Source organism: Trachemys scripta, chromosome 2 (genome assembly GCF_013100865.1).
Source record: "Trachemys scripta elegans isolate TJP31775 chromosome 2, CAS_Tse_1.0, whole genome shotgun sequence".
Classification (NCBI taxonomy): domain Eukaryota; kingdom Metazoa; phylum Chordata; order Testudines; family Emydidae; genus Trachemys; species Trachemys scripta.
In genome coordinates, this window is record NC_048299.1 from 261,807,781 (window position 1) to 261,879,869 (window position 72,089).

A 72,089-nucleotide genomic window follows, 5' to 3' on the forward strand; every position below is an offset into this window, starting at 1 on the left:
CCATGCTTCAATAAAAGGATACAGGGACGTGATTTTCCAGTGCATTGGATTTTTTTAAATGAGATTCCAGCAATGAATGATTGTCATTACTAACCAGTTGCATTATGTTGGCACCCAAAAGGCTTCATCCAGATCACGGTCCCATCTTACTAGGTGTGGTACAAACGCAGAGGGAGACGGGATCCTTGCTCCATGATGTGCACCATAATTATCAACGTCTGCACTTAGACTGAAGCAGCTAAAGGAGGAATTTGGGAGTAAGAGGCAGCAGCAGTCAGGCTTTGGCAAATATGGATAATGTTTTTCTACAGAAAATTGGGTTTTTGAGTAAACAAAAATTGTGAAAAGCATTGGCTTTCTGGGGAAGATTTCATCATTTTGTTGGGGGGGGGGGGACAAATCATCCCTAAACCAAAAAGGGTTTGGGTTTTGGATGAAAATGGAAAGTTTTGGATTTAGAAATGATATAAGAGTGCCTCATTGGTCTTGTAGTGCAGGTGCCTGATGCCTCCTTTTTTTTCATGGAGCAGGCTCCCCAGCCAGAGTACGTCCCATGAAAGTAGTCCTGACAGAACAAAGCCCCTATAACTGTTCTCTGCTACTGTACATTTCCTTCACAAAAAGCTAGCAAAGCAAATCAGTCTAATGTAACTGCCTTAAACTTCTTCATCTCGATGGGGGCAGAAGATTTCCCAAAGTGCTTTTCTAGACCACTAATAGACGAGGTGCTGGTCTCTCGAACAGTTAGACACAAACAAAGGACAATAATTTTACACATTAGGGTACTTTTCATCCAGAAGAATCACAAAGTACTTTACTGTGCAAACGTCACCCACAGAAGTGCAGCTACTTTCGAAGGCAAATGCTAACGTGTAGCCATTGATTACTTACCAGTGTATTTTAGCCAGCATTCTAGCAAACGTGGGACTTGTGAGTCGCCATCAATGCAGAGCCATTGGTGATAGCAATGGTAGAAACACTAGTAGGGCTCAAGCATCTTTAGCACCATGTCAGTGGAGCATTTTTACACTAATGTTTCCACAATTGTTACCCCAGAGGGCTGCATCAGTGGATGGATTAGGGTAAGGGTTTTGCTGGTTGTGACAGAGCGCTCTACTCACCACTGGGTGAAATCCCCTCTTGGCCATTCTGGGGATTAGCTCTGCCTGGCCAACACCCCTTCTGTGGCTGCACTCTGCTACGCTGACTCTGTCACCGTCTGTGGCCCCTCTCCTGCTCCAGGAGCCACTGCCTCCTCTTTGTGACTCAGCCGTCCAGCCAGGACACTCAGCATGTATCTCCCTTCCAGGGTACCAAAGTCCTTCTGCACGACTGGTCTCGGGCAATCTTCTCCAGCAGTGCCCTGATGCTGCCACTTCCCCTGTGGCTGGTATGGGAACCTGGGCTTGCCCACTATTCCCGATTCCAGTCCAGGGACCCTGTATCTGGCAACTGTGCTGTTGCTCATTTCCTGAACTTCTTCTTACAGCTTCTGGCCCCCCGGGGTGTACCAGCTCAAACTCCCTCCTCACAGGGAGTAACTGCAGATTACTGAACTCCATAGCCTCAAACAAACCTCCCTGCTCCCAGGGAGTGACTGCAGCCTACTTCCCTGCCTCTGTTGCCAGCTTCCTTCCCTAGCTGGACTTCTTCAGAAAATTAGGCCTTAGCACTCCCTAGCTTTCCTCCAGGTGTAGCCTATAGGTTAATTGACCTAATTCACCCCATCACACCCTATTACACACCCTCCCCCTCAAGATTACATCCATGCAGGGATCAGGATGCCTCATGCCCTGCATTTGCCTCATCTGGGTTTACAGGTCATCCCTCTCTTGCTCCAGGTCCCCCACCATGAGGAGCAATCTGCCTTTCTCCTCCATGATGTCCTGGAACTCACTATGCTGCAAATCTAAATCCTCTACAGCCTCTTGTAAGGTGTGGTCGGCTGCTCCTAATTTCTCCTGCAGTGTCTTTGCCTGCTCCACAGAATCCCCCAGCTCTCTTTCCCTCAGGGCCTGAGTTCCCACTGCACACTGGTTAGTCTCCATAGTGGCTCTGTATCCTTTAACTTTGCCTCTGAGGGATGCTTTCATCCCTCCAGTTTTGACTCTCTCTTCTCTCTTACTGCCTCTTCAGTTTTCTCCACCAGCTTTTTGCACTCATTCTGGGCCTCCGGCACTTCCTTTTGGTCTCTTTTTCACCCCTTGCCCTTCTCTTGGCTAGTTTCCTTTTCCTTGTGAGGGCAATACTTCATGTATCCTAACTCCCCACAAGAAAAGCAGGCACCCCCCTTTCCTGCTGTCACACCAGATGGGACTCTTCTGGGCTGTCCTGCTTTTCATTCTCCAGGACAAATCTTCTCACAATTCATATAGGAGCAGCCCCTTTCCACATGTCCCCTACAGGTGTAGCATTTTCTGAGCTGGGCCTCTGGCCTCCTAGCCCCAGAACCTCTTTTTCCACTCCTGGCAGAAACTACAGGGCCCAATCTGTGCCCGGAGGATCCTAAGCAAACCTTGTTGCTATTTAGCCAACACTGCCAAATAACCCTGTAGGTATAACTTCATTTTCCATTGTCTCTGTTGAATCTCAAAGACCTGCATAATCAGTGCCTGGATTCCCTTTGGTTGTTTCTCAGGCCCCTTGGATGGGAGCAGCAACTCTTGGGGTCCAACTTGGGGAAACAACTTGCCTTTCATCAGCAGTCCAGCTCTTATTCAATTTTAAACACATTAAAAGGCCAAGATTCCTGGGTCACAATAACAAAAAAGGGCATTGCAGAAATTCTCCAACACCTTTTTCTCCTTCACAATCTCAAACCAGCAACTGCCTCAGAAGCTGTGGGAAAGATACTTTCTTCCTATCAATCACCATCAAGAATTGCAATGAAAATAACCTTTATGATATAACAAGAGGCATTATGTTCCAGAAGAGCAAGCACTGGCATGGAACTCAGGAGAGCTGTGTTGTTTTTCTGGCTCTGATATTGAACTGATGTCTGACCTTGGGCAAATCTCTTCTCTCTGTACCTCTGTTTCCCTCCCACCCTTTGTCTGTCCAGTCTATTTAGATTGTAAGCTCTTTGGGGAAGGGTCTGTCTCTTACTTTGTGACTCTTCTGTGCCTAGCCAAGTGGGGTCCAGAGACAGCATTTGCATGGTAATATTTTGCAGCAGTTTTCTAGACGTTAAAAAACAAAAACAGACTCGATTCACTGATAACAGTTTCCTAAGAATAGTCCCAAGTGTGTTTATCTTTAGAAACATGGATCTGAGAAAATAAGGTGTTTGGAGAAGTCCTTGAATTTACTTGTTAGGAGTTATTAAATCTTGTTTTTAAACCCCCCCAAATGCCCAGAATCATTTAAAGACAAAATATGAGAGGAATAAAATAAAACCCGGTGAGCGTAACCAAACAAATTGCTTTTTCCTAGAAACAATACTTTATTTCTAATGTCTTCAGTGGAGGAGGAGGGGAAAGGAGCTAAAAAAACATAAGACACTCCATCTTTTCTTAGCACTTTGACTGTAGTTCAGCTCATGCTAAAAATTGTACCTTTTTGTGACAAAATCCAGTCATGGAACAAACTCAGACATGCTACTCAGCTGTGACCAAAGCACATGCCACAAGAATTTAAACAAAAGAATGATGATTAAATGCACTTATCAAACTATGAGTCATCAAAGCATAAAAACAGTGATGTTCAGATTACAACACTGAAGAAATCCAGTCAGGATGCTCACTTATAAAATAATAAGACAAGGCAGCAGCTTTTATACCTATCTCCTGATAGTGTTAATGCTGCTGGAACTTCAGAGAGCCCTTTGCCAGAGACTATCTAAGCCCTGTTAGGCTCACTATGTCATTTGTAAACTTTTGAACTCACTGCAATTATCTTTGCTCTGCTGGGGGGTGGGAAGGCTTGAAAGCTGGCAGTATTTATGTCTGGAGATCCAATAGCTTTATTTGAGAGTAAACCCAGTTATGAGTAGAGTTCGGGAGAGGGGGAAGAATTTGAGAGGCCAGAATACAAGGCATGTTCTTTTCTTGGAGAAATCTTGGAGATTTCTTCACTGAAATTTCTTCACTTCACTTCTGTTGCCATTTAAATCTCTTCATTTTCCTGACCATTTCGGTGTTCATATATTCAATAATGTTATTTGCATAAAATACCCAAGAGCAGTCAAAAGCAGGGCCGCCCGGGCGGGGAGGGGAGGGGGGCGGGAGGGCAAGTGGGGCAATTTGCCCCAGGCCCCTGGGCCCAGAGGGCAGGGCCGGCTCCAGGGTTTTGGCTGCCCCAAGCAACCAAAAAAAAAAAAAAAGAAAAAAGCCGCGATCGTGATCTGCGGCGGCAATTTGGCGGGAGGTCCTTCACTCGGAGCAGGAGTGAGGGACTGTCTGCCGAATTGCTGCCGAATAGCTGGACCTGCCACCCCTCTCCAGAGTGGCCGCCGCAAGTACCTGCTTGCCAAACTCGTGCCTGGAGCCGGCCCTGTCAGAGGGGCCCCCATGAGAATATAGTATTCTATAATATTGCAACTTTTTTTTATGGAAGGGGCCCCCAAAATTGCTTTGCCCCCAGACCCCCTGATTCCTCTGGGCGGCCCTGGTCAAAAGGCCCAGTCTTGCACTCACTTGGACTCCTGCATCCATGCACAACACCCTTGAAGTGCAAATAGCTGCATCTTTAAGTTCTTCTGCGTTGGTGGTTCTGCTTGTAGTGGGCCAGACTGTGGCCAAGTCTCATGATTTCATGAGGAGTAGCATGATTTTGGCTCTGCCTAGGACAAGACTGGCACAGATGCTCCAGCCCTCCCATGCATTTTCCATGGGGAAAAAACCCTCTGATATGCTGCCTTCCCCACTTCCCCGCCTCCTGGAGACTGGAGGCAGCCAATCAAGGCTACTGCAGGAGACATACAGACCTCTTCACTCCCCTCTCCCCCATCCCTGGGGAGCCAAGAGGAGTTTTGATGTGGGGGAGAGTGAGGAGCTGACACCATTCCAATAGGGAGAAAGGAAGAGTAAGGTGAAGAATTCATTCACGCAGGTGAACAAGAGCCTTGTCACGATGGTTTGTGCGTTTTTTTGAGCTTGTGAGTGCACAGGACAGGCTTGGAGTCCCGGACATGCAGGGCCTGGTACAGAGAAGGAATTTGACGCAACTAGTGGGCCTAAATACTCCACCGCCCCCTCCCATTCCTCACCTTCTCCAACCCCCACAGAGCTAACCAGCTGAGGGCCACCTGGAAACTCACGCAAGGGACAAATAGTCAGGGAAACATGGCGTTTTGCTGAGCCTGCCCTGTGCTTTTACCCTGACAGAGGTAGACTTGGTCAACAGAGTAAAGGTACCTGAGACTATCCACATGCTGGCTTCCAACAATAACACTGCACTTAGGCATGTCAAAGGTTGAAGCCCATGTGTTGCTATTGTAGGCCTGTTGCAGTGTCATCCATGGTGAGTGGGGTGATACCTGGCTGAGGTGGAGCTGTGAATCCACTTGCCAAAAGCATCATTACTAGCAATGGGCCTGAGAATGGATGGGGGGAAGGGGAAATAATTGATGTGGGTGAGAACTGATGTTGGAGCTGGGAGAACATGATTAATTGGTGCACTTCAGGGATGGCCAGATGTGGGGAGAGGAGTGCACAGAATTAATTAATTAATTGGAATTTGGGGGATTGGGAAGAAACTGGAAACGCGGCATCATATAATCTGTGAGGGAGTCTCTCAGGGTGACACTTGTCCTTCAAGAGGGAAGAGGGCCAGTGCACCTGTGATGCATCAGCTGACCCAGATTCTGCTTTAAGTGAGGGCACCTCAGCCTGAGGAAGAGAGAGACCGGGGGTGGGAGGGAGGACCTGGGTGAAGTCAGGCTAAGAGCCAGTCAGGAAAAGGGCAAAGCATGGACATGGACTCTCAGTGCCTGTCTCCTGGGAATCAGGAGACCTGGAGAGCTAAGGATGCTCAAGTCCCTTGGGAGAAGTGGCAGTGAGCCTGAGAGGTAAAAGGGAAAAGTGCCTGAGGATTGTAGCTCAGGGTGAACTGAGGAACTGTGGTTGGTTGGTTAAGCTGGACAATAAAACTGCCTAGAAGAGACTGAGGGTGTGACAGAGAGTCCTTAGAAAGCTGGGGAAATGCCCTGTCTTGTTACAGGCAGCCAGATAGAGCTCCTACAACAGTGGCCAAAATCACTTTTTTTTTAATCTCATGATGTTGGTGCGTGGGGTGGGTGGTGACTCATGATTTGTGTGCAGGGGCTGACTCATGACTTTTGAATATTTGGGGTTGGCAATACTGTTTATCCCATTGTAAGTTAATTACTAATGCCATTCTTTTCAGAAGACAGCTCCATTCCGGGACACAATTCAGTTTTATGCTTTGATTGGTGAGAGTCTTAAGGAAAAAAGATACCCTTCTAAGATGTTGCCTCTTATTTTTTCAAAAAGCTGCATGGAATATAAAGAATGAGAATTGAACAAAGAAATAAACCAATTGCTGTCTTCTGCTTAGTAGGTGTGGAGCCTGGTTCTGTTCTGTTTAAAGTGATCAATATTCTGATCAACTTATGAAGAAAAATGCTTTTGCCAAAATTATGTGGTCTGCACCTCCTTCAGGAATCCTGAGAGGTGAAGTCATGACACCCGTCTCATCACCACAGCCATAGAGATGGATCTGGCAGCCATGTCAATGGCATCAAGGGCCGATTGCAATGATGTTTTTGACACTAGTTGCCCCTCCTAGATGATGGCCTTGAAGGAGTCTCAGGAATCCTCTGGCAATTTATCAATAAAGTCATTTAATTTATAATAATTTGGGTAGCCATATTTTGCGGTGAGCACCGGGTAGTTGGCAATACGAAACTGTAAGGTGGCCAAGGAGGACGTCTTCCTACCAAAGAGATCAAGGCGCTTTCACTCTCTGTCATAGGGTGTTGTCCTGGAGTGATGTTGTGGGCCACGAGAGTTCACAGCATCCATCATAATGGAATTGAGTGGTGGGTGGGTGAATAGGAAGATCCTCTGCAGGGACATAATATTTTTTGTCTACCCACTGGCAGTCAGGGCCACCAATGCCAGGGTTTGCCACACCATCTTAGCTTGGTCTAGAATAACCTCATTGACTGGGAGGGTGTTTTTCAAAGCGGGTGAAGAATGAAAGATGTCAATGAGCTGGTGGTGGTGGCTTTGACCTCCTCCAACGGTATGTGGAGGGTGTCCACCACTCTTCACCAGCTCCTGGAACAAGCAGAAGTCATCTGCCATGGAAGGTGGTGAAAGCATGACCGCTTCATCCAGTGTTACCTTCTCCTCTGTGTCCCCTTCTTGCTCCTCAATTTCTTGAGGCTGTGAGGCCCTTGATGCTGTGGCCAAGGGAGCATGGCTGGAAGATTCTTAGGCCATGCTTGATGCCCTTGAGGCAGGCTGTCGGTGCACCACTCATGGGTTCCAGTATGGCCACTGTGGTGGCATAGGACCTGGTGGAGGTGCCATGGGTGGCTGTACCAAGACAGGGATGGTGCCATCTGGTGGTACTTTCCCAGACCCTGTTGGTAGTGGGTCCCATGTGGAGCTTGTGAGGCGTACCGCGAAACTCCTTCCAGCTCACTCTCTGACCTCTCACTTCACAGTGGAGGGGCATGGCATGATTGTGGAGAGATACCCTGTGGCTGGCCAGGGCTCGGTGCCATAATCTCAGTACGAAGGAACGGAGAGTTGGATGCCTCTAACATGCCTAGGTCATCAGTCTGATGGAATCCCACTCATACCATGCCCCCCACCATCAGTGCCAGGGGGAGACGGAGACCTCATCCACAGCAGTCTGTTCAGGGCTGGGTGGGCCAATATTGCTGGTGGTACCAATGGCAACTCACGTATAGGCAGCATCTGAGGATGTTTGCCCATATCTCTCTCTATTGAAGATTTGGTAATGCCTAAAGGGTCTGTGGGCTTATCAAGGTGAGGTGAGGGTGTTGGAGGATCTTGGTGCCAGGGCGCTGAGGATTCCGAACAAGATGGCGATCACTTTCAGCTATCCCTGGGCTCACTGAGGGGACTTCACACTCTCCTTTTAGACTTATGAGCGGAGTCCCCAGACTGCTTTTTTGACCCACTATCCTTTGAAGTTGAAGTTCGAGGAGAAGACTCACACCCGCTAGAGGGCTGGGGTCGGAGAGCTGCCTACATAAAGATGATTTTCTTTCTGTCCTTCCGGGATCTCGGTCAGAGCTGCTGGCAAAGGGAACACTTCAGTTGGATGTGGCCCTCACCAAGGCAGCAGATGCACTGACAGTGCTTGGCCATGACTGGGATCACCTCGCTGCAAGTGCAACACTTCTTGAAGCCTGGAGAGCTGGGCATTCTCTTGTCTGGGGGTTTCCCCCACACCGGGGGATGACACAAGAACAAAGTCCTTTTTTCTTTCCTTTTTTTTTAAGCTACAGCTAAATAAACAGTCAGAAGAGGAAAAGAAAACTAAAAGGCTTTCAAGGAAGCTAAAATTTAACAAATGAAAGAGAGTTAACAATCCGCTAACGGACAGCTAACAGCTCCGCCTCTAGCGAGAGCGGTTGAGAAGGAACTGAGGGCGGTTAGCCCAAGTGCCCTGTCTAGCATATGGTGCAGCACAAGGAGAGGGAGCGTATGTGCGGGCCCAATGGACACTGCTACCAAAGTTCTCCGATCAGCAGTGCAGGGACACAGACATGTACGGTAGAGCACACTTAGAGACACCACTCGAAGAATGACCCTATGCCACAAGATTACAGGCAAAGATGTACTAATGAGTGATATTGCGAAAAATTAACAGTAAGAATAATTTTTTGCTTACAAGATATCCAATAGTCTAGTACATGCCCTAACTGCAGGGTGCACTATGTGCATAAATACTAATGAGGTATAGTCAGACTCACATTATAAAAAGAGGGTGCCCAGATTGGGAAAAATGAGCTTCCACCAGGAACCATCCCTCTACTGATGAGCAGTTGGCAAGGCAGACATCAGACCTTAAGAATATCCTTAAGGATGTGAGCATAAATACATTTGTGACTTGTGCATAGGTCTTTATAGAATTTCTAGATACTTGGGTAATCGTAACTTTAATTGTAACTTTAATAAAACTTGCAAAACAGACTAGACCTTGTACTTGTAAATGTGTGTGTGGTCACTATCCTTGGTCTTTATGTGTTTCTAGAGACTCTAAATCTGAAGCAAGTAGCAGAGGTGACTTTCACTCTGTTGAGCTTGAAACTGTAGCCACCAGAGCTGAACCCACTATGGTGTAATACAACATTACTATATTTACTTTAAATAAAATGAAAGGCTAGAATTTTCAAGTGATACCTCACAAGACATAGTGTACAAAGATTACTACAATAGTCTGTAGAGTGCGAATACGGGGTGCATTCCGTCACAGTGTCTAATATGTTTCTACCCCCTACTCAGATATTCTAAAATATTCTAAGAAGCAGTTATTTAAGCCTTGTCCCTCTGTGACATTAGACCATTGCATATGTGGGCAGTTGCAGTCATCCATCATTGCTGTTTAGTGTTTACTTAATTACCTCTTTGTTGGGCCTCAACATTGTGCATTCAAGATCCCTTTGCTGATCGGGGAACTGGTAGTATAATCCTACTACTATATTTATATTCTTATGATTTGGGATTTGAAACCATCCAGATTATACTGTATGTCCCTTCCCACATATATAAGTGTCTCTTGAGCCTGGTTTCACTGGCATCTGTAATGTATATTGACATACAGCATTACAGAATCTACAAAGTTGTCTATAGTTGCACACCAATTCGTAATTGCTGTTCATTTTGTGACAACCATCTGCTCAGACCTCACTTCTCTCCAACAAGCAGTTTGTCTGAAATTAAAAATCTACAGAAACAATTTCTACTGGGAAATTAGAAAAGTTAATAGAGATGAAGCTGTACAGGTTTTTAAAAGTTGCACTAGACTTTCTGCATATTACCGCAATTTACATTATATTTCCATAGTAATTCAGAAGAATACCAACAAATCCCATCTAAATATAAAGCCATCTCATTACAATTTTCTCCTGACATTCTTGGCTGTGCAGGGAAAAGATGGTGGCCACATGGCTTGAATAAAGTATTTGGTACATCTATTCTATAGTGTAATACATGGTTTAAGGAGAAAGAGAATCCACAAATATTGACTGAAAGGTGATTGAAATGAGGGTGCTCTAGGGAAACCTAACAGGAATGATGTTAAAATACTGACTGATATAATAGGATGTTACCTCGAGCTCCCAGCATTCAACAGCTCCAAATTGCAACAGCACAAAACAGTTTGCTATTCTCACTCATCTCAATCCAGTGAGATGATCAGCAGGGTAAGCAAGGCTGCTGCACTCCCACCACGCATCTGAGTGAAGGACATGTGTGCATGTGTAACGCCGACAGACCATGGTCGTCAGCGGGTGGGATCGAACCAGGGACCTCTGGAGCTTAGTGCATGAGCCTACTGCATGAGCTAAAAGCCAACTGGCTGTTAGCTAAGGCTGTAGAGCAGTCTCTTCTAGACATACAATATGATGGGGGCTAATTTAGCTACAACTAATCAGGAAAAAGATCTTGGCGTCATCGTGGATAGTTCTCTGAAGATGTCTACACAGTGTGCAGCGGCAGTCAAAAAAGCAAACAGGATATTAGGAATCATTAAAAAGGGGATAGAGAATAAGATGGAGACTATCTTATTGCCCTTATATAAAACCATGGTACGCCCAAATCTTGAATACTGCATACAGATGTGGTCTCCTCATCTCAAAAAAGATATACTGGCATTAGAAAAGGTTTAGAGAAGAGCAACTAAAATGATTAGGGGTTTGGAACGGGTCCCATATGAGGAACAATTAAAGAGGCTAGGTCTTTTCAGCTTGGAAAAGTGGAGACTAAGGGAGGATATGATAGAGGTATATAAAATGATGAGTGATGTGGAGAAAGTGAATAAGGAAAAGTTATTTACTTGTTCCCATAATATAAGAACTAGGGGCCACCAAATGAAATTAATGGGCAGCAGGTTTAAAACAAATAAAAGGAATTTCTTCTTCACACAGCGCACAGTCAACTTGTGGAACTCCTTGCCTGAGGAGGTTGTGAAGGCTAGGACTATAACAGGGTTTAAACGAGAACTGGATAAATTCATGGAGGTTAAGTCCATTAATGGCTATTAGCCAGGATGGGTAAGGAATGGTGTCCCTAGCCTCTGTTTGTCAGAGGATGGTGATGAACAGCAGGAGAGAGATCACTTGATCATTGCCTGTTAGGTTCACTCCCTCTGGGGCACCTGGCATTGGCCACTGTCGGTAGACAGGATACGGGGCTGGATGGACCTTTGGTCTGACCCAGTACGGCCGTTCTTATGTTCTTATATTCTCTCTCTCTAAGTGATCTCGGTGCCACTAGATGGGACAGAACACCATACCCAGGAGGTGTGTAGGTTACACATGCTAGTGAAGTTAAGCACTAAACACTGTCCTCACTGCTGAGCAGCAGTAAGTGTCAAGTAAGTACTCCTGCTTCTTTACTTGCAAATGTGGAGAATAAGATGAGAGGGGACAGGGTGGTATGAACTCATCTGGGGCTACATCTTCACTACGGGGGGAGGGGTCGATTTAAGATACGCAAATGCAGCTACGCAAATAGCGTAGCTGAATTCGACGTATCGCAGCCGACTTACCCCGCTGTAGGGACGGCAGCAAAATCGACCTCTGCGGCTTCCCGTCGATGGCGCTTACTCCCACCTCCGCTGGTGGAGTAAGAGCGTCGATTCGGGGATCGATCCCCAAGAGGTCGATTTCTACCCGCCGATTCAGGCGGGTAGTGTAGACCCAGCCTTAGAAGACATGGTTTAAGTATTATCCCCATCATGCTAATGCGAGGCTTAGCTAAACATTCCCCACTTGTTTATTCTATCTAGTGGCAGAGTGAAACTTAGCAGTCACAGAGGAGCACTCAATGCCCATCAGTTTTTGCATGAGCTAAATTCACTAATGCGCAGAGGACTTGCACAAGGCCAGTGCACCATTTAAGCCCTCATAACAGGTTTAAAAGTGGGCCTTAAATCGTCCCTAGCCCTTATTCCAACCCTCTGCATGGGGTGGATTTCACCCTTTAAATGCACAATATTAATATTGTGCAACTGTGTTATGCAAAAGATTACACAGCATTCTGATGGGCGCGCTTAAAGTCACTGCACCATGTCAAGAAATCTAGACTACACGTCTGTTTAACATTATTAGTACTTATCACTAAGACATTCATTGCTGTAGTATCTGAACACTATTACATACATTTTGAAGTCTATCATCTCCATCAAGAAAGAGGATCAGAGTCCCTCACTAGCTCACCTGAAGATACATATTGTATGATGTATCTTGGAGGCGGAAAAGCTCTTTTATTTTAAAAAGTTTGTATAGTCTTGGGTGCTGCAATTATGAATATAACATTGAATAAGAAAATATTACTTTACTGTCCAAATATCCTGTGGGGGGAAATTGCTTTGTCTTCTTGACACTGAAGAAATAACCTATATGCTCTAGCAGTATATTACAAAGAGTTCCTTTTGCAAAAGCAGTAGAGAGATGAATGTTGCTGTTCCTAGCTAGTGTATGCGCTACATATAATCAAATATAAATGGGAAAAGGTAGAAGAAAAACCCTTTACAACTGTGGCTTGTCTATTTAAGGCCACCATACTGTTGTAACCCCACAGGCTTCTGGCCTTCCTAGGGTGACCAGATAGCAAGTGTGAAAAATCAGGACAGGGGGTGGGGGGTAATAGGCACCTATATAAGAAAAAGCCCCAAATATCGGGACTGTCCTTATAAAATTGGGACATCTGGTCACCCTAGGCCTTTCTTCCTTAGCAACTGCTAGCATGGGAAGCTTCCTAGATGTGCCTGGCTGTATTGCCATTGAACCTTTGAGAGGCTGCCTAGCTCTAAATAACTTTTTCATTCCTGATCAGCAGCCATGGAATGCCACTAGTCTGGAGCCTGCAATTGCACCGGCCCTGATTGCCTTATCTGGGAATTGCCTCCCTTCACGGGGAGAGGAATGACATCAGAGCTATATTATAGCCACAATGGGGTTTCCAAGCAAGCAGGATATGTGCATGCTATTATGAATAGGGCCTTACCACATTCACAGGTAAAAGTACTTAGCAGACTCCCTTATCCAGGGCAACTTACAAATGTAACAGTAATGGACTTCAATACTTGTTGTATATATTAGATACTGTATGAACACGTCTGCAAAATTTGCTATTTATGCCCCGAACAAGCCACGAAAAATGTGCGATTTCTCTGCAATTTAAGTAGACCCCTAATCATGAGCATTTCCAGAAGTGAACATGAGGTTCCTATAATAAATAAAGATGTAGTCTTACTTGTAAGTCTATGCACAGAAACTGTCTTCTACCCCGATCTTTATAAGGTGAATCCCCTAAAAGGGCCACATGGGGATAGCAGGGCTCTCCTTAGACATAGAACTGTCTTTCATTAATCCTTTATAAACACTACAGGATATGGTTAGGATTGTTTTCTATGTGAAAAGAGCAGACATTCTGGAGATACACCACCAATTCCTGACCCCTCTTTGGAAGGGAGACACTCTAGGAGTCCATGGCTTCGGCATGACTTCTCCATATCTAGTGTTGCTTTGCACCCTTTCGGAGAATGACACAAAACCTAGAAAAGAAAAAAAAATCGTTCAAAGGAGACTTCTTTAAATGAATTTATAAGGCTCAATTATTTCTGCAGCTATGAAAAGTAACATTGTTTTACATAGGATTATTGTATGAAAACATTCCTGAACGCATACCGCAGGTTTAAATTTTTTAGAGTAGCAATTAGTGTCAATTTTGCAAACTCTGGCCTCTGTGTGAGAAACTTGGTATCCATACTCATTTGCATGCACAATATTTTTTAAACACACTAAGACATGTGAATGCAAGTGATAGAATTTATAGGTGCAGAGGGTATTTGCACATGCAGAGGCAACATGAATGGGTTTCTTAACCCAGGTGCAAGGTAAGCCCATTTCATTTCAGAGTACACGTTCCATCATTTGCAAGAACAAGTCATAGCATAATAAGAAACGCACGTGAAAGTGGTTTTGCATTCAACTTTGCGTGCATATGCACATAAAGAGGCCAAGTATTGAACATTTGTGAGTAAGGTATTTGTGTCATGCTCCCAAGTGGCAAAAAGAAAAAAAAAGTGTCCCAAACAAAAGAGAAGTCAACGTTCCCCTGAGCCAATAGCAGATTAGTCTCAGTCTTTTTGACTTCTGGCTTGCTTTCCAGAAAACCTACTTACCTCATCTGCTGTACAAGCAGGAATTGTAGGGGATTTTTGGTCATTTCGAAGCTCATCTCTTTATCTTTCCACTGTGTGAGTAGGAAGCTGAGAAGGAGGATACACTTGATAGAAAAGGCAAGAATGTATCCACACTTTGTGGAAACCAAACAGCCTTCTGCTTTCAAGAAACCTACATGGCATTTGATGGATTTGTACACAGCAGGCTCAAAAGTGTGAAGTTAAGTACCTCTCAGCTCTTCAATCCCTGCACGATACTGTATAGTCACAATACACAGAGGGAGTTGGGTAGACAATTAAGTGACCCATCATTGCAGATTTGTGAACAGACAACTTTAGCAGATATTTCTTATCTGGTGACAAGTCCTGTGTGTGATGGGTTCACTATGCAATAAGCCTGCTAATTACTGAAGTGTAGTTATTTGGCCCCAGGTAAAATTGTAAATCATATCGCATAATTAGGTCAGGACACCTCCCCCAGTGTCTAGTGCATGCTTCTTTGTCTCTTTAGGTGTAGTGAATGCAATGGGCAGGGGGAGAGAGAGGAGGGTCCCATGAGGTATTTGCTCACATACAATGGAAGTTCTCTTATGCACGTTAACATAGCTTAGAAACAGAACTACATTAACATGCACTAGTGCACCCCAGTGGATCTATATGGGCTAGTTAGTACATAACACATGAGTGCAGAGAAGAATTTATGTTGAACTACTGGTGCGGACTAACACATCATGTAAACAAGCCCCCAAGCTCATGATTTTTGGGATCTGATTTATGATTTAACACAGTGTTAACAACCATAAGTCAGGGTTGACAACATTTCCATCCAGATCAGTAAACAGAAGTATATATCGTTATATACAGACTATCTTCCTTCATCAGAATTATTTGAAATCCATCCATTGTTGCTATACATTTATAACTGACAACAGTTTTTCCCTTTGACACTAATATTTGCATACATGTTCTGATTGGTTGGTCATGTTCCAGCTTCCACTGTTGACCATTGATGACAGAAATCTGCTGGCATGCTCAGGACTCTCTTCAGTGCAGCACAAAATAGGGCTTTTCAATGCACATTACATTGTGCATTACATGCACAAAACACAGTGGTGCTTTGAGGCTAAATTAGCATCTGATAAAGCACTTTCAGATACTCAGGTGAAAGGGGATATGATGCAAAGCATTAGTATTGATCTGATTGATCGATTTTCTTTGACTATTTATTCCTGGATCTTCACCTACCACCTGATCATTTCCTTCTAAAGGGAAGCGTGAAAATGTTTAATTTTAAAAGTGTATAAGAGCAAGCTGGGCCAGTACTAAATGGACACTTGCTATATATCACACCCTGTGTTTTGTTATAATAGCTACAAGAGATGCATTTATTATCTGTTCGCCAGCCAGGTTGTAGTATTGACTGTTCTGTTGTGTATTGATTTGAGTACCATTTCACAAAAATTACTGTACAAACAAACAAACAATTGTAAAGTTGTAAGCAGTGTCTGCATGAGTTCTCTCCTGACATCTAGTGAGAAGCTGGGGAAGAAGACTTCATGAACTGACCTTGGTTGCATAGATACACCCACTCTGCCTAGGTGCACAGCATGATGGGAATGCTTTGCCCAAATGATGACTTTTGGCTGGTATTGGATCACAAGTCACTTTGCTATTGGGGCAGGGGTAATAAAAAGGGTTGTTTATCCTTGTTGTGTGAATCAAGGGCAGCAGAACTGTGCTTGGCATACCCTGATTGAGGGACTCGCCCTCAACTAAACTGCACTCGCTAAGCAGGAGACATGGATACCAAAGGCCAGGGGAGTTGTGAGGGGGCAGGGGAGAGGAGGTAAATACTGACTGATTGAGGTACTGACTTTTATTTTTCTGGTGGGTGTTCTACCCTAAAGGCTGTGCCCACATTCTACCTATTCCCCTGAGGCCTGCTTGCTGCTCCAACCCAGCATCTCCTACCAGCTGCTGAACACTTGTGGCTGGTGGGTGCTGAGCACCCCCTATTTTATTTCCTTGGGTGCTTAAGCCACACAGCACCCATGGAGTTAGCACCCAGGGTTACTTGTACCTAGAGGTGTGGGCTCTGCTGAAGGGTCCCAAACATTCTTCACTGTGTAATAACGGAGCTGACTAAGATTCATTTGAGAGTCTTGGTGCAGACTAACTGTGCTGAAATCACTGATAACCAGGTTTAAGCATTAGACCTGCTTTGGGACAGGGTCTCTGATGCGAGATTCTGCTCAGTCTGCACTAGCAGTGAGGCTCCCGCACTAACATGAGGTCACTGAAAGCTAACATCACAGTGCTGTGTTAAGCAGTGGGACCTCAAGACATCCCAGAGGGTGCAGAGTGGTGGGTGGGGCAGAGCAAGTGGCAGGAGAGTAGCATAAGCAAGGTGCCTTCCCCCCCACCACCTGCCATGGTGGGAGGTGAACTCTGCAACTGCACCGTTGAACTCTGGGTCGTCACTGACCGAGAACAACAACTGTGAGTGGGGTGCTGTGGAGGGAGAGGGGAGGCGCATGTTAAAGGAGCTTTTGGTTGCTGGACTTAAGAACCTGAGGCAAAAGGACACCGCCTATCATACTCTGAGATGGGTGTTTTGCTCATGGTTTTCTCTTCTGAGTCCTGCTTGCGGTGTTTTCCCAAGTTAATGCCGGGTTACTTTCCCCCTTTTTATTAAAAGTTTCTTTCTACGCTCAGACTCTGTGCCTGCGAGAGGGGAAGAATTGCCTCTAGAGGCGCCCAAAGGGTGGTGTGTAATTGTCCCAGGTTACTGGGTCGGGGCTCAAGCCAGTTCTGTGTCGGACTGTTGAAAAGGAACCCCTAAATATTGAACCCCTAAATATTGAACCCGTTGCTGCTGACTCCACCTGGCAAAAGGGTTACATAGTATGTGGCCATATGCTGCCTATGGTCAGACAATCAATGAGCTCATTTCCCTTTGGCTATCAAGAAAAATGTTTGATGGGATCAGAATCAAAATTGAAATATAGATAGCATCTGTTCTTTCATATCAGTAAATTAAGTGTGAGTGCGTTTCGATTCATTCCCCAATAACCTAAATACAGAAGTTTACATTGTAGATAGCACAGGGGATTGTGAGGGGGAAAAGGTTTGGATCTGAAGAAGTTTTCTTGTAACTACGAGCACTAATCCATACCTGGCCCAGACAAAAAGTCACATCAGTAAATTGCTCTACATGTGCCCACCAGGGCTAACAGGTTGAACACAGGCTAATAACAATCTGACCATCTAACTCTTTGTAATGCATCACAAAAGAAATGAAGTATGATTTTTAGGGGTGAGCTGTGCAGCATTCCTTGATGTACACCCGATAAAAATCAGTTTATTGGACCAAGTCCAGAGGTCTTCACTCAATTTGACATCAGCAGGAGCCGACCTGGTTAAAAACTGAGGGCTTGTCTCTGCTAGAAAGTTTTACTTGCAAAAGTTCTGCCAGCATACTGCTACTGACATAGCTAGTTTGGCAGAATGCATTCACACTGCCTTTGATGGTGCAGTGTACCCTCACAGAACCAGGTTGTATTGGCAAGAGATGTGAAGCACTGCAGGGAAGCATGCCAGTGTCCCCTGTGCCACCAACCAATGCACTCCTTGTGGGGAAATTTTGCAGTGTATTCTGGGGTACCAGTAATCCTCTCCAGGAATTGTGGGAATTTGGGATCAAACTCTTACAATTCCCTCTGTTCCCTCCTATAATTTACTCTTTTCCAGGATGGTTTTCATCAAAAACATGGATGCTGAACATATCAGCCAAATTTTCATCTCTTTTAGAAACAGAGTGACTGAGTCTTTGATATTTGCAGAAGCACAACAACCACCACATCAGCCAACCATGCAGCAGGGATAGTGAGGATACTGAGGAGTGGATGATATGGCAGCTGGAGAGCAGCGGCTGCTGGCTGGGAGCCCAGCTCTGAAGGCAGAACTCCTGCCAGCAGTAGCTCAGAAGAAAGGATGGCATGGCATGGCATGGCATGGTATTGCTACCCTTACTTCTGCACTGCTGCCTGCAGAGCTGGGCCCTCAGTCAGCAGGTACCTCTCTCTGGCCACCCAGCTCTGAAGGCAGCAGCACAGAAGTACGGGTGGCAATACCACAGCCCCCTTGCGACCTCCTTGCAACTCGCTTTTGGGTTAGGACCCCCAATTTGAGAAATGCTGGTCTTTCTTCCCTTCCCCCTCCCCCCATTAAATCTGTACAGTATAGGGTAAAAGCACACAAAAGACCAGGTTTCACGGTCAGTGACATGTTTTTCATGGCTGTGAATTTGGTAAGGCCTTAGTTATACTGTTTAAATAACCCAGAGCCAAACTGGGAATAGTTACCATTCTGTTACACTTAGCTGGTAAAGTGCTTTGTACTGCAGATCAGGGGAGACTAGAAAAGTTCTACTTCATGTTATAATATAGATTTAAATCTATTAGACTCCATCATGTAACCAATGCGCATACACTGACCATTTAACCAATGAAAAGGTGCCGTGGGATGTTTACAGACTAGATTCATCCCAAACTATGTACAATAATAGAGATATATTTACACAACTTGGGCCACATTCTGGCCAACCATAAGCATATGCACATGCCACCAAACAGTATTCATGCTTCTATTTCAATTATTCCCATATTAACTGGGTACATGTCATCTCAGGATGGGTTGCACAGATAAAGTTTCTTAACTTTAATGACTCAAATGACTGCTTCTTGGAGCAGCTAGTCCTGGAACCCACAAGAGGAGAGGCAATTTTTGGTTTAGTCCTAAGTGAAGCACAGGATCTGGTCCAAGAGGTGAATAGTGACCATAATATAATTAAATTTAACATCCCTATGGTGGGGAAAATACCACAGCAGCCCAGCACTGTAGCATTTAATTTCAGAAAGGGGAATTACACAAAAATCAGGAGGTTAATTAAACAGAAATTAAAAGGTACCGCGCAAAAAGTGAAATCCCTGCAAGCAGCATGGAAACTTTTTAAAGACACAATAATAGAGGCTCAACTTAAATGTATACCCCAAATTAAAAAACATAGTAAGAGAACCAAAAAAGTGCCACTGTGGTTAAACAACAAAGTAAAAGAAGCAGTGAGAGGCAAAAAACACCTTTTAAAAAGTGGAAGTTAAATCCTAGTGAGGAAAATAGAAAGTAGCATAAACTCTGGCAAATGAAGTGTAAAAATATAATTAGGAAGGCCAAAAAAGAATTTGAAGAACAGCTAGCCAAAGACTCAAAAAGTAATAGCAAAAAATATTTTAAGTACATCAGAAGTGGGAAGCCTGCTAAACAACTATTGGGGCCACTAGACGATTGAGATTCTAAATGAGCACTCAAGGACGATTAGGCCATTGTGGAGAAACTAAATGAATTCTTTGCATTGGTCTTCACAGCTGAGGACATGAGGGAGATTCCCAAACCTAAGCCATTCTTTTTAGGTGACAAATCTGAGGATCTGTCCCAGATTGAGGTGTCATTAGAGGAGATTTTGGAACAAATTGATAAACTAAACAGTAATAAGTCACCAGGACCAGATGGTATTCACCCAAGAGTTCTGAAGGAACTCAAGTGTGAAATTGCAGAACTACTAACTGTAGTTTGTAACCTATCATTTGAATCAGCTTTTCTACCAATAGACTGGAGGATAGCTAATGTGATGCCAATTTTTAAAAAGGGCTCCAGAGGTGATCCCGGCAATTACAGGCCGGTAAGCCTGACTTCAGTATGGGCAAACTGGTAAAAACTATAGTAAAGAACAAAATTGTCAGACACATAGATGAACATAATTTGTTGGGGAAGCATCAACATGGTTTCTGTAAAGGGAAATCATGCCTCACCAATCTACTAGAATTCTTTGAGGGGGGGTCAGCAAGCATGTGGACAAGGGGGATTCAGTGTATATAGTGTACTTAGATTTTCAGAAAGCCTTTGATAAGGTCCCTCACCAAAGGCTCTTAAGCAAATTAAGCTGTCATGGGATAAGAGGGAAGGTCCTTCATAGACTGATAACTGGTTAAAAGATAGGAAACAAAGGGTAGGAATAAATGGTCAGTTTTCAGAATGGAGAGAGGTAAATAGTGGTGTCCCCCAGGGGTCTGTACTGGGACCAGTCCTATTCAACGTATTCATAAATGATCTGGAAAAAGGGGTAAACAGTGAAGTGGCAAAATTTGCAGATGATACAAAACTACTCAAGATAGTGAAGTCCCAGGCAGACTGCGAAGAGCTACAAAAGGATCTCACAAAACTGGGTGACTGGGCAAAAAAATGGCAGATGAAATTCAGTGTTGATAAATGCAAAGTAATGCACATTGGAAAGCATAATCCCAACTATACAAATAAAATGATGGGGTCTAAATTACCTGTTACCCCTCAAGAAAGAGATCTTGGAGTCATTGTGGTTAGTTCTCCAAAAACATCCACTCAATGTGCAGCAGCAGTCAAAAAAGTGAACAGAATGTTGAGAATCTTTAAGAAAGGGATAGATAAGAAGACATAAAATATCATATTGGCTCTATGTAAATCCATGGTATGCCCACATCTTGAATACTGAGTGCAGATGTAGTTACCCCATGTCAAAAAAGATAAATTGGAATTGGAAAAGGTTCAGAAAAGGGCAACAAAAATTATTAGGCTTATGGAACGGCTTCCATATGAGGAGAGATTAATAAAACTAGGACTTTTCAGCTTGGAAAAGAGATGACTAAGGGGGGATATGATAGAGGTCTATAAAATCATGACTGGTGTGGAGAAAGTAAATCAGGAAGTGTTATTTACTTCTTCTCATAACACAAGAACTAGGGGTCACCAAATAAAATTAATAGATAGCAGGTTTAAAACAAACAAAAAGAAGTATTTCTTCACACAACGCACAGTCAACCTGTGGAACTCTTTGCCAGCAGATGTTGTGAAGGCCAAGACTATAATGGTTCAAAAAAGCACTAGATAAATTCATGGAAGATAGGTTCATCAATGACTATTAGCCAAGATGGGCGATAGTGTCACTAGCCTCTGTTTGCCTGAAGCTGGGAATGGGTGACAGGATGGATTACTTGATAATTACCTGTTCTGTTCATTCCCTCTGTGCTACCTGGCATTTGCCACTGTCAGAAGACAGGATACTGGGCTAGATGGACCTTTGGTCTGACCCAGTATAGCCAATCATAGAATCATAGAAGATTAGGGTTGGAAGAGATCTCAGGAGGTCATCTAATCCAATCTCCTGCTCAAAGCAGGACCAACACCAACTAAATCATCCCAGCCAAGGCTTTGTCAAGACAGGCCTAAAAACCTTAAGGATGGAGATTCTACTACCTCCCTAGATAACCCATTCCAGTGCTTCACCACCCTCCTAGTGAAATAGTGTTTCCTAATATCCAACCTAGACCTCCCCTACTGCAACTTGACACCATTACTCCTTGTTCTGTCATCTGCCACCACTAAGAACAGCCTCACTCCATCCTCTTTGGAATCCCCCTTCATGTAATTGAAGGATGCTATCAAATCCCCCCTCACTCTTCTCTTCTGCAGACTAAATAACCCCAGTTCCCTCAGCCTCTCCTCAGAAGTCATGTGCCCCAGCACACTTAGAAAACCCATTTGCACTTATAGCTATGGTTATGCGTGCAAGCAAGCAATTATATGCACACTTCTCTGTGTGCAGATTCCGAGGTTATAGTTGAAAAATGTGGCTTGGAAAGGGGACTTGTGTGGAGCTGTGATTACAGCCAGGTAGGTTAGGATTTGAGCTGTGCAGAAGGCTTGTAAAAGAACCCGGAACCAACTGAATATCAGAATGTATTTGGGCTCCTTTCTGACTTGAGGAAATTTGTCCAGGAATATTAAGTAAACATGGACTGATGCTGTTTGCAAGGGCTGTTTGAATCTGAGCCTCAAAGTGAAGCTGCATGGTTTGGTCTATTATAAACCCTGTCAACCAGTCCCTCAAAGTTCTGCTAACGTAACCACTCTGATATAGATCCTACAAGTGTACCTGTGCCCCCCTTGCCAGTGTGGGGGGGAGGGTGAGAAAATCAGCTGTCACAGACCACCAGCACAAAGGCAGGGGAATTGAACAAACTGGAAAACACATGCACTCATCCTTGTTGAGCTCCCTCCTCCTGGATTTGTGGATGGTCATCTTGACCAATGCCAGGAGGAAGTTGATGTGGAGGTCTCACTTTCTGTGAATGCCTTGAAACGAGAATAGATCAAAGTGCACTAGGGAACTCTTAGTGTGGGGCAACAAGATCCACATGGAGACTTAGGCCTGGTCTACACTATGGGGGGGGAGGGATCGATCTAAGTTACGCAACTTCAGCTATGTGAATAACGTAGCTGAAGTCGACGTACTTAGACCTACTCACCACGGTGTCTTCACTGCGGTGAGTTGACTGCTGCCACTCCACCGTCGACTCCGCCTGCGCCTCTCGCAGCGCTGGAGTACAGAAGTCAACGGGAGAGCACTCGGGGGTTGATTTATCGCATCTAGACTAGACTAGACGCAATAAATCAACCCCCGCTGGATCGATTGCTGCCCGCCAATTCGGCGGGTAGTGTAGACATACCTTAGTGTGTGGCAGGCTAATGTGGGGTAGATTTACACTCCAGCTTTCTATAAAATAAGTGTTCTTGTAGACAAGCCTTGACTAAACTTTATTATATAGTTTGTTTTTTACATATATTTATTTTTACTACATATGTGGAAGCTGAAATTTGTCTAGAAGGAGACCACTTATTCAACAGCACGTAGATATCTAGTTTCCTTCACAATTCTGCTGTCTTAGATTTTGCATTTGCATTTGCTGATGACAGTGGTGTAAATACAATCAACAGGCCAGATCCATTGACTTCAGCTAAGCTACCATCCATTGATTTACAGCAGCTGAGGATCTAGTCTCACAGTCTTTTGAATTCACAAAAGGCTCAATCCTGCAACACTTCACTGCATGAATAAATCTTAAGCATGTGAGTTAGTCCCTTATTCTTTTACTCACCAGAGTAAGAGTTGCAGGATCAAGCCAGCAATCAATGCAATATTTGCGTAATACAATGAGTTTGATTTTGATCAAAGGTATGTAGCATGCATAGACACAAGATGATGAGGGCCCTGCACTAGATCGTGCTGCACTGGTGTGTGCAATGGACTTACCCTTGAGGTCCTTACTCAGGCCAGGTCTACACTATAACATTTTACCAGCAAAACTTATCTTCTGTTGACACAACCTTGCATATGTTCATTCTCCAACTTTGAGTCATGTGGAAAAAACCCTGAACCTTTGCCAGTGAGCGACATAAACTGATGACGAACCCCACCTTAGATTTATCCAGTATCAAACTGACTGTCCACAACAAATGGCAATCTGAGGGTTTGGCCGGCCCGGCCCAGTGCAGTGCTCCGGGGGTTTGAGCAGCCCGGCCCGGCGCGATGCTCGGGGTGAGGGGCGGGGGGTTGGGTGGCCCGGTGCTTGGGGGTTTCGGCGGCCCGGCCCGGCGCTCAGGGGAGCGGGGGTTTGGGTGGCCTGGCCTGGCGCTCTGGGGGTTTTGGTGGCCCGGCCCGGTGCTGGGGGATGGGGTGGGGGGTTCGGCGGCCCGGCGCAGCGCTCGGGGGGGTCGGCAGTGCGGCGCTGGAGAGGGAGTGTTACGGTGGGGTGGCCCTCTTCTTTTTTGCCTGGGGAGGCAAAAAAGTTAGAGCCGGCCCTGATTCTGTAGCCTTTTATTATCCCTAATATTATTTGCACAGTACAAGAAATATGTCCTAACATTGAGATCTATTAATTTATGGAGTAAGCGTATAGGGAAGGGATGGAAAATACTTCACTTGAGACAAAGCACTAGAAGCAAGGAAGAAATCTATATTGGCAGGCATAGACTATCTGAACTAGCACTTCTTTCCTGTATCTGTTATCAGATAAACAATGTAGGTCGTTTAGAATCTGTGATGCACATAGCCTGCTGAATGGCCAATAAATCTGATCTGGTTCCTTTTTAACTCTTTGGTTTCAAACAAACTAGTAGAGAATTTTGTAGTATGAAAACCATTGTACTTTCTAGGACTTCAGGGTTGCTGCACATCATGACATTTCAGAATTTCACATTAACAAATGGGCTAGATTTCAGATCCTCCTGTTCCCAAAGCACAGACTCCTTGCCATTTCAGCTAACAGAGAATCTTGGTTATCAGAAAAGGGTCAGGTACAATTTGGGCAGTTCTGAGTCTATCTAGCAGAGGTATGCATACACACTAGCCGGTTCATTACAGTATGATTATTCTCAAAGTCTTATGAAACTTAAACAATACTAAAGGCACTAAGAAAGCTTTAAGGCAATTTCAGTGAAAACATTGGGCTTAATGCACCATTGCATTATAACAGTGTTCTGTTGGTGTCACTCCATTGATTATAGTTGTGTTAAAAATTGGCATAACAGTGGTGAATCTCGCCCCTTATCCTCCCCAAACTGGTTTTGCCAGTGGTAACAGATTTTTCATGCTTCTCTGTTCATCGTGCCATTTAAATTATTTTCTAAATATTGATACATGTCACATCTATCAGTCTTAATCTGTATATACTTGTGTTTGATTGCCACTATATATAGCACATAGTCCCAATAGGGTAGCAGTTCTCAAACTGTGGGTTGGGACCCCAAAGTGGGTCACAACCCCATTTTAATGGGGTTGCCAGGGCTGGCTTAGATTTGCAACAGTCCGGGACCCAAGCTCAAGGGCTTCAGCCTTAGGCAGCCGAGCTTAGGTTACAGACCCCCTGTCTGGGGCTGAAGGCCTTGAGCTTTGGTTTTGGCCCCTCCATCTGGGGTGGTGGGGTTCAGGCTTTGGCTTTGAACCACCTGGGGTGGGAAGGGCTTGGGTGGGCTCAGGCTTCGGTCCCCTGTCCTGGGGGTCTTGTCATAATTTTTGTTGTCAGAAGAGGTGCAATGAAGTTTAAGAACCCCTGCAATAGCAGCTGAGCATACACAATTCCCATTAAAGGCCACTGAGGTTCCAGGTGCTTGGCCTCCCTCAAGAGCACGCTGGCATGCGCTTATGCTGGGCCATAGTATCCTATCCTATCCTATCTCCTAGAACTGGAAGGGACCTTGAAAGGTCATCGAGTCCAGCCCCCTGCCTTCATTAGGCAAGACCAAGTACCAATTTTGCCCCAGATCCCTAAGTGGCCCCCTCAAGGATTGAACTCACAACCCTGGGTTTAGCAGGCCAATGCTCAATCCACTGAGCTATCCCTCCCCCCTTGTATCTACGAGTCTTTCTGAGCTTGATGCAGCGGGGAGCTTGTTGTGGCTCCCTGATTCTCTGGCTAGTTCTGCGGCGATCCCAGTCGCAGTGGATTTTAGAGAAGCTTCTGGACTGCTGTAAACTCCACCAGCTGGTAAAGCCCCAGGGAACAGCATATGTGCTGGGGATTGTTGGAGTGCAGCGCAATCCATCCCCCTCCCATGGTGTGGGCAGGTGGGAGGTGGTGCTGAGGCTAGCCACATTGTCTCTGTACCCACTAAGAGTTCCCTCACACCAAACAGAATTCTCCAAGGCCAGACCCAGCTGCTACTAACCCCCTGTGGTCCCAGAGCAACACAAGGGAGCTGGAACATACCACAAACTCTGGCCTAGTCTGTGTTCATTCTTGGTAATATCTCAGGGTCTCTGAAATGACTGCAAATATTCCCCAAGAAACAGTCTTGACAGTTTCTGCTACTGATCATGATTTAATAAGGAGCTGTGACCTTTTAAAAGAACTAGCACATGACCTTGAGAATTGTGGTTACTTCCACTGTGCGGCAGCAGCGTGTACTAGCATACGACTCACTCAATAAATCACTATCCCATTCAGAAACCAATAGGAGCACTTTTTTTTCCAGCTGATAACAGGGCATCTAAACATAAGCACTCCATACTTGCAAGCAATCATAACTATTTGGATGCATTTTAGATTCCACATTGTAAACATTCTAAAAAGATCAATGAAAGCAATCCAAGGTCTGGGCCTGCTCCTGCCAGGTGCTGAGCACATCTTGTCTGATACTGAAGGCTTTAATTCCCCATTAAAGTCAATGGAAATTGATGCAACAAGGTGCTGAGTGCCCTCAAGCCCCATATTAAAAATAAATTTCAAGCGCAATCGCTCTGGATTACAAAGTCCTTTCAGATTTGTCCAGAATTGTGTTCAGATTTATAAACTACAGGTAAGGGACCTACTCTCATTGAAGTCAATGAGACTTTTGCCATGGATTTCAGTGGGGCTAGGATCAGGCCGAGCAGCAGTGGATTGATTAGCCGGGCAATCAGTTTGATCTGAAAGGACTTGTTACCGAGTTTTGTAGTACAAATGGATGCGTACTTTTGCATTAGTGGTGCTGAATATCACAAAATATTTGTATATAGCTGACATCATAATGGCAATCTAATCAGAAATTTAGGTATGGCCATCACATATTCTGACATCTACAGTTGCCCCCGCTTCCCAATTGCAGCCCCTTTTCTAGACACCAGGTCCCAGATCCTCAAAGGTATTTAGGTATCTAACTCCCATTAAAATCAATGGGAGTTAGACACCTAAAACATTTGAGGATCTGGGCCCATGCCCATGTTAGTTTGACAGAGTCTGTATTTATCCATCCTAATTCAGTTACGTTAGTCTGAAAACCTGTTAAGCGATTAAAAAAATTAATCGCCATTAATCGCGATTGACAATATGAATCGTGATTAATCGAACTGTTAAGCAATAATAGAATGCCATTTATTTAAATATTTTTGGATGTTTTCTACATTTTCAAATATATTGATTTCAATTACAGCACAGAATACAAAGTGTACAGTGCTCACTTTATATATTTTTATTACAAATATTTCCACTGTAAAAACAAAAGAAATAGTATTTTTCAATTCACCTAATGCAAGTACTGTAGTGCAATCTCTTTATCATGAAAGTCAAACTTACAAATGTAGTATTTGCAGATGGGGAATGGTGGCACAGAGAGACTGAGGGATTGGTCCAAAGTCACACAGGAAGTCTGTGGGAGAGCAGGGAATTGAACTGGGTCTCCCATATTTGAAAGAGCTGCTGGGGTGCACATTGTCACATACTGCAGGCCATCATTACAGTCAAGTGGTGCTGTACACACACCTACTAACCACAGAAAGTGGTGATTTTTATAGCTGCATCCAGCTTTCAGTCTTAATGCCTGAGCTTCTATGGCAGCTAGAAGAAATAAACATGTATCTTCTACCTCTACCCACAATTCCTCCCATCAGGGAAATTAAAGCTGGATGAACTGAAGATTTGATTTTGCTGTGGCCTGCATACATCAAGCTGCCATGTACTGATAAGGACCTCAATACCTTTAATAGTCATGCAAAACAGTCTTGAGGCAAAACGCATCCCTCCTTCTTAAGTACTATTTCCAGACTTTCTAACTCTTAGGCTTTAGAATGACCCATAAATACAACAGACTAGGTTTGACTGTTTGGGGGTTTAAAATTAAATGTAAGTTTCCTGAATGGAAAATATCTGGATTATTTTTTAAAGTACTATCATTCTAATAATGTGGCACAAATCAAGTTAATAGATCACTTTTGACAACCTCCACTGAACCTTAAACTGAGGCCTAATGCTCCCAGCCACTTCCATGAATAGTTGAGGAAAAAAGCAGCTGACCCAGGCTAGGAATAGTGGTGGTGCGGTCTGTGGCACCAGGGTCACTCCTCCTCAATCCCATGGAATCCTCTTCCTGTAGGGATCAGACTCTACAGGGGGGAGGGAACAGGGCCAGAGATGCTAGAGCCAGGCTAGCTGTCTTGCAGCATTGTCCCTCCTCCCTCAGCTCCAGGGAGATTCCTGGTGTAATGATAAAGCTGACTTATGCCAGGTCCCCCACAATGTTGTGAAACCCTCCTGCAGGGGAAGGGTTGGCCAATGGCAGGGCAATCATGGAAGCATGGGTCCTGCTGATGTAGTGCTGCCATAAAATAGAATAGGAAGAAGTGACTCTTAGCACGGACCCAAGTATTTTCAGAGGCCACACCTTCTTCCTATTCTGCAGGGACAAATTCTCCCTCCTTCGTCCCCACTCCCGATGGAAGAGTCACACCCAAACTAAACTCTTGCCCCCTAAGGAACAGATGAAGAGAGGAAGGATGGTCAAGTATTTAGGGTCTGAGATTTGGGAGACCCAGTTCAATTCCCTGCTCTCCCACAGACTTCCTGTGTGACTTTGGAACAATCCCTCAGTCTCTCTGTGCCACCATTTCCCATCTGCAAATTGGGGATAGCTCTTCGCTACCTCACAGGGTGCTCTGTGAGGATAAAGGCTGTGAGGTGCTCAGATGCAATGGTAATTGGAGCCCATGTAAATATCTAAGACTGACAGAAGAGAAGGGTAAATAGAGGCAATGGCTTTAAAAAAAAAACTTTTACAGCAGTGAAAAGCACGCTAGGTGTTTCTCAATCTAATTTCAGACATGACATAAGGAAGGGGGCAGCAAGTCAACAGGAGATGGGGTGGAGATTCTGAACAAGATAGGACCTTATGCAAATGTGAATACATTTCTGACCAAGTAGACTGCCGCCACTTTCATAACTACTTCTGAAGAGGTAACTAGCATCCTACAAGGCTTCCTCATGGCTCAGGAGTAATGGGATAAACAAAATATTGGTCATTTTCTAGCCTTACAAGAGACTTATAACATAGCTAATGAAACATTAGCAATGTGGTAGCATATGCCCTCAGCAAAGACAGACATCTGTTGCTGGGATGAGGCATCTGGGATGGGATGTCAGCTAATGGCCCTTCACTTCCATGTTAATTTTTTCAGATCCCCTCCCCGATGTGCTGTAACGTGGAACACAATCAAAATTCCAAACAGCAGCTCGGTTCTATTACAAGGACATTGTTAGAAGCTGTTCATATTTTCATCCTTTGCAAGGTCGTGTCCTTGCATACCCCTGTAAGAAATCTCAGCAAAAGGGTGACCCTTAAAGAGCTGAAGGTCCCAATACATTGAGGAGTGTCCCAAACTCTGAAGTTTTCCTTCCCCTTTCTCTCCCTCCCCTTTCATCTGTGCTCCCAGTCCAACCAGACCCCTGATCTTCCAGCTTCTTTTTGCTGGCCACAAACAAGCCTGCAAGTACCTAGCTCCCTCTCATCAATTGCTCAGATTCCAGTTTCCCAACACAGTCCCCCAAGATCCTTGCCCCAAACACACTCTTCACTGTCAGTACCTATCCTATCCCCCGGGTCCTCACCCTCTGTTCTATTCAAATCTCACATACATTGGAAGCTTGCCCAAGTCAGAGACACCCCTCAATGAACCACTCCCTTCTGCCCCAAAGAAAATCCTGGATCTCCTTCAATCTGAAAGTAGCAGCCTAGCAGAGATCTCCAAACCTGCAGAGAAACCCCCATGTACCAGGCTCCAAACCTGAGCTAGCATCTCCCAGCAAGCCCTTTAAATTACCTGCACCCAGCTCTGCCCCAGCAAAGCCTCTCAAACAAAACTTGAAATGAAATCTTCACAAACCAGGTGTCTTTTCCCCCCAAATATCCTTGCTCCGGTGGGGTTTCCAATGTTCCTCCATGGCCTGAGGCAAAGTTCAAATAGCTCAATAGCCTTGCCCCTGGGCCTGAGACAAGTTAGCAGGCAATCTTCATCCTATCAGTGTCCCTTCTATCAGGAGGCAAGTTATATGCTGCCCTCCTTCCCAGAACTCATCATGATTGGCTGAGAGAGAAGGGAGCCCTGCCCCATCCTGCACTGCCATGTCCTGAAGAGAAGGACAGCCTGTTTTTTTTCAGACACCAGCTGTTATCCCCAAGATAATAGCATCTCCTTGTGTATTCCCCCTGGGTCTGCTGCAGAACTCCTGGAATGGGGACACCTGCCCCCCGAGCCTCTCTGTTCTGGTCCTAACAGGTCAGGATATCCTATTACACCCCATCTTCCTGCCTCCTGGGATGGATTTCAGCAAAGGTGGGGGGCTCGCAGAGGATCAGGAAAAGGAACAGCTGGGACATCCCACAATTTTTAAAATAGTTTGGGGTTCAGTTTGGTTTGATATTTGGTCAGGAATTTAGGCTGTGTCTGTCTACTTGCTCTAGTGACCCCATCCCATCTCCTGATCTCCCTCATGCCCACTCTAATCTCCTCCCTTACTCTTCTCCATAACCTCTCATTCTCTAGCTCTTTCAGCTCACAATACAAGCATCTTAAAAAAAACCAGCCTTGTCCCTACTTGCATCTCCAACTACTGACCCTTGGACACAGTGGATCTACATCTCACCACTAATCTTGGTGAGCGTTTGCACGCATCAGTACGCAACTATGGATGGGCCTACACTAGAAGCGCTACATCGGCGCAGCTGCACAAATGCAGCTGTGCCACTAAGTGCATCTGATGAAGACCCTCTATGCCGACGGGAGAGTGTTCCCCCATTGGCATAATCACTCCACCTCTATGAGAGGGGAAGCTATGTCGGCGGGAGAGCCGGTGTGGACAGCGCTTAGGTCACTGTTGCTTGTGTCGCTCAGAGGGGTGTCTTTTTCACACCCCCTGAGCAACATAAGCTAGATCGACTTAAGCAGTGGTGTAGACCTGTCCAAAATGTATGCCTGCACTTCCCCACTATACACACACACCCAATAGAGGTGTGCAGCTAGCCACGTACTGCCACAGCAGATGATTTGTGATGGCAAAGCAGGTGCCCAAAAAATCAATATTTTTATTAACCAAAATCCTGCTAAATCCTGAGAGTGCCCCCACCCAGATGTGGCGTTACCTATCTGCCTTGTTTATTCTTTAACCGGCAATAATTTCCTTCCCTAAATTTCTTCCCTTCTTTCCGTGGTTAGCCCATTTGTTCTTCCTTTAGCTCTCAGCCAGTTCATATCTCTAACCTGAGCTAGTTTCGCTTCGCTGCTCATGCTCAATCTAAAGCCTTTTTCAATACACAACAGAGTAGTTCAATATGTGAGCTCTCCAAAATCTCTCTAAAAAAACATTTTCCTGATTGGGATAATGGTTATAAATAAACTCGATTCCAGTCTATAATTAGCCTAAGAACTACTGAATTTGTCACCTCTCCCTGGCTGCATGCCAAGAGATTAATACAAGTATCTGGAAAGACAATAGATTATATAATGATTCACTCAGCTGTCCATTATGAGGGATGCCTTTCACTGGTGTTCCAAATTTATCTCCACTCCAGGCTGACCTGGCCTTCATGCATTTTTACTATTGTAAATTATTTATTCTGTAGCAGGAATGCTGAGTCAGAAAACTGCAGCAATAGCGAAACGGTTACAGTATTTGTTGGGTTTAGTGTGCGGGTGCTGTTGGCCTGTGACGTACAGGAAGTCAGAGGAGATGATCTCTGGGTTCCCACTGGCCTTAAACTTTATGACTCGATGGATTCGTCTACATTGCAAGAAATAGCCCACGGCAGCGAGTCGCAGAGACAGGATCAACTGACTGGGGTTCATGCTACAGAGCTAAAAATAGCAGTGTGGATGTTTCTACTCAGGCTGCAGCCCCAGGCTCTGAGACCCGGGCTCCAGCCTGAGCAGAAACGTGTGCATTGCTAGTTTTAGCCCGTAGCACAACATACACAAGACAGACCAGCCCTGTCGAGCTAGCTTTGCTGGTCATCTGAAGTTGCATAAACTGGCTACATTATAGCCCCATAAATATGGTCCAGCTTTTGCTAAATAGGCTGCAGCACATAGCGCCATGACATGATACTTATAGGCGTTTAAACCCGGGGGCAGTTTGGGTTTTCTTCGGCTCATCACTTTTTACGTTGCTTCTATACATGCAATCTTCTGCACTAGGCAGAGCAAGTCCTGCCTGAATCAGTTGGGAGCCAGGAAAAATGTATCAACCAGAATGCAGGTCAATAACTCTGAGATCACTGCCATGCGGACTGCCAACCTGATGTGGATTGAGCACCAGCTTTTTGCGGCATAAAAGATGTTTGGCTTGAGGAAGGTTGGCAGGTGGGGAAAACAGAGGGTGCAAATAGGAGGAGCTGTCAACAGCATTTGAAAATTCATTTGGCTGCTGCTTTCCTGGTGAGTCAAGGGGCTTACGTGAGCAAATACTGCCAAATCACCCAGAAAAAAAACTAACCAAATTCTCCTCAAACATAAAATAAAGGAGTACAAAAATAAAATAAAATCATAATAATTACTTCAGAAATGTAGCTCACCATCCCCCACAAGTAACATTTGAACTATGTACTGCTCTAAAGCTCTGGTTGGATTTCAAGTTAATCAGTAGCTAATATTTTTATGTCTTTAGTCTGCAGATTGCTGCTGTCTGCAGAGGGAGATTTTTCTGAGCTGGACAGGATTCATCTAGCACAATATGGTCTGTCTTCTTTCCAAATGATGCCTCTCTGCATATCACTAACAGGCCACCTAATGCCAAAACCTTTACAATTTGGTCATGAAAAGAACGATTAGGTCCCGATTATTGTTAGGCTAGGGTTCTCCGAAATACTACAGAAAGGGGATTGTGTTTTTATAAGCAGCCACGAGCCTCCATAAAGAACATACGTCTTTCCTTTTGTCCCCTCTCTGCATGAATGCTCCTCGTCCCAGTTATTTTCCATAGCAGGCACAACTCGCTATCAGCAGTACACATAAGTAACAGGGACACAGCCCCAAAGAGGAAGTGCTCAAGGCAGAGCATCCCTGGGCAGTAGAGACACGAGACAAAACCTTCTCCTGGGAGTTGCTAGTACTGTACCTCAGCTGCTGTGTCTGCGCCTGGCACAGCTGGCGCATGCATCATTGTGCGCTGGGGTTGGCTAGCGTGATTTATAATGTGAGACACAAAGCGACTGAAGCAAATAAAATAAGTATCCTCTTGATCCTTTCTTCACCCTTCTCTATAAATAGAATGAAGGGAGAGAAACAATAATCGCTTTATAAACTAGAGAGAACTTGCAATGTGTGGGATTGGAAGCCTTGTTGTTTACATAGTGTTGGCTCTTTACCTGTACGACAGTTGAGGTGTGTCATATCTAAAGCATGTTCTGAGGATCTTATAGTCTAAGGGCCCAGTCCAATGCCCCCTGAAGTAAATGAAAAGATTCCCTCTGATTTTGATAGGTATTGGCTCAGACCTTATAGGCCAGTGGTTTTCAAACTTTTTTTCTGGCGACCCAGTTGAAGAAAAGTATTGATGTCCATGACCCAATGGAGCTGGGGTGTGGAGTTTGGGTTGTGGGAGGGGCTCAGGGCTGGGGCACAGGGTTGGGGTGTGGGGGGGGAGGGCTGTGGGGGAGGGCTGGGGATAAGGGGTTCGGGGTGGGGGGGGGGGCTCGGGGTTGGGGGGGGGGGGGGGGCGGGGGGGGGGGGTTGGGGTGTGGGGTTGGAGCGCAGACTTACCTCAAGCGGCTTCTGGTCAGCGATGCAGCGGGGGTGCTAAGGCATCAGGTCCAGCTCTTAGGCAGAGGCATGCAACTGGTTCTGCATGGCTCTCACCCACAGGCACCGCCCCCGCCCCCCAGTTCCCATTGGCTGGTTCCCATAAGAAAGATTACAGGATTAGACAACATGCCTCAAGGTGATAGATCCAAGGAGCTCAATCTATTTAATTTATCAAAAAGAAGGGTAGAGGGTGACTTGATTACAGTCTGTAAGTGCCTGCATGTAACAAATAGTTAATAATGGGTTCTTCAAGCTAGCAGAGAAACATGTAACATGATCCAATGGCTGGGAGTTGAAATGAGACAAATTCAGACTGGAAATAAGGCATAAATTGTTAACAGTGAGAATAATTAACCATTGGAACAATTTACCAAGGATCGTGGTGGATTCTCCATCACTAAGTTATTAGCTTATTTGCTGTGAGAATTGTATATAAACTAAATATTTCCCCTATCAGACTGTTTAAATATGGATAGTGCTATCGTAAATGAAACAATGAATTTACACAACTGTTGCTCTTTTGGGTAATGTTGATGGCTAATTTGGCTCCTGAAACCACTGAGGTCTGAGTATCACTAGATTAGTCTGTTTCAACATTTGTGTTACAAATATACCCTCCTCCCTCTTAGCCCAGGCCTCCCCACACTTTACTGCAGATGGTTATAGTGGACAAGAAGCTGGATATGTGTCAACAGTGTGCCCTTGTTGCCAAGAAGGCTAACGGCATTTTGGGCTGTATAAGTAGGGGCATTGCCAGCAGATCAAGGGACGTGATCATTCCCCTCTATTCGGCACTGGTGAGGCCTCATCTGAAGTATTGTGTCCAGTTTTGGGCCCCACACTACAAGAAGGATGTGGAAAAATTGGACTCAGTGGTCCCCTCATCAGGGACCTTAGGTATCCCAGGGCAGTTATTCCCCCATCCAAGTCCTTTGTAGGGGCTCCAAGCCACTAACCATCTCTTCCCACAATTAGCAAAGGCCCGGGGAAAACATACATGGTCATGGAGAGTCATTAATAACTCTGCAGAAGACATCAGAGGTAAAGTCTGGGGAGGCCTAGGGTAAGGGTGAGGAGGATATATTTGCAGCACAAATGTTGAAATAGGCTAATCTGTTTAAGCATCGTCAACTAAGCAGCTGTGGCAGACAGGATCCTAGCAAGCTGAAGAGCATAGCCTGGGAACCCCTTGAGTTTGCTTACCAACAAGCATATGGTTGCTGAGGAACCTGCTGAGTTCTCTAACTATGACACGGAACATTAGATAGTGTGTCACTACCCCCACCATGTAGTGCAGGAGCAGGAAAGGGAGTCTTTTCCCTCCCCTCGATACCTGAATCAGGAGGGATTGAGGCTGATTCCTTACACTCTCTCACACACACACACACACACACACACACACACACACACACACACACCCCAGTTCGATTTGGGGCACACTGCCCCTACCTGGTGTTTCCCCAAGGATGGAAATAGAACTAGCAGCCACTTAGCACTACCCTTTCTGTCTTGTCTATTTGGGCTGTAAGCTTTCTGGGGGAAGGACTGTCTCCTACTGTGTCTGTGTGTGTGTGGTATGCCTAGCAGAATGGAGCTTTGATCTTGGTTGGAGCCTTTAGACACTACAGTGATGTAAATAAATAATAATTATTAATACAGGACTCTGGGACCCTTTGGCATGAGCAATGTTCTATAAATGCAGGATATTACTGGAGCAGTGCTGGATCCTTATCCAAAGTGTATTTTCCCATCTGTTACTTAGCTACTTGTTTACCAATCATTTAAATATCTGAACATCTAGGCAGATGGAATATGATGACACAAGAATTGCTGTGATTTATGACAGGGTGCCAATGGAAGCAGACGCGTCCCAGTGTAAGTTAAAGGGGTTGCTAAGGGGCACCCTGGCTGCTTTGCAAAGTTAAATAATTTGGCAGTTTCATGAAGTGCAGCAGACACCGATCCATGTGAAGCACCTGCAAGTTATTTTTAAAGTGAACTGTGGTTCAGTTCAGCATGAGTCAAAAACAGTGTGTGACATCGCCAAAAATCTTCTTCAGACTCCTTCAGCTCTTGCAAAGCTGAGGCAACATTAACTCCCGCTATGTGCTCTGTGACTCCCTCAGCAGCCCACGAGCAGGGCATAGAGCCAGCAGCAGCACAGCTGCTATATGACTGATGCCAGCACAGGGTGAGGAGTGGGGGCAGCAATGGAGTGGGAAGGTGCCGTCTCTCTGCAGAGCTGGGACAGGATCTACAGGGTAGAAGGCTCACATCTCTTGATAAGCGGTGTCACCTTGTGTCTTACCCAAGCCAATACCCCAGTGATCTGAACTCTGAGGCTCCATAGGTCCTTTTGAACCACTTAAGGTTTGCATTAATTTGTTCTCTTCCACTCACTTTTGCATGGGAGGGGAGGACATGGACCTCAGATGTTAATGCAGCAGTATTTAAAAACAACAGTATGTTTGAAGAGTGTGCAGGGGGAGGGTACTTCTGAATCAAAGGTGTTTTAGTCGAGATGGAACTAGATGATTCAAGGGATTGGTAACAGATGGGTAAAACTGGCCCAGGTTGGAAGGGATTGAAAGGCACTACCACCTGGGTGCTTAGTTGGATGGGTTTGGTAATCTCAGTCTAGCTGTTAGTGGAAAGGTGACCACGTCACCAAATAGTGGTTTTTGTAATCACAGCTGCCCCTTTTTATTACACCAATTATTGAAGTGGGGATGAGCAACAAATCCATGTGACCTCTAGAAGTGGTCTCTTCAGGCTGGGTTTGGGGTACAACAGCAGGGGAAGGTGGAGAAGCTTCCTGTACCTCTTGTGAAAAACAGAGGACTTGTGTCTCCAGGGCCATCAAGTTGAGCCCCATTCACCACACTAAGCGGCTTTTAAAGTGTTTTTCTGAAATTCTACTTCAGAGGAGTAACAAAAAATAACCGATTTACAGCTGAGGCAGAAGAGTTCTTGGTTTTGCCCCCTAAGTCTTCCTGTCAGATTTTATCACCTAAAGCAGACAAATGAATCCGAAGTCTAGTTCGCATGTTAATGCCAAAATGTGTGTAGTATAAAGCCGGAGATGGCCTGAAACTAGACTGATTTGTCAGGGAAGAGCCAAAGTACTGTTCTCAGTGTATGAGGAATGGATGAAAGCATTAGAATGCTGGAAAATTGTTTTCCTGTACATATTGCTTTTGAAATTTAGTTTCTCTGCAGAGCTCTGAAGTCTCTCTCAATATGGGGTTGGTCTACACTGGGGGGAGGGGGGGGGAAATCGATCCACGATACGCAACTTCAGCTACGCGAATAGCGTAGCTGAAGTCTAAGTATCTTGGATCGAATTACCTGGGATCCACACGGCGCGGGATCGACGGCCGCAGCTCCCCTGTTGACTGCGCTACCGCTGCTCACTCTGGTGGAATTCCGGAGTCGACGGTGAGCGCGTTCGGGGATCGATATATCGCATCTTAACGAGACGCGATATATCGATCCCGGATAAATCGATTGCTACCCGCCGATACGGGGGGTACGTGGAAATCTGCTGTATATGAAATATTACTGAAACTTTTACTGGATATAATAGTCAGCCCATTCACTATGTGGGTTCACTTATGGTTTGTTTATACAGAGTTCTTGATTTTAAACTGCTTTCGGCCCTAAATTCCAAAGGAAATGCTACTGTCAAACCATACACACAGTTCACTGTAAATGACATTTGGTCCAACAAATGCAGATGAGTCACTCATTATTATTATGTGTTGTGTGACCTTTTAACATATACACATTGGTACGACTCACTGTGTGCAGAAAGGATAAGCAAAGGACAGACGTCTTGGCATAAAATGCACAGGTTTGGGGAGAAAGTTTTAACTTGCAGCATGTTTGAAAGTCACCTTAATGTGAAATAGAAAATGTAAATAACTGAAGGAGTAGGACTATGGCTCAGGGGACAGGACACTAGAATGGAGTCAGGGGACTGAGGTTCTATTTCTGGCTCTAGCACTAATCTGTTGTGTGATCCTGGGTAAGGCCTTTCAGCTCTCTCTTTCTCCTTGGTCTTTATTGTGTATTTAGATTGTGAACTGTTCAGGGCAAGAATTAGCTCTTGCTATGTGTTTGCCCAGTGCCTCACTCAGTGGGGCCACTGCTACACTACGAAATAAAATTTGTGGATGACACAAAGATTGGTGGAGTGGTAAATGGTGAGGAGAGAGCAGTCACACAGAGCAATCTGGATCGCTTGGTAAATTGGGTCGATTCAAACAAAATGTATTTTAATGCAACCAAATGCAAGGTTGTACATCTAGGAACAAGGAATGCAAGGGCCACCTACAGAATGGAGCTATATCCTGGACATCAGTAACTCTGAAAAGGATTTAGAGGTCATAGTGGACAAGCAACTTAACATGAGCTCCCAGTGAGATGTTGGGTCAAAGAGGGTTAATGCAATCCTTGGATGAATAAACAGGGAAATAGGAGTGGGGAGGTGATTTTACCACTGTATATGGCACTGGTGAGACTGCTACTGGAATACAACTTACAATTCTGGTGTCCACATTTGAAAAAGGATATTGAAAAATTGGAGAGGGAGCAGAACAGCGGGCACAGAAGGGTGGAGAGCACAATCTATTTAGCTTATCAAAATGAAGATTGAGAGGTGACTTGGTACCAAAGGGCTCTTAAATTTGCTGAAGAAAGACAGAACCAGAACCAATGGCTGAAGCCAGACAAATTCAGATGAGAAATTAGGCACTAACTTTTAACAGTGAGGGTGATTAACCATTGGAACAAACTACCAAAGGAAGTTGTGGATTCTCCATCCTTTGGTGCTTTCAGATGGAGACTGAATGCCTATCTGGAAGATAGGTGTTAGTCAAAGTCAAGTTATTAGATTCAATACAGGGGAACTGGGTAAAATTTGAGACAAGGTGATCTAATGGTTCCTTTAGCCTTTAAACTCTATGAACCTATGAATCTACTCACTATTGTAATATGAATAATATTTCTGTGAACAAATTTGCTCAGCCTTAGAGAATAAATCAGATTCCATCAAATATTGAAAGCCTCGATCTTTCAGATATATAATATTACAGCCTTGTAGCCTCCGCATGCCATGCTCCACATGCCATTCTCTGTCCAGCAGGCTGACCTTCACTGGTAACATTGAGTTCCTGTTCAAATATAAACAAAAACAAAACACCATACAACTTCTTTTCTGGGTGGCCAATAGACTGTATATTGGGCAGGATACTGAACGGGTTGTCTGGTCTTCCTTTGTACTTTTATCAGTTTTCAAATGGATCTTTGTATCAAGGAATAATCCAAAGTCAAAACCATCTGGAAGCACCATCAGTTGGTTTCTAAATACCCACTTGTAAAGTGATTTACTTGGCACTCTAAAGAGTGCAGCTCAGATATCTGGAACCCAGACTAATTAACCAAAAGGAACTGGATGGCTGGATTTGAACCAATCATCTAATTAGTATGCCTGTGAGGGCATTAAAAGAAGTGAAATCCCTTATGATAGTGAACATTCATCCAACATTCTCAGGTTATTTTATAAGTAGTTAGTAATTACACTTTGCAATCAGGTAGATACGTCTTATTATACCTGTGACAGATATGACAGACAATACCCACATTACAAATGGATAAATTGTGGCACAAAAGGATTAAAGGCTGGATCCAGTGCCCATTGAAGTCAATGGAAAGATATCAGATTGGGGTCAAGGTGACAGTGGGGAACAGAGCCCAGGATTCCTGGCTCCAAGTCTTATGTTCCAGCCACTGACTCAACCCCATTGGCAGCAGTACAAGTCAGAGAATAAGTAAATGGAGAACAATTTGCAAAATTAAACACATCAGCACTATGTGCCCTGAGTTCTTCATAGCTGGGAGTCAGTGCAGGCACTCTGCTGTTCAAAAGTTGTTCTGTTGTGGGATGGCTGCCCCATGACATTGATCATTGCAGAGTACATAAGAATGGCCATATTGGATCAGACCAATGGTCCATCTAACCCAGTATCCTGTCTTCTGACAGTGGCCGGTGCCAGATGCTTCAGAGGTAAAGAACAGAACAGGGCAATTTATTGAGTGATCCATCTCCAGTCATCCAGTCTTAGCTTCTGGCAGTGAGAGGTTTAGAGATACCCAGAGCATGGGGTTTCATTCCTGACCATCTTGACTAATGACTATTGATGGACCTAATCTTCCATGAATGTATCTAATTCTTCTTTTAACCCAGTTATACTTTTGGCCTTCACAACATCTCCTGCCAATGAGTTCCACAGGCTGACTGTGCATTGTGTGAAGAAATACTTATGTTTGTTTTGAATCTACTGCCTATTAATTTCATTGGGCAACCCTTAGTTCTTGTGTTATGGGAAGGGGTAAATAACACTTCCCTATTCATTTTCTCCTCGCCATTTATGATTTTATAGACTTCTATCATATTCCCCCTTAGTGGTCTCTTTTCTAAGTTGAACTGCCTCAGTCTTTTGAATCTTTCCTTATATGGAAGCTGTTCCATACTCTTAATAATTTTTGTTGCCCTTCTCTGTACTTTTTCCAGTTCTAATATACCTTTTTTTTAGATGGGGCAATCAGAACTCCACACAATATTCATACTGTGGGCGAACCGTGGATTTATATAGTTGCATTATGATATTTTCTGTCTTATTATTTGTCCCTTTCCTAATGGTAAAGGAAGCTGCAACAGCACGTCCTTCCAAATGAACTTTGATGGCTATTACAGAAGCATGTTGAGTCAGTCCCATAACAGTGGGTCAGGCAAGTCTCTTCTGCAATTGTCCCTCTGTCATTAAGTGTGAGACTGAGCCTTGATCCAGTCTAATAGTTTTTGGCAGTGGGCTGGGCAGATGAGACTTCAGAGAAAAATAAAACAGGAGAAAAGAAAACAGTGGCTGGGAGAGGTTGTGTGGTAAGTTTTTGGTGTTGTAGAGAAATTTAATCCCTACTTAACGTGTCATGTGAGTACTGCTACAAATGAAGAATTATCAGGAACCTGACAGGAACCATCTGTTTACATGGTTAACATCTAACAAGATATAAGTAAACACATACAATTAGTATTACTGCTAATTCTCTAATGATACAGGCTTGCTTTTCAAAGCTCTAGTCCATTTAACATAGCTATGTTCGTTATTTTTAAGGAATAGCCCTAATTACCATGTATATACTTCTCTAATATGTCTTCAAAGATTGAATTTGGGTCATTTAGCCTGCAAGTTGCTTACTCCTTTCTGGCCCTGTGTCACAGGAGGGCATAAGGTTCACCTTAGCCTCTAAGGATAGAACAAGAAGCAATGGGTTTAAACTGCAGCAAGGGAGGTCTAGGTTGGCCATTAGGAAAAAGTTCCTAACTGTCAGGGTGGTTAAACACTGGAATAAATTGCCTAGGGAGGTTGTGGAATCTCCATCTCTGGAGATATTTAAGAATAGGTTAGATAAATGTCTATCAGGGATGGTCTAGACAGTATTTGGTCCTGCCATGTGGGCAGGGGACTGGACTCGATGACCTCTCGAGGTCCCTTCCAGTCCTAGAATCTATGAATCTATAACAAACTCAAGTAGCTGTGACTTTATTCCTGCACCTGATTCACCCTAGTCCCTATCCCTACCTCCTGCTCGCATTATTTGCTCAGTTCACTTGTTGCACCACGTCTACAGTTAATACGAAGGTCTCCAGATCCTGAGGCATGTCTATCTCATTTCTTTGTAAAGCATCTAGCACCTAATAAATATTCCGTAATACTAAGGCTGACTTGTCTGCAACCAGAAGTAACATAACAAAATCATGATGGTTCACAAAATACTATGATGATGGATGATGGGGACCCATGCTTCCAAACAAGTTGACACAATGGAGCAGATGACATACTCTAGTCTTAGCCTGCACTTTGAGGGCTTCCTCCAGTCCAGGCATTATGGAAGAAAGCAGATATGAACCAGCATGAATTCAGCTCTAAAATACCATGAGACATCTTTCATAGAAAATGCTACTGGGAGATCTTATATAGACAAGATGGGTGAGGTAATATCTTTTATTGGACCAGCTCCCATATTCTTAGCTTTTTTAACGCCTTGTGGATGCAAGTACTGACTGAGACATTGAAGGCCTAGGGTCAATATCAACTGATCCCAGGGGAGAATGTGGACAAGTTAAGGGGCAGATGTTGGCTGGTGTGAAAGGAGAGGAAGGCTCAGTAAGTCTCCGTCCTTCCTTTGTGCAAAGGAGCAGGTAAGGGTGGCAATGTCTTCACCTGCCTGTGGTGTGATGGGGGAATGCTGGGGGGGAGCACCTTCACCATCCCTCTGGCACAAGCTGCCCCTTTGCTCCCTGCAGACAATGAGAGTGCCTGTGGGCAACACTTTGAATCTCTTGCTGGGTTCATGGTAACAATAGCTAGGGGATGTGTGCAGTTTGACCATGAAATGGATCCCTTTTATGAAACATGGTTTTGTCCTTCATGTTTCCTATTGTTCTTTCATGCTCTACCTCCCATATTCTTAGCTTTTTTTAATGCTTATTTCCTTTTTCTATCTCACATTGAGATGCCATAGGTAATTAGACAAAAAAAGAGTTATTGGATGTACACAGGATGAGGGTAGAGTATGAAAATATCTCTGCTGGTTTAACAGCTTGTACAGCTGTTCCATTAGCTAAACTAAGAGATCACTTGCTTGGAAGGCCTGATATTAACCCTAATGACCTCAGGCCCTTATCCTGCTAACCCTTATTCAAACAGGTAGTCTTTACTCATGTAAATAGTCCCATTCACTTCAGCATGTGTGAGTGTTTGTAGGATCAGACCCCATATTGATTTCCTGGTAAATTACTGTAGCCAGTTGTATACACATGCTTATTTTCGGGGTGCTTGATGTATAGAAGCATAGACAAACACTGCTGATCTCTTTAGTATCTGCAGAGAAAGCCCACAGCTAGGTATTGGTCTAAAGTCTTAATGTTCCTCATGCAATGATAATTTCGTTGTACATGATTTATGAACTGAAGTATTCATAGTATGACTGAGGTTCTGGGGTACAAGGGAAGAAAGTATCTTTCTAGTCTGAAAAGAACTCATATTGAACATATTCCTGAGCAGATTTCAGAGGGACCAGTCCTGCTACTAATAATATACTCCTTTGTTGTGATGTTTAAGTGAATCCTTATACAAAACCAAATGATAATTTGCACATTGATAAACTAAAGCTGCAATTAGAGATCAGTTACTCAGCGTTAGTATTTTCTAACAATGTTTCAGGTGCAATACACACACACACACACACCAGTGGATTTTCAGGAATCACACAAACCACCACTACAGGAGATTGGGGCAGGAGAACTCCAGGCTAGCAACTTGACAAATATAGAGATATTAAGTCCAGAAGAGCTTATTGTGATCCTCTAGTCTGACACATAACACAGGCCAAAGATCTTCACCCAGTAATCTTTGCATTAAGCCCACGATTTCTGCTTGAGCTACAGCATCTCTTTTAGAAAGACATCCAGTCTTGATTTAGACTTCAAGTGATGATGAATCCATCATTCCCCCAGATAAGCTGTTCCAATGATTAATTGCCCCAAAGTTAAAAACGTGTGCCGTATTTCTACATTAAATGTGTCTCGCTTCAGCTTCCAGCCATTGGATTCCATTATGCCTGTTTTTGCTAGATCAAAGAGCCATTACCATCACAAATCTCTGTGAAATGTAGGTACTGTGGACATTAAGTACCTCTTAAACTTCTCTTCAATAAACTAAATAGAATGAGATTCTTAAGTTTCTCACTATAAGGCATGTTTTCAAGACCTTGCATCATTCTTGTAGTTCCTTTCGGAATCCTGGACAGTTTTTCCACGTTTTTTGATATCCACTGAGGAGCTTTGAAGCCTACAAGTAACTGTCACAAATTTCAGCTAGAATGCAAACACAAACCATTATACTCAACACAGTTCCATATGCGTTATACTCCCAGGATGCACCACTGAGACCGAATTCATGGCTCTTTCACTTTGTGTAAATAAATCAATAAAGGGCTTTGATTTGTTTAAAAAGGTGAATCATGGATTCTAATTACTATACTGTTTGTCACTATTATTGCTTCAGTGCTTTAATGTAATCTAGCAGTGTAAGTTGTGATTACTTTTCTGTATATTCTGCAGATTCTTAATCAATAGTAAACAAAGAAAAAGAGAGGTGAAAAAACAACTTCTCTCACAACCTAGAAGGGGTATTTGGACAATTCAAGAACAAGTAAAGAGGCAAGATGATCTTGTGGTCAATGCACTGGACTGGGACTCAGAAGATCTAGGATCAATGCCTGGATTTTCCAGAGACTTCCTGTTTGACTTTGGGTAAATCAAATTAAGATCACTGTGCCTCAGTTCCCTGTCCGTAAAATGGAGGAATAATGCCTTTCTCCCATCCCTTTTCTGTCTGTATTTATTTAGGTTATAAGCACTTCAGTACAGAAACAGTCTCTTACCGTGTGTGTACAGTGCCTAGAGCAGTGGGGACCTAGCCTTGGTCATCACCTCTAATTGCTACTAGAATTTAAATAATAAAGATGCTGTAACCAGGTTGTAAGATGGTTATAAAAATCTTACTCCTCTAAGTCACCAGTTCAATTCATCCCAAGTCAGTAATGATTAAATATTATTACGGTCTGACCTCTGTTTAAAGGCGTGTGAAAACGAGTTGGGATATTAATTTAGTTCCTGATTGGGAAAAACAATCACAGAAACCATCAGAATCATAATTGACTGGAGATGGTTGAACACTTTCCAGTGGAAAAGTTTTCCATTGAATAAGCATGTTGGGATGGAATCCCAACATCCAATTCCATTGAAAGTTTCAATGGCAACCAGGCAAATCTGCTTGTTTTCTGGCCAGCCTGCCTAGCTCATGGACTCTCCAGGTGACCAACTGTCAGTGTTTCAGAGCAACTGCACCTGTATTCCCCCTCTCTGCTCCACCAAGGGCACCCACTCTTAGGTTCCCGGCTCCTCAGCCAGCACCGCTTTTGGGCATAGACCCATGTCTCTCTCCTCCTTAACGATGGTTTTCCAGGCTGCTCCGTTCCCTGCCTATGCTGTGAATAGTCCAACAGGTCAGACTGCCTAAGCAGGCCGGCCCTGCTTTCTCCTCAGAAGCTATAAGCAGCGTAATGTCCCACAGGTATAAGATACCACACAGCGCTCTCAGCAAGCACATTCATTCTTAAGGTGAAAGCATTACAACATTTATTAAAAGAATAAACAAACCTACATGCATGCTAATAATCTTACCAGAGGTCACCCCATGACTCCAGCAAGGGCTCTGGCAGGAGTCAATCCTTCAAATCCCACCAAAGGGTTTTTCAGAGGTTACAGAAGAGGTTGTTCTGCCCAGAACAAGCAGCTGCATGAATCAGTGATTCACTCCTTTATATAGTTTGGGCTGCTGATCTTGTCCTCATGTAACAGAGGACACCCTGAGATCCCAGCCTCAGGGTGAAATTTCAAAAGGCTGAGTTCTTATATAACTGGAAGGGTTATCGTTGCATACACCTGACCCTAGTGATTTCCTGGGACACCCACTTAACTTTAAAAGGTCCATTCTTGTCTGGCACATTGTTTCAAATAGTTTTTTTGATGCTCATAACACTTCCCAGGGTTTACAATAACCATGTCTCCCCTCTAGAGAAGTTCTATACAATTCCACAATACTATCCAAATCTTCACAATTTTCATACAATGAACTCCTAAAATACTTAAACTTAATTCAATAAGGTTTGTCCAGAATATTGCAGGGAATTGCCACATCTGTCACACCAACTCCCTGGGCTGGCATGTTGTCCAGCCTGCCCAATTCCCTGGGCTGCTGTCTCAGGACAATTATTTTTCTAAAATTTGAAATTTGTAATGGGAAGGAAATTGTTTTCCAGCCAGCTCTATAACTGAGACCCTAAGTAGAAGGGCTCCGAACTAGGGAGGGGTTGGCAGACTGATTTATCACGTCATCCACTAAAGAAACTCCTTGCAGGGCATGGTTGAGACACACGAGCAGGACAATGTGAGAAAGCTTGCACTAGTGCTGCATGCCATATGCCAAGTTTTGCAGTGATGTAGCTACACACCCAGTACTGCAGTCAAAGCTAAACATGGGTAAACAGAGTTTACCCCTCCTCATTTGGGGAATAAAGTGTTGACTCACGCCTTCTCTCTCATGATAAGCAAAGCCTGGCTGTGTGCGGTGCTATTTTAATGGCACTTCTGGTTTTCACCCCAATGACATCCTAGCCTAAATCCAGTTTCAAATAAGTGCATCTCTGCACACCCTTAGGGCCTACCATGGCACTCCCTGGCCTGGTACACCAAAAAGATTAATTTATGCACTTTTTTTTCCCGCTACACCACTGTATGCACCAGGGCAAATCTCAGTATATGTAGATGCACTGGACTGATGTGAAGTCTCACTTTCAAAGTAGGGTAAGTTCCACTGGTGTAAGTCCCATTTTACACCATTGCAGCACATCTAGACTGGGGGTTTGCCCCAGGGATGCTGTAGTCATGTAGCTACACAAATTCAAAATCCCTAATATAGACAAGCCCTGATGAGAGAGAACGATTTTCTCCGGGGCTATTAGGATATGTTTCCTGCGCAGTATCCTTTAATCAATCTCCGTGCCTCAGCTCCCTGTCCAAAAAACAAGGATAAGAAGCTCACTTTGGGTGCGAGTGAACTCTAGTTCAAATCCCATACACGCACATACAAAAGCTGTGAGAATGATTCGAGACTTTCACAGACACTAAATTCACTGAAAATTTTTATTGAAAAGTACCGAAGTAAAAGTGAGAAGGAAAGAACATCCAGATTCTACTTAGACACTGGAAATAGCTTCACCTTCTTCCCAATGCTGTTTAAATCAGCATGGCTGAGCCGTTGCCCAGGGGTAAAACATTGTGAATCAGCTAATAAAATTATTCATCTATTCATTTGCCTGGACATGTTAATAATTATATGCCAAGGATTCAGAGATTCACCAACTGTCTTGTTTCTTTCAAGAGAAGCTGCTGCCATTCATACAATGCCACACCCCCTTGCTCTCCCTAATGCCTTTGGAAATGCCCAGCTAAACTTGCAGCACAGTGCTCTCTTGGCGAGCCAAGAGGCACACCATGTTGGGAAAGCAGTTCATCAGAAAAACAGTTGTATTTATTTTGGAGACAATTCTTTGCCACTGGCACAGTCTGCAAAGTTACCTGACCCTGCCTGGGAGCAGCCACTGGAACATTCCATTGGATATTGTACCTTACTAACCCACAAAATATCCCCCCATTTTCACCCAATTTCTCCCAGTAATTTGAACATCAGCCTTGGCCCTGTATCAGACGATTCTCCTCTCTCCTTAACGGTTAAGGCTTAACCAAATAGCTAACACTAGTCTGAATTAGTCTAGTCTCACAAACTGGATTGTCTATATTCTGCTTTTTGTTAAGTGTTTCCAATGTGCTTGGTGTTGTACACGGCACAAAATGTCAATAAATGTAACTGATGGATCTCAGGAAGTGGTCTGCTCAGACCCACTAACTGGCAGCCTCATCACTATCTCAGGAACTTATGTGGCCCCAATCACTGTAGTGTCTAAGCATGTCAGAGGTTTTAGTAACTGACATGCACACCATGTTTGAGAAACCCTAGATGAGATTTGAACCTTGCTTCCATTTTCTGGTTTAACATAGAGATTGGAGACATTTTTGTTCAGTGCTGCTGATGCTTTAAATGGGATCCAAGTTTTGCAATGATGACTCTTTGCTCGCAGATACCATGTGATGGATAATATAGAAATGGACTTTAATCCGAAACACCAATCCCCTGTGCCATCTAGTTCACCGAACAGAATTCATCCTTACCATATGCTTATAATGGGAAGAGGTAACTTGTATGGCTGGTTAGCTGTTCATACATCCAGACTATTTGGGGTTACACTTCAACATCATCTTCCAGACACCTACCAATTAATGAAGCCTGACTGAATTATGTGGTTTCAGACAAATTGTTTCTACTCTTGTTTCAAATTTTATCTGGTACTCTGAAGCAATTGAAGGAAAAATGAAATATCTGGTCTGATGATAAGACTCCTCAGTGTTCAAAATGTTGGGAGCAACTATCAGTATATCTACACAGCAGTCAGGGATATGACTGTGGCATGTGTAAACATACCCAAGCTAGCTTTACTCTAGCTGTTATGTTTTCATAGTGCACAAACCAAGAAATTAGATAAAATATAAAATAAGCTTGCTAGAAAGTTACAACATAACACTACTTTGTTTCTTATCATTTAGAATGATATCGCAAAAGAGCCCCAAAACAGAGAGAGACAAAGCAGGCTGCTCCCTAAAACAAAGAGGCACAACTCACCCCATCTTACCCTAGGCATCTGGCTGCCAAATGATTCTGATTTCAAGTTTCCCAGCAGAGCTCCCTAGCCTACAAGCAGAACCAGGAAACTCCATATTGGTCAAGTGACAGCTTGCAATTCCAACACAATCCTCAGTGCACCACACTAGCTACTGGAATAACAATAGAAATTAAGCTGGTGCAGCACAGGCAGCAGCATGGTCTGTACAAGCCTGCCCAAGACCCTGGGTATATACTCAAAGGGCAAGCATGTACAGCCAGTGCCTGTGTTGCCACAACTTCACTGCTATTGTTATTTGAGCTAGTTAGATCAAAGCTAGCTTCGATTTGTCTGTACATGCTGTAGCCACACCTCTGATTACAGTGGAGACGCACCCTAAAAAGAGTTCTGTGTGGCTTGAAGATCTTGTCTCTCTCACCATCAGAAGTTGGTCCTAAAAAAGTTATTACCTCACCTACCTTGTCTATTTAAAGGGAAGTCCAGCGGACTGGTTTGGGCAGTATTTCTTTGCTGGACAAGACCTTGAAACACCGTCTAAAAGTTAAGGAGCCAATGATGTGACAAACCGTGAAGTGGTAAGTCCAGAACATGTGCATAGAGTAAAAGTGTCTCATTACAAAACACTTACAGTGATCAGCCTGTCATTCCCGATTCTATCCTTTCACCTCAGATGGCCCTGATTTAGCAAAGCACTGAAGCAAATGGGGCATTCGTGTGCTTAAAGTTAAGCACATGTTTAAGTTCATTGCTGATTCATGGCCATATTTCTTAGGGCTAGTCTACACTACCACACTACATTGGCACAGCTGCACCGTAGCACGTCTGGTGAAGATGCACTAAGCCAATGGGAGAACGCTCTCTTGGTGGCATAATTACTCCACCTCAATGAGAGGTGGAAACTATGTAGACACAGCTTTAAGTCGATGTAACTTACGTCACTCAGGAGGGTGGCTTTTTCACACCCCTGAGCAATGTAACTTATAACAACTTAAGCGGTAGTGTAGACAATCCCTTAGACATCCAGTTCTGTTCAGCTTTAAGATCATGCATTAGGTCCCTGCAGGGAGGGTATTAGGACACTCACTTTTTAATTGAAACAACATTATTTGAGTTATTTTTATGACCTATTTCAGATATTTGTGAAATATTTATGTATTAAGTATTAATAGCAAAGAGACTACTCATAAATAAGTGTTCACCAGTGTAAGTAAAGGCTCCACAATCTGGCCCATTACTTGCTTGGTAGCATTTTATTTACGTTATCAAAATCACTTAATGGTGCTGCGGCCTGAACCACAACTGTTTACAAGGCAGTGAACAATAGAAAGAGATGGAGCCTCAGGCATGGAATACCACATAAAAACACGTGACATGGAAAGGGACTTGCAACATATTCTTTTATAGCCTCAAAATAAGGTATTTTGTGTTACTGCTTCAGATAAAACAAAGCTCTTGAAAAACAGCTTCCACAGCGGAGAACAGATTGAGAGACTTACCTGTAAAAGCATAAGATGTCAATCAAGGTCATTTTGGTTCAGACACTTGTTCTAATCTCACCTCTGGACAATGCTTGTCTTCTGCTACCTGTACGTTAGTGTCCTGTTTTGTAGATACAAAGTAAGCCTTTTATTTTTAAATTATAAAACAACTGAGGATCCATGTAGAGAATGCAAATTTAAGACACTTACAGCTCCTTAAAATGATTTAAAATGTACATGGTGCATTTACTTTGCTGTCATCTTCACCAATTTAACTGTGATTTATACCCATAATGGATTCTGACTTTGTACAATTAACTTCAAACAACCAGCAGGTTTTTTACTTAATAATCTGTAGGGCAGCAAGAGTGAGTTTTAGATATATCTTTATAATAAGTCTGTGCAGAACAAAGAATAAACCCAATAGCAGTAGAAAATCAGTTTTTAAATCTATCCTGCAAGAGGAATTGAGGATAAAACGTTATTCAGATTAGTCTTCAGCTATTTTGTAGCTCAAACTGAGCCCAGGTCACCATTCTGTGTTTGACCCTGCTGGTCTGAAATTTTCTTGCATTGTGGAATGTAACACCAGAGGAAACCGTTTCAATCATGCTGTCAAAGTGCTGCTTAAAAGCTGACAAAGGCAATGGTGCACAAAAGACCCAATAGCAAACTGAAAAAGACAGGAGATATTCACACACAGTTACCAGTATATTAGAGTTTTACCTCGACAAAATGGCACTGGAATCTATTTGGTTTCTACATGATGACTTTCCATTGGCAAAACCAGTGCCCAAATTTGAAATCACCAACCTCTAAAAGACTACGGAAGACAATGTGGAACCTTTCAAATTATATTAATTACATGGTGTCTCTGCATGAAAGGGAATTCTCACAGAACCACTTTCTTTCGAGATACAGCTCCTTTCACTCCCCCTTGACAGGGCCGGCTCCAGGCACCAGCCCAGAAAGCAGGTGCTTGGGGTGGCCAAGGGAAAGGGGCGGCACGTCAGGCTGTTTGGCGGCAATTCAGCGGCGGGTCCCTCTCGGAAGAAAGCACCTGCCACCGAATTCCCGCCAAAGAAGAAAGCGGCACGGTGGAGCTGCCGCCAGAGTGCCACTGATTGCAATTGCGATCGCACCTTTTTTTTTTTTCCTTTTTCTTTTTTTTTCGCCGCTTGGGGCAGCAAAAATCCTGGAGCCGGTCCTGCCCCTTGAACAGCTAAGTTTCTCATCAGCTGTTAAGGAACACCTAGAACCAAAACACAGGTTTAGTGGAAAAAACAAAGTTGCTGCCACTACTGCAGGTATAACAGAGAAATTCTTCAATAGGGGTGGGAGATGGGATGTCTTCAACCACTGATGATTGTCGCATCCGGGAAAAGAAAGCTGCATAAGAAGGGTGAGCTTTTGGATAGTGTTTGCACTAGGAAGTGAAGTGGAAAGGAAACAGATTTTCTCTGAGATGAGACAATGCAACACTGAAAGTGATTTGCAAACTATCTTAGCACTGAAAAACTCTGGCTGCAAGAACCCATGTTGCTTTTTTGGCTGCAAGAAGCCATTTATTTGGAAGAAGGATGAGTTAGCCTATGGCAGCTGGAACATGTGCACTTTGCCTATCTAGTATTTTAAACCACACCTTTAACCATGGGAGCTCAGGCATTTCATGGGCCATGTCAGTCCCTAACATGGCTAATAGGCAGGTTGGCCACAGTATAACATCAGGTAAAATGTTCAAAAGCACCTTAGTTTCTTAAGGCCCAAGTTATTTAAGTCTTTCTGAAAACATCACTCATCCTTACTGGTGTAAACCCTGTGGCCTCAAGCCTGTGGTGTTTGTTAGAATCTTAAAAGGAACCCTTAGATACCTGAACCCAGTCCTTGTCGCTGCTGCTGACAACACCTGGCAGAAGGATGATGCATACAGCTTGATGTTTTTTTGTCCAGGAACAGAGACCCTGGACAGCTTTAAAATAAAGAGCCATCACCAGCAACATTTTGAAATTCTTGCTAAGAAACTGCAGAAATGAATATTTTCATCTGAGTAAATAGCTTGTTTAAAAAAAAACTAAATTTAATAATTTTGACAAAGAAAACATTGGAGATCTAGAATCAGACAGACAAATTCTAAGCAATAGCTAAGGACTTTAGGAGTTTTCCTACCAAACCATCATTTCCTGAGGGATAAAATTTTGAAGAGCCAATAAATTCTGTTCAAGTAGCTGAGGAACTAAACTTTCTGTGAAGCTGGTCAGTGAACTTAACAAAATCAAATCTTGCCCCAATAACACAGAAGTAGCTACACATGTGGGCTGTTTGCTCATTACTTTTAATGGGTATAGTAATAAACTTTTAATGGAATAAAATAGGAATAATAGACATTTAACCTGAATGGTTGGAAAGACAGAGGTAAGTCAAAGTGTTTAACGATAACTCTTATCTGTGTTATTAACCATAAGAAAACCAGATCAGCAATCATTAGCCATAGTATTTTTTTATATTTGAAGTTTAACAAGTCATTTTAAAGAATTGTAAGAGAGTTTCCATTGCTGTATTTTATATAAAAACACCTACAGTGTTTTGGTATAACTTTACGATGTCCATTGTCATTTGTCTGTCACATTAACATACCCACAAAACATAAAAAACAAGTAATTACTTTAGTGTCTGTATTTCATTTCAAATTAATCTGAATGTCTGGGAGGTTTCTAGGACCCTAAATCATTTCTTTCTTTCATGACGCTGGAAGTTTAAATCCAAAATGTCAAAACTTACTTAAACTCGCTTTCACAGGCGAAAAAAAAAATGTAAGAATTATTTACTTGGATAAGTGACCTTTCTGAAACAGTCGGGCTCCTGCTGAGCTGTGGGGATTGAAAAGAAGACAGCAGAACCACAGCAGTTCTGATTTAAATGGATGTCTCATAAGAGCTGTGTTATGGCCCTGAATGTTGTGCTGTTGGCTGAATCATTTCAAATGAATGTACGAAATCCAGCAGTGTTATTGATGATTTAGATTGTGCCAGAGGGGGGTATGGTGCTTTACAAACATGAGAAAAGGCATTTATGAACATCAGGGCTGGATCCTGAAATGCTCCTTGCCTGTTTGCATGTGGAGCCCCACTGAGGTCAATGGGGTTTTGTGCAAGTGCTGGGGTTTTGCTGACAGAAGCCCATTGCAGGTTTGGTGCAGCAGGGTTCAATGCAGAAGGGCACCCTAGATGATCACAATGGTGGTCCCTTCTGTCTTTATAAGCTATGTATCCTGAAACACTTTGGTGACATGTTGGCTCCATTGAAGTCAGTGGAAGCTTTGAAATTGACCTCAGTGGGGCCAGGATTTCATCCATGGATTTTAGTGGGAGTAATTCCAATGAGGACTAGCCACACGAGTAAAGAGCTGCAGGGACTAGACACCACTACATTGCAGAGAGTGAAAAGGGTGTGGATATAAAACAAGGGGAAAGGAAGAAATGAATAATCCTTAATGGATGAAAAATAAATAAATCACATTTCTGCCCTAAAATTGTGTACCTACTCTAGTTAGAAACAACACCAGAAAATTACTGTTGAAGTGGTAGAAAAACATTTCTAGTTGATTTTGTACATTTGTCAGCACTTTGTATATAGTCAGACAGTTAGGGTCTTCCTTGCTGCAAAGACCCATCTAACCATGTAAAGGGGAGCAGAAACCCCCCTCCACAATTTAGTTTAAGGAATTGTTTCATAAAATCATGACACAGTGGGCCAGATCTTCATCTAGCGTAAATCCCTGTAGACTTCAGTGGAGCCCTACACTATTTACACCAACTGAGGATTTGGCCCACCATGTAAATAAGTTTTAAGTAACGTGCCAGATAAATATATTGTTTCCCTTCAAATTCCACTAATATGGGATGCAGGAAGGGCAATATTCACTCTTTGTCCAGTGGCAGGTGTCTCTAGAAACACAAGCTGTGTACCACTAGACAGGAGATATTCCCACTGTGATACCCAATTCTAGTTTTGAGCCTTGAGATGTTCTGAGATATTGGACTTCCAAGCAAGAACATTTTTGTTTAGTCAAGAAAAGTTATGTAAGATTTTTTTACCAGTTTTTTATGTAACCCTTCTGCCCATCTAAGTTGGCAGCAACAAGGGCTGGGTTCTGTATCTAGGGGTTCCGTTTCAATAACGCAATGTAAAACCAGCTCGAGCCCCCACCCAGTGACCTGGGACAACTACATACCATCCCCTGGGTGCCTCTAAGAGGCAATACTTCCCCTCTCGCAAGCACGGAGTCTGAGTGTAGCAGAAAATGTTTAATAACATGAGGTAAATGACATCAGCATTAGATTGGAAAAACACCACAAACAGGATTCATAACACAAACCATGAGCAAAAAAATCCACCCCAGCAAATTGGACAATGTCCTTTCCCTTTGGTTCTTGAATCCAGCAACCCAAAAATCACCCAGAGTCCCCAAAGTCCAACAACCCCCAAAGTCTCTGTCCCTGGTCAGTGCAGCCCCAGAGTAAAAGGGGGGGCACGCAGGGTGTTAAGGGGCACCTTACATGATCCAAGGCCAGCCATCTCTCCGTGGGGTTCCGCCGCAGCCTTCACCATGAGCCAGTCCACTTCCTGCCATCCCACGAACCACTCCGCTCTACAAGCTGCTCCGCTCCGCTCCCTGACCTGTGAGCCACTCCAGCCGTCCCCACAAACAGCTCCGCTCACCATTCCTTGGGCCGCTCCAACCATCCCCACAAGGCTCCGCGCCGCTCACTGCTCCTCCAGTCATCCCCACAAATTGCTCTACCAGCTGTTTAACAATATAGCTTCAGGCTCCCCCACTAGTTAACACAGCACTTTATAACTTTAACTCTTTTGTGATTTCAGCTCAGAGTAGGGGAGTCCCAGTGCCAGTGCACTATTGGCCCAAAATGAATTCAGCTCAGCAGCTTGTAACTAGATTCCTAATGGAATCAAAGTTAGCTCTGACATTCAATAGTGGGGAGGTGGAGGAGAAGAGAGAAGGTGGTGCAATTGGTGTTCCAAACCCTCAGAGAGAACCCATACCATCAGGTACAAATGCCTATCTCCATCTTCTCTCAATTCATTGGGTTTTGTAACCCATGCCCCTTGTCAAGCAAGTGCTACTTAGGTAATGGTGAAGGACTCACTCAGTCCTTCTGTCATACAACAGTTCCACTGGCCTTGATTCACAGAATCAGGGTAATAAAACTTTATTCTTCCTGCCCCAATAACAGAGAAACTGGGGATCCCACACCAGCCAAAGTAACCACTTTCAGTTGCTGTTGTTTCATGCCAGGCGGGTGGGTGTGCCTATGCAAACAAGATCAGCCCCTGGAGTTCTTTTCCACACTCGCCATAATTCACCACCAGATGTCAGGGTAGAGCTCATCCTGCTTACATTTAAATCTATGACTTATATTTTTTCTTCCCCTCTCAAGGCTTTACAGTTGGACTCTTGGGAGCTAAGGAACCCTGGTTTTGTAAGCTAAGGGATATGAACTATAGTTTCAATAAAATATTGTAAGACTCCCATTTTTAAAATAGATTTTCTGTAAGATGTGGTATATACAGAATGCATGGTGGTGCAGGAGGAAGGTTTTTCTGACACTTGTTTAGGAACAGCTGCATAATTCAATTGTGGCTTCGCCTCCTGTGAGTAATGCACCCGTCCTGAACTTGTGCCATTAAAACCTTTATATCACATCATCATGTACTCGCTCTACTATAGACAGCACTACCACTGCTGCCTACAGTTAAAGTTGTCTGACATTTTCAGTTACTAGATCCTGTTTTGCATTGCTTGTAACTTTGCTAAACTTGAACCTCTGAGCAACAATTTTCCATGCTTGGTGTCTGCATCAGACTGGCTTTTTTTAAAAAAGTTCTGCTGAAATGGCTTCTGACAATGAGATTATGGAAAAATACATCATTTTGCCAATGTTAAAAAACTCTTACAACCACTTCACTGAGGCGCTCTAGCACCTCCATACTTTGAAGCATTCAATTGCCTTCAGCATAAGAGCATTCACCGGCCACCTCAACAGCATCAAAGAATGATTCAGCTATCAGCTCAGTAGGGACAGAATGACAGTTGAATGTGCTTTTGATAGATTGAAGGGACGCCGGCATTGTTTACTCACCAGGTTGGATCTCAGTGAGAAAAATATCCCAGTGATTATGCAGGCACAACGGGCAGCTATAACATCTAGCAAAGAGGGGGAAGTTGCCTCTGGGGTCAGGCCCGGATTTCCAGTTAGGCACAGTAGGCAGGTGCCTAGGAGCACCGGTATTCTAGGGGTGCCTAAAAGTTAAACATGGCTTAAAACTTTCATTTTTTATGGAAAATGATGTGCAACAGCTGTCTGCTGAGTTTGAACAGCTGGACATAAGGGCTGTCAGTAGAGCTCAGCAAGGCTTTGAAAGAGCACTTTTAACAGGGAGCCACAGTAATGTGTTGTGCTGTGCCATGCTCCATCTGGTCCTGCAGGCTGAGGGTCTGTTAGGAATTGCTTGGTGCTCGCTGCACATCTAGGAATGTAACACTGACAATGCACCTATTAATGTCGTGGTATGTGCTATACATTTTTGATTATGACACTGTGTGTGTGTGTGTGTGTGTCGCTGATCCCATGGGTTGTGCTCCCTACTTTTACTTCCACCAGGCATTACACAGCATCTGCTGGGAACGAATAAAAACGGATTATTTTCCAAACAAGAGAGTTTTACTGACTAATGAAAACACCTCAAAAAATTCTGCACAAGTCAAAAGTAAATACATTAAGATCCTAATAAATTTGGGACAGAGCATAAAGAAGAGGAAGGAACATTCATGTCCATTTTAGCTATGCATACATCCACTGTGGCTCTCACAGGTCAGTGTATGTGAAGCTGTGGTTGTCCTTACTGTCTCCTGGTGTGGAGTGGTAGGGTAGGGATGTGGCCCCTGATGCCATGTGGAGTGCTGAGGAGGAGTGTAGGGAGGCACTGTGCTGCAGTTCTCCATGGACTGGAAAGAGAGGAAAGCCCAGGATTATAGACCCTGTAGGGCCACAAGAGTCTGCAACATCTGTGTTTGCTGCCAGAGAAGCCCCATTATGTCCTGGTGCATCTCCCTCTCCTCCCTGTTGAGCCTTTCTCCGTCCGCTCTTTCCTTCTCCAAATCCTCTGTTCATGGTCTGATGCAGCACTCGCTTGCAGCATCTCACAGAACAGATCACCCTGAGACCTCTTCTTTCTCCTCCGTATCTGGCTCAGGTGTTCCACTTGTGTGGAAACGAAAACCCTCAAGGCCGCAACGGCAGCAGCTACAGATACAACACTCAGAAGTTCCATTGTCAGTATGGTCACAATGGAAATCGAAAGTTAAGGTTCAGAACCCCCTTCCCTTGCTCCCCTGAAGTTTTAAGCAAGACTTGCTTATTGACACTTCTGCTTCACATTGATTGTGCAGGGCAGCACTCACAGCACCAGCCATGGTGAGTATGGCCCGCCACGCGTGAGGGAAATGAAGGAATTCTTTGGTTGCATGAAATTAGATGGGAGCATACGGCAATGGCACTGAATCCTGGCACCATTTTCCACAGCCTGTGATGATTTTAGCTGATATCTGACTCCTGAAAATAACAAAGGCACAGACAGCACAACTGCTGCTGGCATCCTGAAACTGCCCAGGCCCCGATGCTGCAAGTCTGGGCACCGCAATGGTGCCTGCTGAAGTTATCACTGACTAGCATGGGAAAGTGTCCTGCTGTAGAAGAAGAAATAAGGCAGCCATCCCTCAAAACCTTCAGGAGAGGATTGCAGAATACCTCCATGAAAGTTTCATTGAGATCTCTCAGGAGAATTCAAGTGGCATCCCTGTGTATATAAACAAACTGCTCCTCATGGCCTCTCCACAAACTCTACAGGGGAATGAAAACCAAATAACTCTACCTCCCTTTGCTGAGGATCTAATGACCCTTCTGGCCTTAAAAATCTCTGAATAAACCATAGTCAGAAGATCAAACACATTAGCCAGCCTCTGTACACACTGTATTTATAATAAATCCTTTTAAAATGAATGCTTTCAACTGAACAAAAATATTCTTAATAGAAGAGCTGGTTGGGAACTGACATATTCTTTCCGTGAGAAATTCTGACATTTAAAATAATAATAATAATAATTCCAGTTTGGAATGAAAGGCTGAAATTTTGAAATTTGCTATGACATGAACATTCCAGAAAACATTTTGTTTCAGTCAAAACATTTGTTGTGTCATTTTGATTCATTTCATTTAGATATAATGTGTATATTAATATTTTAAAATTAATTGTTTATACAGTAAGTCAAAATGAAACACGCATCTAAAAATGTTTATACTTGTTGCTGTTGAATAATTGTCAAAAATCAACATGTTCCCAAACATTTCAATTTTGATGAAACTGCAATGTTTTCAGTGGAAAATTGTTGACAAAAACTTTTGAATAGTTCTAGTTATAATTATAGATATCTACAAATTGCTGTAAGGAACACATTAAAAGAATAAATTTAAGTACCTACATCCATTCATTTACTGCCATATTCACCAGTATGCAGTGGCTGCTTTGTGGTACTCCAGAATTGATGAACTGGATTGTACCAGTGAAATCGACCAATCATTTTCAAGAATACACTGAAGCAACTTCCCATATATTAGTTGCAAGAACATTTCAGTGTGTCCCCCAAGAGTTAGGCTGCTAAGCAGCCATGAAGCAACTCTCATTGTAACCCCCAAGGAATTGTCTAGTTAGATCCAGGAAGCTGCTTTCTCTTTCAAAGTGAATGTAGAGTTAAACGATTCATGCATTATTGACCTCTGAAGCTTTGTCTCACCAGTTACTATTCATTTATTCAGATTTATACAAAAAATAAAGAAGCACCTACCCAAGGCTTTAGGCATCTCTGCCATAAGTTACAAACGCAAGTACAATTAAACTGCTGACAGAACACCAGACTCCCTACCCCCACAAGTCAAATTCCCCTCCCAACCCACCACATATAGACAGACATGTCTTGCAGTGTGCCCTGACGGCCAGTAGTCTCTGGGTATTTCAGCTATATTACACATGAACCAAGCATTTATTTTTTGTCTTCTACAGTGCCAAAGACATTCTGTGCTCCAGAGAGCTTGCCGTCTCAAACACATAGAAAAATCTCTCTGCATCTGACTCCCTGGCTTCTTCTCCATGGCCTAGGACTCAGAATCCTAACCAAGCCATTGAGCCTTATAGTTTACCTGTGTTTAATTCTTCTTCCTGAGGAGGCATTATACTTCTACACTGTGTATGCACAGATCACTGGGCATATGGTTTTATAAGCAAAGAGCTGTGTAGGGATAGTTTTAAAGAATTAAAGTTAGCTTAAATTTGGTTCAGAAAAAATGATATATTTGCTTTACGCTTTGTGGCTAGCAAGGACGAGGCCCCAAATCAGCAAGCAAAGGAAGGCCATGAGAATAATTAGTGGCATTTGTTATTACTTGCATTGTCGGAAGGATGTATGCTTCAAAAAGTAACTAATAAAATAAAAAGCTGCAGTAACGAGAAAAAGGAAAACTGTCTGAAAAGAAACACTGTTCTGCTGGTAAGCAAGGCAGGGGAGGGCTTGGAGGAAGGAAAGTAGCAGGATAAACTGCTTCAAACTGGGGTGACTACCTATTTTTAGGCTGTTTGGCATGTTTAGAGCAATTATGTAAAATACCATTTGGTCTTTGGACTTAATAAAGAAATTCATGGTTAAATTAGTGTCTGGTGGTCTCCCATATTAACATTAATAATTTCAATTATTAGTAATTCCAGTATTTCTGGCAACCATGAAGGGACAAATGACCAGGGAGGAGTATAAAAATATTGCTCAGACATGCAGGAGTGAAATCAGGAAGGCCAAATCACACTTGGAGTTGCAGCTAGCAAGAGATGTTAAGAGTAACAAGAAGGGTTTCTTCAGGTATGTTAGCAACAAGAAGAAAGTCAAGGAAAGTGTGGGCCTCTTACTGAATGAGGGAGGCAACCTAGTGACAGATGATGTGGAAAAAGCTGAAGTACTCAATGCTTTTTTTGCCTCCTTCTTCACAAACAAGGTCATCTCCCAGCACTGGGCAGCACAGTATGGGGAGAAGGTGACCAACCCTCTGTGGAGATAGAAGTGGTTTGGGACTATTTAGAAAAACTAGATGAGCACAAGTCCATGAGGCCGGATGCACTGCATCCGAGGGTGCTAAAGGAGTTGGCGGATGTGATTGCAGAGCCATTGGCCATTATCTTTGAAAACTAATGGCAATCAGGGAAGGTCCAGGATAACTGGAAAAAGGCTAATGTAGTGCCCATCTTTAAAAAAGGGAAGAAGGAGGATCTGGGGAACTACAGGCCAGTGTCAGCCTCACCTCAGTCCCTGGAAAAATCATGGAGCAGGTCCTCAAGGAATCAATTCTGAAGCACTTAGAGGAGAGGAAAGTGATCAGGAACAGTCAGCATGGATTCACCAAGGGCAAGTCATGCCTGACTAACCTAATTGTCTTCTATGATGAGATAACTGGGTCTGTAGATGAGTGGAAAGCAGTGGATGTGTTATTCCTTGACTTTAGCAAAACTTTTGATACGGTCTCCCACACTATTCTTGCCGGCAAGTTGAGGTATGGGCTGGATGAATGGACTATAAGGTGGATAGAAAGCTGGCTAGATTGTCGGGCTCAACGGGTAGTGATCAATGGCTCCATGTCTAGTTGGCAGCCAGTTTCAAGCGGAGTGCCCCAAGGGTCGGTCCTGGGGCCAGTTTTGTTCAATATCTTCATTAATAACCTGGAGGATGGCATAGATTGTACTCTCAGCAAGTTTGCAGATGTCACTAAACTGGGAGGAGTGGTAGATACGCTGGAGGGTAGGGATAGGATACAGAGGGACCTAGACAAATTAGAGGATTAGGCCAAAAGAAACCTGATGAGGTTCAACAAGGACAAGTGCAGAGTCCTGCACTTAAGACGGAAGAATCCCATTCACTGTTACAGACTAGGGACTGAGTGGCTAGGCAGCAGATCTGCAGAAAAGGATGTAGGGGTTACAGTGGACGGAAGCTGGATATGAGTCAACAGTTTGTCCTTGTTGCCAAGAAGGCTAATGGCATTTTGGGCTGTATAAGTAGGGGCATTGCCAGCAGATCCAGGGACGTGATCATTCCCCTCTATTCAACATTGGTGAGGCCTCATCTGGAGTACTGTGTCCAGTTTTGGGCCCCACACTACAAGAAGGATGTGGAAAAATTGGAAAGAGTCCAGCAGAGGACCACAAAAATGATTAGGGGGCTGGAGCACATGACTTATGAGGAGAGGCTGAGGGAACTGGGATTGTTTAGTTTGCAGAAGATAAGAATGAGGGGGGATTTGATAGCTGCTTTCAACTAGCTGAAAGGGGGTTCCAAAGAGGATGGATCTAGACTATTCTCAGTGGTACCAGATGACAGAACAAGGAGTAATGGTCTCAAGTTGCAGTGGGGGAGGTTTAGGTTGGATATTAGGAAAAACTTTTTCACTAGGAGGGTGGTGAAGCACTGGAATGGGTTACCTGGGGAGGTGGTGGAATCTCCTTCCTTAGAGGTTTTTAAGGTCAGGCTTGACAAAGCCCTGGCTGGGATAATTTAGTTGGGGATTGGTCCTGCTTTGAGCAGGGGGTTGGACTAGATGACCTCCTGAGGTCCCTTCCAACCCTGATATTCTATGATTCTATGACCCCTGACATTACTTTCAATTGCTCTGAACCACATAGTGAAGAGGTAGTGACCTATCCTCTGGGGCCACTATAATTTCTCTTCTAAAGAGAAAAATCCGTAACATAAGGGAAATGGAAGGTACTGTACTTTGGATACCTAGATGGAAAGCTTGTTGGCAAAGCACAGTGGAAGACCCTGGAATGCCACAGATATTTTAAAAGCAAAAGGCCCATGGGTGACCATGGTGACAATGTTAATACTGCCTTCTTAAACAATTCCAGAGTAAAGAAAGCACAGACTAAGGCAGCTGTGTTATATAGAGATTGGATTTGGTGGCTAACTCTTTACAAACAAAATGTGCCACCTTGAGGGATGAATGTAAAAAGCATAAAAGGCAAATTAAAGTTGTAGAGGAAGAAACAAACTACATGGAAAAGATTCCTGGGAGATCAGGGAGAAAACAGTGTCTGCATAAATCCAAATAAAAAGCAGCAGTCCTTCAAGGACTGTACTGAGGCTGGTCTAAGCTACAAAAGTTATGTTGACGTAAGCTGCTTTGCATCGACCTAGACATCCATGTGTCCACATTAAAATTTGTCTCCACCAATGTGAATGCCCTGTTATGCCAACACAATAACGGCACCTCCCCGAGTGGCGTTGAGCCATGGTTGATGTACTGTGGTCGACGCAGTGCAAATGTAGATACTGCATTACCTATGTTGACCTTAACAGTCCTCCAGCAGCTGTCCCACAATACCAGACACTGACAGCTCTGGTCCCCATTGTGAGCTCCACTGCCCTGGGGTCACAGAAGCTGGAAGTCCCACCTCCCCTTTAAAGCCCGGTGTATTTTTGAAATTCCTTTTCCTGATTTCCCAGCTTGGCAAGCACACCAAGCAGCTCTCCACTGCTGAGTGCAAGTGTCCAGCTGCTCATGCTGGCTACATGCTCCAGACACGCTCCAGCCTAGAGTAGACCGGAGATATTGGATTTCCTGGGCCTGTGGGGAGAAGAGGCTGTCAGGCACAGCTCTGAACCAGCCACAGAAACATGGACTATTGCTCAGGGGATGCAAGAAAAGGGGTCTGACATGGACCAGCAACAGTGTGACATGAAAGCTAAGGAGCTGTGGCAGGCATGCCAGAAGGCCAGAGCGGCCAACAACCAATCCGTTGCACAGCCGCAGACCTGGCGCTTTTACAAAGAGCTGCACGCCATACTCGGCGAAGACCCCATCACACACACGTAGCATCCAAGAAGCCTGAGTCACAGGGCCCTGCTGTGAAGTGAGGAGGAGGTGGACGAGGAAGAGAAGGAGGATGGGGGAGAGGCGACCGGAGAATCCAGCTGCACAGCAAGCCAGGACATGTTCTTGACTCCAGTGGAGTCCAGACAGTCCTGCCAGTTGAGCATGGGCGAGCCCAATGCAGGAGGTGGCATCCTCAAAATAGCAGGAAAAGCTTTTGACTTTTCAATAATTAATTTATTCATGCTAGAATACATATTGTACAACAAGAGACGTTGAGTTATCTGCTTTTCATTCCCCTCTAAAGTTAGGCAGGGGGACCCCGTGGAGCAGCTTGTTTGTGTGCACGGGGATGTCCCTTGAATCCTCCTGAGAGATCTTGATGATCATGGAGGTACTCTGCAATCCTCTGCTGAAGATTTCCAGGGAGGGCTGCCTTATTTCTTCCTCCATGGCAGGACACTTTCCCATGCTAATCAGCGATTACTTCAGCAGACACCATTGCAGTACACAGGCTAGCAGCATACGGGTCTGGGTGGCTTCAGGATGCCAGCAGCAGCTGGGCTCTCTCTGCACCTGTTACCCTCAGGACTGAGATATCAGCTAAAATCCCCACTGCCAGTGGAAAACGGTGCTAGGATTCAGTGCCATTGGGCTACACTACAAGATTCATTCAATTGAGCAATTCCCTCCTCATTTCCCTAACCCTCAGTGGTCCATACTTACCATGGCTGGTGCTGTGCTCAAGCAATCCCAAGCAGAAGTGAGAATGTAGTGCTCACAACTTCAGAGGAGCAAGGGGAGTAAGTTCTGCATTGTGACTTTCACTTTCCTTTGCATCCTTCAGGGTCTCCCCCTCCACGCCTGCAGAACACCTGAACCAGATAAGCAGAAGAAAGAAGAGGACTTGGAAGGACATGTTTAGTGAGATCCTGCAAGCCAGTGCTGCATCAGACCGTGAGCACAGGGCCTGGAGGATGAACATTGCAGACAGCCTGGAGAAGGAAAGAGTGGAGAAGAGAAGGGCCCAGGAGTACCAGCAGGAAAAGGAGAGGTAGATGAACCAGGACATAATGGGGCTCCTCAGGCAGCAAACACAGATGCTGCAGACTCTGGTTGACTTGCAGTTTCAGCCATCCCAGTCTCACCTCCCTCTGCAAGTCCATTGAGAACTCAACATCTGGACTTCCCTATACCCGCCTCAACATTCCATGTGGCATCAGGGGTCACTGCCCTACTTTTACCTCTCCACCGTGGGGGACGTTAAAGACAATCACAGCTTCCTGTACACAGGTGTATGTATAGCTGAAATGCAAATAATTTTTCTTTCTCCTTCATAAGTTCTGTGTTCTTAATTTATTACGTTTTTATTATGTTTTAAATATATTTGTTCTAAAATGTTGTAGTGGGGTTTTTTGCACTGAATTCTTTTACAAAATAAATGTCTGTTATTTAAAACATAACATCTTTATTAGTTTGCAACATCTGCTACCAAGTGTTTAGCAGGTCTAAAAGCACCCAATTACTTGTTACTGACAACGTGATACAACACATAGGACAAGCCACACACAAAATTAACAGATGTATTGACAATGTTATATTCCCTGCTTGCAGCTTTCTAAAAAGTCCTGTGTTCTTAAAGATGAGATCATCATGCACCTTCCCTGACCAGCCTACACTAATGTTGATGAAGTGTCCCCAGTGATCCATCAATGATTTCATAACCATAGAAAAGTAGCTCTTTCTGTTGATGTACTCTGAGGCAAGGTGGTCTGGTGCCAAAATAGGGATATGTGTGCTGTCTATCACTTCACCACTGTTTCGGAACCCAATTGCAGCGAATCTATCCTCTGTGCTCCCACGTCACCATCCTGTGTAGCAGGATGCAATTAATGGCCCTGCATGCTTGCATGATAACTGCCCCCCACCAGTGGATTTCCTGACTCCAAACTGATTTCCCATTGGCTGGTAGTAATCTGGTGCTGCAAGTTTCCACAGTGTAATCACCATTGGCTTTTGCACCGTTAGTGCTCATTTCTTGGGCCCAGAAGTGGCGCTTCACCATCTGTAGCTGCTCTATGAATGCTGCTGACAACCTTGAGTTGGTTCTCACTATGTCCCCCAGCAAACTGTGCTCCAAGAAATTGTCATATTCGTCACTGATGCAGTTCTTCTTGCAGGTCTGCAAGCACTGCAGGATTGTGCGCCCTGTGCTTTCAACACTGAAGACAAGAGTGCAGAGCTGTGCAGACTCCATGCTTCTATCAGAGATGGCAGACAGCGAGGAGGGCCGCGCGGCTTTGTGGGATTTTAAAAAAGGCATGAAAATTATGGGACACAGATGACACTGTGGAATGGAGACAGCTGCAAAGTCAGAACTTGGCCCCTTGTTCCCAGTCACCCCTGTGCGTCTCATTTTGGGCTCATCATGCATTACCCAAACTTCCCAAGACAGTGCGCTGGATGGTGGTGAGTTGCGCACTGGGATACCTACCCAGGATGCATCTCATTGTGCATCGACACAAGCACTTCCATTTGAACTTGCCTGTCTCCAAATATACAACAGGAATGTAATCTGGGTACAGCTGTGTAAAAAATAAGGGGTGTTGAGCAAAATGTTTAAAAGAAACGCAAATACATTTGTGTAATCATGCAAAGCTTTAAAGGACCTAAACAAACACTCCTGGTTTTCAAAACCCTATTTTACATGTTTAAAATGAATTGGCTTTTAAAAGATTCCATTACAAATCCATTTGAATTTTTCATTCAAGGCTGCAAAGCTGACCGACATTCTGTGGGGAGCAGTCAACCTCTCCTGGCAGTTTTAACTTTGTTAGTTAACCCTTCGGGTGGCTCAATGCTTTTACAAAGGTCAACATCTTTTTAAAATTAGGCTATCAATCTTAAAGATGAATTAGTAAATGCAATGGGTGCATAAAGGGGTGGCCAGAACCAGGATACTGGGGAGAGACCCTCTTTTGTTGGTAATAAAGTAACACCTGAAAGAGCTGCAGAAGGAAAATAAATAAATTAATAATAAGAGCCACACGTAGGAGCGGGGCACAAGAGAAGCAGTGTTAAGAACACTGAGTGGTTCTCAGTGATCAGACAGTCACTCTGATAGAAGGACATGAAAACTCTGTAAGCACAAAATACACAGTTCCACTTTATGTGCAAATTAATATGGCTAATATGTTATGGCAAATAAAGAGAGGGAATTAAATTATGGAAGGAGTGTGCATTCCCATAGAACATGCAGTGTGTACAGTAATAGGGATAAAAGAAGTGTAAACAAAACATGCTACTTAATTAAAATCCGAAAAGGGCTCCAGGGAGGAGCCACAATAGGTTGTGTTTTCTTTCTCAGTTGGCTGTGTGCTTTGGAAGCAGAAACCAACCCAACACCAGGGAAGATCGGTGAATATAAGAAATGAAGCTTAAGCATTAACTGTGATGTAAAGTAAAAGTTATTAGGGAGTGAAAAGCTACACAGCAATGTTTTGTAAATGGAAGAAGAAGAATTGTATTAAAACTAAGCAATTGGAAACAAATCCAGCTAATGGCTTAGGGTAAAAGCTACTAAGAAAATATTGTACAATGATGTTCAGTTTATGTGCCAGTGTCATTGAATTTTACCAATCTGCAGTTCCCTAATGAATCTGGTGGAATGTGGTTGTGAACCGTTGAAAGGACTTTCTGAACAAAAACTTGTGTTTTAAAATGCATGAGCGGGCCAAGGGTGGGGCAGCAAGAAAAGCGAAGGTCACTTGGTGGAATTGGCCTGGGAGCTGAGCTGTGTGGGACTGGTATGTCACTCTGAAACCAAGCTGACAGAGATCCTGTGGGAACATGACCCAGCATTTCAGTAGAAGCTAGCAGCAGAAGGACTGCATCCATTGAATGAGCAAAACCAAGGACTCATTAATGAACTTTTGTTAACTGTATATAATATATACGTTGTATTTGCTTTTAAGTATGGGATTAAGTCACTGTGTTCTAATAATAACAACGGGTGTAGTGTATGGGAGATACAAAGTAAAAGCAGACTTAAATGAGAAGGAGCAAGAAAATTTGCCCTCTTAACACAGCAGAAATGTTAAAAATTTGGTCCAAGAGAGGTGACACCAGTTGGTGCAGAGTAAGGAAATTAACAAGGATCCAATACCACGAAGTTAAATGTGAAACCATTGCAGCCCATAAGGCGTGGAAGAAGTTTGTTTTCCATCCTCAAATACTGTTGCAAGTCAATGACAAGGTCTGGAAAGCCCCATACTTGTACTGCTGTTTGCATCAGGGAGATACTAACAAGTTATGTCTTACAGAGTTGCCAGCATGTGGGTTTGCTTTGGGGGAACATTCTGCACATTGCACAGTACAGCTGAGATGCTGGAAAGTTGGTAAAGTAAAAACTACCTATACCGGGAATGGCAAATATCGTGTGGTGACTGGAAAGGACCATTTCCAGTATAGACCCAGGGAATGTTATTTTAATTGGCCTATTTGCTGTTTTCACACCTGAATTTCCTGTGGTGATAAAAAGTTATATCCCCTACCAGTTTTTCACTACGTAACTGAAATATAGGCAAAGTTAAAATTGCAGAAGGATGCTTGAAATGCAGTACCTGAGTTTGGGCATCCTATTCCTCCTTTAAGCATGGATCTTAAAAGTGTAAAGGCCAGAACCGTTGAACTCCTTACTGAAATGCGATAACAAAATAATAAGGTGGAACAAGGAATTTGGGAATTGGCTAGCCCCTACCAGTGGAAACAAGCATACAGTGTGGGGTTACATCCAGGGTGGAGATTGTCATTCCAAATTGTGGTCATTATCAGTGTAATTTAAATGCTTAATATAGTACAACCTGTATGTGGGTTTTAAGGTGGGGAATAGAGAGGATAGTTATGAAATTAAAGTTAGCTTAAGTTTGGTTAAGAAAATAAAATATTTGCTTTATGTTTTCTGGCTAGTGAGGAAAAGGCCCCAATCAGCAAGTAAAGGAAGGCTGTGATAATAATTAGTGGTATTACTTATTACTTGTAGTGTAGGAAGGATGTATTGTTCAAAAAGTAACTAATAAAATAAAAAGCTGCAAAGAAAAACTATCTTAAAAGAAACACGCAAATAACTACCGTCTGAGTGACTGAAGTCCTCAGATCTTGATTTAAAGACTTCAAATTATAGAGAATCCACCATATACTCTAGTTCAAACCAGGAGGTGACCTGTGCCCCAAACTGCAGAGGAAGGCAAAAAAAAAAAATAACCCAGGGTCTCTGCCAATCTGTCCTGGGGGGAAATTCCTTCCTGACCCCAAATATGGCAAGCAGTTAGACCCTGAGCATATGGGCAAGACCCACCAGCCAGACACCTTAGCAGCTAGTAATTCTGTAGTAACTTGGCAGCTAGCATCCCATGTCTGGCCACTCGAGATATTTGCTAATAGCAGTCGCGGATGGGCTTTTACTCAGGGTTTTCAGAACCCCCAGCAGGGGCAACTTAACTATTTCACTCTAAGCGGTGTCAGGAATAAATCAGTAGGAACACAGCAATTCTGTCTGATCAAGGATTAAATGCAAGTAACCTATGCTCTTGTCTAACACTGCAGTTTATTAGATTTAAGCATACACAGACATAAGCAATAGGTTTAGAACATCCCAGATATTTACCTAACTTCTGGAACAGTGCTGAGTAATTAACAGCAGGTTCACAGTGGCAAGTTGCTCACCTGTTGGGGGAAAAAAGTGCCAGGAAAAACATCTCTCAAGATAGCTTCCGAGAACTGCTCCAAAGTACACTCTATTAGTTATTCTTTTATAACTAACTTCTACAAAACGCATAGATCATAATAACCCCTACTGTATCATCACTTTTCTAACTTTCAATTAACTTTTCATATCAGAGTCCCTTAGACTCAAGGTTTTCCAGCCACCAAGGTTTTCAGTCTCAGTTGTTTACTTGTCTGTCCCCTCCTCCCATTCTGATTAGCAGAAACTGTCAGCTAGATTTTGACCTTGCTTCTGAAAGCCTGTCTCCAAATTAACCCTTAACTCTGTGGTGTTCTATTTCATTAATTCATGATGGCTGAATGCACATAATATGGTTGCAATTAGCTTGATCACATTCTGGGATATATACACCCCTCAAATCGAGGACAACAGGGCCATATGCCATTGTAGGCAATCTCATCCTACCGTCCCCTCCATAAACCTATTGAGTTCAGTCTTGAAGCAAATTAGGTTTTTTGCCTCCCATTCTCCCTTTGGAAGGCTGTTCCAGAACTTCACTCATGTGATAGTTAGAAACCTTTGCCTAATTTCAAGCCTAAGCTTATTGATGGCCAGTTTATATCCATTTGTTCTGGTGTCAACAATGGCCCTTAACTTAAACACTCCTCTCCTTCCTCGGTATTTATACTTCTGATGTATTTATAGAGAGCAATCATATTTCCCCTCAGCCTTCATTTTTGTTACACTAAACAAGCCAAGCTTTCTTCTCATAAGGTAGATCTCCATTCCTCTGATCATCCTGGTAGCCCTTCCCTGCACCTGTTCCAGTCTGAATTCATCTTTCTTAAACACAGGAGGCCAGAACAACACACAGTATTTCAAATGAGGTCACACCAGTACTTTGTATAATGGTATGAACACTTCCTTATCTCTACTGGAAATACATTGCCTGACACATCCTAGGATTGCATTAGCCTTTTTCATGGCCACATCACACTGGTCACTCATAGTCATCTTGTGATGGATCAATCACCCAGGTCTTTCTCCTCCTCTGTTGCTTCCAACTGATACGTCCCCAGCTTCTAGCAAAAATTCTTGTTGTTAGTCCCCAGGTGCATGCCCCACGGATAGTACAGTGCCAACAGGTACCTGAGTTAATCCGGCATTTCTGTACTGCTCATCTCTGGACTTTATCCATCCTTTCATCTAATCCTGTAAGATTCAGAAACTTCAGTAAACCTAAAGAAGTTAAAAGATCAAAAACTTCTGTACACTGTAAAAACAAAATGGTCTCAGGGCACCAGCCACCTAGACTTTGTTAAGTTCATTGTGGGTATCATGGCAAAGGAGAATTTCAAGAAGGGTTTTGAACGAGGCTAATGAATTAGTTTTATGGATGTTTATGGAGAGCTCCTCCCAAGCATAAGGGGAAGCATATGGTAGATTCACCAAGTGGATAACAAGCAGCTTGTTCTAGGGGTTTTTATTTATCTGTGCTTTGGGTTCTTAAAAAATATATATTAAGCAAAGGTACACCTATTCCACATTCCAATTGTCTTCAGTGTCACAGACAGCCATCATGAGCGATTTCCCACTAGCCAGGCTAACTCAGCCCATGCTAAATTTTAAAAGTCTTGAGTCAAAGACACTCTTGAGAACTGGCATGAAAGGGCTCTATTTTCAAGAACTGCAGTTTAATTCCCAGCACCACCAGCTGAGGCAAGAAATGTGTTGTGTCACAGCAAATTTTAGCTCAATCCATGCCAGCTGAGGAGTTCTTCTTTCACAGCTGTCAGCCCCTGGGAACCTTTCAGGACACACAAAGGATGCTTGTGTGGGAAACAGATAGGAGTCACTGCAGAACCGAGAGAACTTAGTGATAAGATATCTTTGTGTCTGTTATAGAAAGAACCGATTGACTATTTTACTGCAAGGGTGAGAAACTGTAAATTAAATACTCATTTCACTTGCAGTGTTAGCTATTGCAAATGTTGGCTTAATGGTGCTTGGTAACCCCTAGGCAGGGCTGTACAAATCCTACTAGTTGCAGCTCTTATGGGTTTCAATAGATCTGCAATGCTTCTGTTTTCTTTTGAGTTTCAGGTTCACGTACACTCAGACTCCAAGTGAACACCCCGTGTGACATGCCACATTCATAGCAAATGTGGGAAGTTCCTTCACCCCTCATTCTTTCTCCTACTGCAGGCCCTAGACCTTCCACGTGTTATCATCTCCAGAGCTGAGTGAACTGTAACAGCCCAAACCCACTCTTCTCCCCAACTCCCCCTTATCTTTGGGGACTGGGTGGGCTGCTCCCATGTCTGACATCTTCAGGATGGCCAGCAAAAATAGGCATTGGTGGAGTTGCCCTGAGCCTTAACGTCATCATGTTGAAAATGGTATCACACAGTAAACAGTAAATTCCCTGTGGCAAGGCTCTGTGCTGCGCTGGCAGCAGCAGGAAAATGAGCCTTTCCTGGGGTGAGAATGCTGGCTGCTTGCCCTACAGAAAGGTCAAAGGGAATTAGGAGTAGTGTGCCTTCATCTCTGAAGGGGCCAGATGGGGGGATGGCAGGCAAAGCAACTTCCTTTGCAGTCAATGTCTGTAATATTGTAAAAAATAGTTGAAAGGAAATGAGGGAAGAAGAAAAATAGAGCCTTTCCTCCCTGTTCACGCAATAGACATAAGGATTTCCTTCAGTGTCCCCTGTGAAGGGATCCCATCCCTACACTGTCAGGTGCTGGCATCACCAAGAAGATCCTCCCCGTGGCTTAGAACAATCTGTATCCAAACTTGTACCCCAAATCAGCTTTAACTACCATCTTTAAGTATCACAAGCTTCAGGCTTGTGAACAATTCCAGAATTCCCACTGGATTTATTCCTTGTGAAAGAGAATTCAAAATGCTTCTAAAGGTGACTCTGAGGAGGGTCTAATAGTCTGAGTCTGAAAGAGAAGTGTGGGCTAGTGGCCAAAAGCAGAGGACTGGCAACTTGAGGTTCTTATGGTTTAGTCCTCTCTCTGGCATTAACTGCCCTAGGATTTTAAACAGGTCACTTACCTCTGCCTGGGTTACTCCAGCTATAGGATGGGAATAATACTTAGCCACTTCACACAGATATTGAAAATCTTTGTAAAGCAGGTTGGAAATGAAGAGCAGTAGTATTCATGAAAATCCTTGTTAATCTGAAATCAGATGTCTACCTATTTCCTCCTGTGAATTTACAGATAGAATTGAATGGTTCCAGCAACTCTAAGATTTCATGATGCATGAGACATTTTTTATTTAATATTCCTATTAAGTTGATAACATGCAACAGGTTTATAGCAATAAATCTTCTCTAAGTCTTCTGAGCCGTGATGTTAAATATATTTAGAAGAAAATTCCTTTCTCGAACTCCCCTCCCACAACCCACTCACAGATTAATTCTATTCTATTTTCTTGTATACAGCTGTTCAATGATATTTGGACAGCGCTTGGTACATGCTAAATAATAAGTTCCTGTTACTAACATCTTTTTGACCTGTAATACAAATCATCTATTTCTTATTCTCTCTCCATGGCAACTGAAGATTCCATCCCATCCCCAGCCACATTTTAAGTTATAATTTAATATTTTGTTTGTTCACAGATGGTTAAAATAAACTTAATA